Here is a 70,862-nt window from a genome sequence, read left to right as displayed (position 1 = left end):
CACAAGGAGAACAGGGCCTGCAGGGCCACAATTACTGCCCTATGTCACAGGCGTGTGAGGATCACAGATCACAGGCATTCGGGAGCAGGGGTGTGACTGACAGGGCCCATAATCTCGGCACTTGGGAGGTAGAGGCAGGAGGACTGGGAACTCAAGGTCATTCTCAACTACAAGAAAATGGGACTCCAAGTCGGGCTTGATGTCACACGTTCATCCCGTCACTCGGGAGGCAGAGGCAGGTGGATCTCTGAGTGTGAGGCCAGCTGCGTCTATAAAGCGTCGGGGAAGCCCGGAGCTGCAGAGAGAAACACTGTTTCGAAAAGCCCAAAGTGGGGAAAAAGATCTCCAAACTACCTCAACGTCAAAGGTACATGAGCCCCTCCATCCCATCACTGGAACGTCCAGCAAGAAGACAGTCGAGTGCACACCAGGGAGAGGTCCCTCACCAGAGGCAGCTCCAATCCTTGCAAAAGTCCGAGGATATTCATAAATATAAATATTTATAAAATATAAAATGTTTGTTTATCGGGCACATGTGGAAGGTGGATGACAACTCTGGGGGATTCTCTCCTTCCTCCCGTGGATTAAACTCGGCCATTTGGCTTGTCATTAGGTGTATTTACCCCAAGAAGCCATCTCGCTGTCCCAAGTGTGAGAAATCTGCCCCTGTCACTTGAGTCATCCAGTCTGTGGTATTTTTGCTACCACAATCTGAGTGAGGACAATGTCACTAGTCACTAGGAACTATAAGCCTCCGTGAAATTCCATTTCACACCCACTAAAATGGCTGCGACCAAAGCAACAGGCAACAGCAAGTGTCACCGAGGCTGCGGGGGGGGGGGGGGACTGGAACCCTCTCTATCCTGACAGGATGGAAGAGGGGCCGCCATTTTGGAAACTGATGTGTGGTCTCACGGGACCAAGCAGCTCCTCTCTCTGCAGTACCTCAGAGAATGGAAACGTGTTCATGGAAAGCTTAGACACCTGCAGGTCCCACACCTGTGATCCAGCCACTGGGAAGCTGAGGCAGGAGGACAGAAAGTTCCAGGCCGCTCTGGGTGATGGAGTGAAACCCTGTCTCAATAACAAAATTCGGGCCTGCGGATGGTGGCCCAGGCGAGTAAGGGGCTTGCTGCACAGGCCTGAAGAACTGAGCTGGATCCCCAAAACCTGCTTGGTAGAGCCACGGAGCCAACTTGTGAGGACTGTCCTTTGCCTTTCACATACATGCACCATGTATATGATACAACACACACACACACACACACACACACGCTCGAGAGCACACACATGAACACATTCTCTCTTTCACACACACATACATACACTCATACTCTCACACACTCACACACATACCATAGCACATACACAGACACCACACACATATATTGCACACACAGGCATACACACACATCATAACCCACACATAGATACTACATATATCACTCATTCAGACACACACACAGACACATGCAGACGCATCCAGACACACATAGACACACAAACTCATACACATATACCCAAACTTACATACACACGGACACAGGCACTCCTGACACACTCAGAGAATGGAAACACACACACAGACCCAAATTCACACACACACATACACTAAACCAGTGAGCGAGAACAGCCGGGCTTAGTAACACACGTCTGTGAGCAGGAGTCTGGAGCTTTTAACATTTCAAACTCTGCCAGGACTATAGAGTTCAAGACCAGCCTCAGCAACTTGCTGAGACACGCCCCCCCCCCCCCCCAGCCTAAAACAAAAAGTGAAAAGAATGTAGCTGTGGCCTAGCCTGAGCTAACCCTCAGGCCCAGTCCCCAGGATGCAAAGCAAACAACACTAAAAGCAACAGGTTCTAAGACACCACAGGTGGCCACAGAAAGCTTGGGACAAGTGAATTTCCCGTGTTGTAAGGCCGCATTTCCACCCATCCTTCTTGCATTTGCTGGAGTTGAAAGTTCCATTCACTGAGCCTCTGACCCACCAGAGTGGCAGGAGGTGGCTTCTCATCTTCGCCACCTGACACTGCGCAGGCCAAGTACCCCGTCGTCATGGAGTCCCCTCTGGTCAAGGAACCTGCCTGGCTCACAGAAGCCACAGCTCCAACCAGGTGCGTTGGCTTTAGGCTTCCTGGATGGCCGCATGGAACCTCTGCGGGAGGAAGAAGCGCCTGCCGTAGACCTTCATGGGAGGGAGGAACGGGCTAGTCTAGAAAAATCCTAGAGGAAGAAAAAAGAGGATCTCACTGGACTGGACAAGTGTTCTATACCTTCCCCTCAGATACAGCACTGGTCTGGCATCTTTAAAAGGAGGCTGAGAGATGGCTGTGTGTGTGTGTGTGTGTGTGTGTGTGTGTGTGTGTGTGTGGTGTCTATGTATGTGTGTATAAGTTATGTTTGGTTTTTCAAGACAAGGTTTCTCTGTATAGTCCTGGCTGTCTTATAACATGCTGTGTTATCCAGGCTGGCCTGGAACTCAGAGTGTCTGCCTCTGCCTCTGCCTCTGCCTCTGCCTCTACCTCTGCCTCCCTCTCTGCCTCTGCCTCTGCCTCTGCCTCTCTGCCTCTGCCTCTGCCTCTGCCTCTGCCTCCCTCTCTGCCTCTGCCTCTGCCTCTCTGCCTCTGCCTCTGCCTCTGCCTCTCTGCCTCTGCCTCTGCCTCTGCCTCTGCCTCTCTCTCTGCCTCTGTCTCTGCCTCTGCCTCCCTCTCTGCCTCTGCCTCTGCCTCTGCCTCTGCCTCTGCCTCCCTCTCTGCCTCTGCCTCCCTCTCTGCCTCTGCCTCTGCCTCTGCCTCTGCCTCTGCCTCCCTCTCTGCCTCTCTTCCTCTCTCTCTTCCTCTCTCTCTGCCTCTGCCTGGATTAAAGGCCTGCATCACCATTGCCTGGCTTACTGAGTCACTCCTCACTGGTTGAGTTTCAGCAGCATCAGATCTCTAAGTTTAGTAAGAACACAGAGGAGCCCCACCCTACCCCCAGTTATGAGGAAAAGCCTCTAGACTGAGCCAAACACCCCCTCTGAGGAAGCAAGGTTGCCTGTAGTTGAAACTCGGTACTCGGGGAGAAAAGAAAGGTCAAAAGTGTGCAGACTGAAGTGCAGAGGCACCAGGAAGCCAAGCACAGGAGCTGACTGCGGGGCTGGGGGTGGTTAGTTGTAATCTCAGCATTTGGAAGGTGGAGGCAGGAGGATCAGAAGTTTAAAGTCATCTGGGACTATACAGAGAGTTCAAAGGCAAACCTGGGATTCTTCTGGGATTCTTATCCCCTTGTCTGAAAGAGAGAGAGAGAGAGAGAGAGAGAGATAGAGAGAGAGAAAGAGAGAGGGGGGGGGGGGAGGGAGGGAGGGAGGGAGGGAGGGAGGGAGGGAGGGAGGAGGAAACGAGGAACAGTGGCTAGGATGTGGCCCATAAGTAGACAGCCCATCCCTGGCCCAGTTCTACCTGTGGAAGAACAGCCAAGCCTGGCTCCAGGGACAGTGTGTGTTTGTTTGTTGTTTCCATGCTGTGTTTTGTTTTCACATTTAAAAAAGATTTATTTATTTATTTCATGTATGAGTACACTGTCACCATCTTTAGACACACCAGAAAAGGACATCAGATCCCATTACAGATGGTTGTGAGCCACCATGTGATTGCTAGGAATTGAACTCAGGACCTCTAAAGAGCAGTCAGTGCTCTAACCACTGAGCAATCTCTCCAGTCCTACATAAAAAAAAAAAATTATCTCATTTTTTATTTGTGCATGTCTGTCCAGTAGCACCCGGAATTCCTCCTTATGCAAATGAGGCGTCCTCAAGACCCTGGCCCTGGCCAATGACACTCACCTCCATAGCTCCTACTTGCCTCCCAACAGTTTAACTAGCCTCTGTCTACCCCTTTCCCCAGATTAAACCAGTGGTCTCAGTTAAACCTGTCAACTTGCTGCTTGGGGGCTCCATCCCCTGCAGATGGCCTTGGGAGAGGAAGTGGGAGAGGGAGTGGGGGTTGGGGGGCAGAAATGTTGGATGAGGGTGGGAATGACAGCTGAAGGGACCAGGCCCTTTCTTAGGCCTACTGCTTGAGGTGGGGGTGGGGGTGGGAAAGAGGGGAGGGCTGGGAGGTTTCGTGGATGGCGATGGGGGGGGAACCTCTGTGGGGGATGGGAGCTTGGGAGGATGGGGAAGGTGGGACAAGTTGAAGGGACTAGACCCCTTTCCTTAGTTCCTTAGTTTGCTGTTTGAGGTCTCCACCCCCTGTGACTCGTCCTGCCTTTCTTTGCCTTGGAGCCCACCTGACAGACCAGGTACAGACAGGATTACAGCTGAAGGGTCCAGACACCTCCCTTAAGACCAGAAGGGGTTGTTTGTGCCTTTGCAGAGGATCAGTCCAGACTTATTTGGGTCCCACCAGAAATGTCTGAAGCCACCCCACCGACCAAGAAAATGGCCGGTATCTCACTGGTTTCTCAAGGACTGAGGAGGCAAAGGAGACCCCAGGTGGGACAACAAAATGCTCTAAAAGGGCGTCCATGACCTGGTGGGCACTGCTCAGCCATGTGCCCTCCACAGGCTTCCCTTTCCTCTCTCCTTACAACCATTTTTGTTAGTCTTCATTTTAACTGAGCATCTTCTTAACCCTCTCAATACCCACCAGTGGAGATTTGTTGTGTCCCACAACAGACACTACAAAGCACACCCTAGAAACCCAGGACAACCCCCTCGAAGGATGGCAGACCATGACCGAGATGCCCTTACACCCCGACTCCATCTCCACTGCTTCCCTTAACGCAACATGGTTGGCCGCCTCCGCGAGGCCTCAGTATATGGAGGTTGCAGATATTGGAGATTCCGGAAGTGAACCCACCAGCCTCAACCTTAGTGCTCTCCTTGCTTTTCATGGCCATCCCTGGGATGACTGACAGGAAAAGGGACTTGTGGGTGAGCTGTACCCAAACAGGTACACCCACTGGCTAATGTACATACACATTTCCCGCCAGCTCATCCCTGCCTCCTTTGACCGACTTGTTAACATCCTTTAACAGAAGACTCAAAAGGAGGTTCAAGCCACTGTCTCCTGGCTATAACACACCCAGTCTCCGGCCCACCATACCTCCCCCAATGCTTTTCCTGTGCTTCCCTCTCCCAACCTCCATTGGCAGCTGCTCTTATTAGCGAGTTACAAATCATTCCTCTTTTTAATCTATCCTTTCCCACTTCAAGGTCCCATTCTACATGTTTCCGTAACATCATATCACTGTCCCCAAGCCAGCGAGTTAACCCTCCTGCTCTTGTCTGGCGTACTAACATCATCAGTGGCCACACTAATCCTTCCTTTCGGAAGTTTCTGCACCCCCATATTAATTGCTCCCCAAGTTTATCTCTATGAGCCTGAGGAACTCACTTTACAGCTGGAGGGGGCTGAGAGAAAAGGAAGGTCCCTCTGCTCCCAGGACTGCGTCTCAGTCTCTCTGAGAGCCACTGGGGCAGCCTTTATCCAAACACAGTTTGGCCAGCGACTTCCGGGATAAGTTTGAGCGGGCCATGGCTTCCGCCTCAGTCTCTTCAGCAGGATCACCTCCCAAGTCGGGGATTGGTCTACACGACGCCGGGACTTCGTGGCTGCTGGACAGGGAACCTTTTCTTGGGGGAGGAATGCTGCTTCTATGTGGGTGAATCTGGACTGGCGGAACAAAATATACAAAAGCTCAAAGGTCTGAGTGGAGAACGCCAGTGTCTTCATCCCGGTGTCTGCATTGGTTATTAGAACCTCCCTCCTGACCCCCTACCACATCAACATTTGAAGGCAACAGATAAATAGCTCTGTAAAAATCAGTGCCAGTCAGATTCTGGTTCAACACCAAACCATTCCCAACCTAGGGGTTGATGACTATGCCGGTTTCCTCTTTATACAACTTAGAAAATGGGGTGTGAGTCCAGGGAGCCAAAGGACCAGGAAGAGCAAGAGTGGGTTTGAGGTGCAACCGAATCCCAGAAATCTCATCCTGAGATGGGCAGGGTCAGGATCAGGACCACTGCCTTCCCGTATCCCAGGCCTGCACGTCCTGGTGCTGCTGGCCCTGAGCACCCCAACCTTTGCCCACTGGAGGAGGTCACATAGTAGGCGGACAACTTCCTTCCCCTTCCTTCATAAGGTCTTGTCCAGCAGCACCTGGAATTCCTTCTGGTGCAAATGAGCCATTTTCATTATCCTGGCCGGTGATGAGCACTCACCCCGACAGTCCCCGCTCACCCCCAAAGGTTATATAGCCTTTGTTCACGGTTCACTGTCTCCTCCCCCAGTTAAACGGGCTGTCCCACTGCAGCCTGTCTCCCAAGAATCTGTTCTCTCAGAATCCAAGGTCATGATGGATGTTGTTCACCCTGTGTGGGAGGGAAAGTGGGGGGCTGGGGGAGCAGTGTCTCTCTTCCGTCTTTTCTCTAGAGCCTTCACTCCTGGGCTGCTGGGTCATCTCTTGGCATTTGGTGATTTCATAGCCACCAACGAGAGGGAAATGAAACTACCATGTCTTCTCTGGATCCTTACTTCTGTTCAGCCCCTCCTCTACAGATACCCACTCCAGTGTGCTATGGGGTCTCTGGTCACTCTGTCCCCAGCCCATCCTCTCTGGGACCTCCCCTGAGACATCCCTCATCCTCCCCAGCCCCCTACCCCCTTCTCCAGCCTCCCTCACCCCGGCCCTCCTCCCCTGAAGTCTGTCTTTCCTCTGGTGGCTCCAGTGGTTTGGATACCCTTAGCTCCAGCTGCCCGCATGACCTCACTTTTCCCAACACACACACACACACACACACACACACACACACTGTTATACACAAATTCACAGTGAGTTCATACAAGCACACAAGAACACACACAATGCATACAAAAACAAATGCACACACACACACACACACACACACACACACCCCTCTTCTGGGTGTCTTGCTACATCTGAGGCCGCCTTGGCTCCTCCCATTGTCCTCAGTCAGGAGCTTGCCTACCCCATCAGGTTGGGGGAAGAGGAGGGAACAGAAACTAAATTCACAAGAAGTCAGACAAGCTGGGCTTCAGGGTTCAGCCTGCCCATACTCTGCAAACCCTCATTCCGGTAGCCTGCCTTCCGCTAGGGTGCTGAAGAACCTGAGTATGTAGGGCAAGATCTTCCCACCCCTGAGGAACTGACAGGACAGTCAGCCTCCACATTCAACCCTCTGCTTTTTGCAAAGGACACAGTTCTTTACTGGTGACTGGAGACTCCGGTTCAACCAATTCAGCCATCATTGCCTAGGGAGACTCTGGCATGTGCCTCAGTTTCTTCCTCTGGAAACCAGAGTCCTGGTGCCAGGCTGGTGGTGTTGCTGGAAAGCTACAGGTACCCGGCAGTGATGCACAGATGCCTCCTCCAAGCCCCCAGTTCTGGGTCCTGGGCACCTCTCTAGTTAGCCTTCCATTTGTGGCCTGTGTCCAGGAGAGCTTCCCAGCAGACTCGGGGGTCGGAGGGAAGGGGTAACCGGCCTTCTGCCTTTTAATTTAGATTCCTGGGTTTATGGCAGGAAGCACGGACTGACTGACGCTGTAATTAAGGCGATTCCTGAAGCCAGAGGAGGCAGAGAGAGAGAGAGAGAGAGAGAGAGAGAGAGAGAGAGAGGAGCTCAATAGAAGACTGGTTTCCACATCCCTCTCTCTCTCTCTCTCTCTCTCTCTCTCTCTCTCTCTCTCTCCTCTCCTCTCCCCTCCCTCCTCCTTTTCCTCCCCCTTTCTCCCTCTCTCCCTCTCCCCTTCCTCCCCACCCCCTCTTTCCAGCCCAAGTCCCAAACTCAGACCTTCAGCGGCACCTCTGCCTCAACTCTATGGCACAGACTCCATTCTGCACTAGAGGAGCAGCGCCGAGAAACCGCACACCAAAGGTCACACAACACATGCGTGTGTCTCCCTCCGACACCTGCAGCCGTCTATCCCAGGGGTGTGGGGAGGATTCAGACCCTAAAACTAAAGGGTCTGTCTTCACTGAGTGTACCCAACCCCCCAGTCCGCATTCCTGAGGAGTCTGGGCAGAGTCTGGTCAGAGATACTGTGGGAGGGGCAGATCCCACCCAGGGTCAAGAGCAGGGCAGGAGCTGTAGAAGCCTGCCAGCCAAAGCCTCGGGCAGTGCTGTTGGGAGACCTGGGGCTCAGCATCTCCTATAGCTTCTCCCATCCACAGGCCCAAGAGCTGGAGCTGAGATGGTCGCGGGTCCCTCTGGTCCTCACAGACTCCAGCTTCCGCTGCAGGAGATCCACCGGAAGAGAGCAACTGTCTTCAGGAAGGGTGTTCTTTCCCACTGGGCACACACACTGGGCTCTTACCTCCTGACTCCTCATGCCTCTTCCTTCCTTGTCCTCCCAGGCTCTGTGCCCTCAGCAACCCGTGCCTCTGTGGGCCTCTGACATAAGAATTAGTGGTCTGGGCTTGACCAGTGTGACGCAGGTCTAGAATCCCAGCTACCTGCCCGGGCTAGAGTAAAGGAGAGATGCTGCCCCCATAAAAGGTTTTAGGACCGAGTAGCTGCTGAGATGGCCCAGTAGATAAAGAATCTTCCTGCCAAGTCTGAGTTCGAATCCCAGAACCCTCATGGTGGAAGGTGAGAGCTGACTTCCCCAGATTGTCTTCTGATCTTCACATATGTACTGTGACACATGTATGGGGACATGCATGTACACGTGTGTGCTGTGACATGCATGTGCACACATGTACTGTGATATGCATGTACACACATATTACGGTGACATACTGTGTACACACATGTACTGTGCCATGCAAACACATGTGTACTGTGACACTCATGCACATACATGTACTGTGATATGCATGTACACACATGTATGCACATACATGTACTGTGATATGCATTACACACATGTATGCACATACATGTACTATGATATGCATTACACACATGTATGGTGACGTGCATATACATACATGTACTGTGTCATGCAAACATACATGTACTGTGACATGTATGTATACACACACAAAAACAAGTAAATGTAATTTTTTAAAAAGAAGGCTATGAAGACAGTTTAGTATACATGAGTATCCAGGTTCAATCCCCAGTTCTGCAAAGAGAGGCACAGAAAAACTTAAGAGTTTCTAGTTTCACAATCTGATGGCAGTCCCCAAATACACTATCCGAGCACAAAGACACAGCACATCTGATGTGAGGGAAGGCACGGAGCACATGGTACTTGCTCAGTTCCCAACAGGCTGGGGCCATTTTTGACCTCAGTTGATTAGTATTCTCCATGGAGTTTGGGGTCTGACCTGAGGGTTTTGGGAGGTAAGTGTCCATGTGTGTCACAGTGGGCTGGGTCTGCTATTTCGGAGGGTTAGCATCCTATAGGAGCTGCCTGGTGGGCAGCTCAGCCTAAACCCCATGGATTGAACCCTGAGGTCTGGGTCCTGAAATGCAGGCTCGAGGCAGGGAGTGCTAGGCATTCCACAGGCTGGGGAGAAAGGGGGCTTTGTTCCCCGAAATTGAGCCACCCCCAGCCTCTTTGTATGCCCAGGCACTCTGCCAGTGATAGAGAAGCCCATACCATGGCGGTGGGCGGGGGAGCCAAGGTCCCTGCTGGAGCCACAGTCATGGGTGTCTCCCATCAACCTCGCCTCCTTACATCTAAGGCCTGGACCAGCACAGGTGGACACAGGTGCGAGCCAGGAGCCCGAGAGAGATGGAGTTGGGCCTCTTGTGAATCCTGGCATCAGCAAGGGGGTGGGGTAAGGAGTGTTGGCCTGCCTTGGCCAGTTCCACACTATTTTTGGTGCACAAATGGTAAACTGAGGCTCAGAGAAGGACCAAACACTGAGAGAGAAAAAGAAGCCTCAAGGCTAAGTCCCACAGGCTCCCCCTCCCAGCCACGGGGGAACATAAAGGCTTCTGGAGAAGACGGGACATGATCTTTGTCCTTCTCTGAGCTGTCGGAGTGGCCATGTTTGGAAAGGGTGCAGGCCAGTACCCCCTATGCTTATGAAGTTAACTCTCAGGCTGTGTTTAAGTGTTTATTGATGTCTGGGGAGCAGGTCCTGATATTCTCCCTTGCTCTGCTCTCCTCCTCTGGGTCTTAGGCCTGTCAGAAACTTCTGCTCTCTGGTTCTTGATTGTTTGTGGGGTTCCCTGGGGGCTCCCCTCTTCATTCCACAAGCAGGGTATTGGGGAGCTGCTGGTGCTGGGCTCTGGCTGCAGCCTTCTCCTCAGCAATCAGCTATTAACCCTGGCTTTGTGTGTGTGTGTGTGTGTGTTGGAAAGCTTAAGACAGCCCTCAATGGTGGCGGCTAGGCCTTGTTCTGACCCGGAGGCCAAGCTGGGGGTGGAGAGAGCCCACTTTGGAATGTATAACTCTTGTGTCCACCCCTTCTTCAGACATGGTTATAACACAAAGTGCCTTCCTTTGTCCAGACCTCTGTTTAATAGGATTGGGCAGGGTGGAGAGTGGGCCTCTGGAGGGGCAGGACTCTGCCTGCATGGCCACAATGGGACCGTGTGACATCACACTGCTCCCTGCTGTGATTAGGGACTGTTATAATGGCCCTTCCCAGACTAGGGGTGGGGCAGAGGCTGGGGACTGGGCAATGGGGGTGGGATGGGACACCTGCACCCTGGAGTTAGGCCTAGGCCGGATAGCACAGAGAACAGCACACACACACACACACACACACACACACACACACAGAGTTTGGAAGTCAGTTGTTCAGAAGAAGTGACCAACAGTACTGCAGGCTGTTAAGCTGTCGTCATATAAACATGACAGGCAACAGAAGGCGTCACAAAGGGTCCTTAGAGAAGCGGGGTAGAGGGATCAGGCCATGGGGACAGTTTCCAGGCCTACAGGGGACTTTGCAGGGAGAAGGTGGGCTTGGGGAATTGGTGTGAGTCGGGACAGCGGAGGAAGGTGGGCCTGGGGAATTGGTGTGAGTCCGGACAGCGGAGAGCAGTGAGTCTGGGATCAGTAACTAGATGCAGACATTGTGATTGGCCAGGAGCCCCTGGCCCTCTTCCCTCATGGAGAAAGGAGAAGGGCCTAGCCATCCAGCAGGAGACTGGGTCCTGAGCTGCCAGGCTCTGCCAGACCAATGTGGAAACGGTACCGCTTGGCCTGAGCTGTAGCCTGGGAATGTGATGAGGCTGCAGAAACGCCGCCCAGGGGGAGGCAGGGGCCCCCGTCCTCAGTGGGGTGCCTGTGGTTTCCCAGAACCAGGGCCTGCTTCACCCATGGCCAACTGTTTCAGAATGAGGTCGGAGTGGGGCCTGCTGCCTGCTTGGATGCTGAGGCTAAGGGTGGCAAGTCTAGGTGGGGGTGACCCTGCACTTCCTCATGCTCCGTCACAGACACCAAAGACCCAAGGTGCCCCTTGGTGAGGAGGCTGAAGAGGAAATGCTTACAGAGAACCCCCATCCTCTTCCAAGACTGTGGCCATTTTCACTGGATTCCAAGAGAAACCACCCAGGTTGAGCTGGTCCTTGTCATATCCCAAGTACCGGTCACCTTGTGGCTGAGTCATTTTGCTCTGACTTCTGCAACCTCATCAAACCTTGGTGTTTCCATCTGTAATATGGAGTAAATGGGTGTCTTGGGGGGGGGGCTGTAACCCTTCAGTAAGGCAGTGGGTGGAGGTGGGGCTAAAGGTGGACAGAGGCTAAGGGTGGTGGGGGAGAGCTGAGGGAGAGAGACTGAGGGTGGAGGAGGGCTGAGGTGTAAGGTGGTAGGTAGAGTGTTTGTCTAGCATACAGGAAGCCTGGGTTCAATCCCCGTTACTGTCTAAACCAGGACATGGTGGGAGGGGTTGCTCATCTGTCACCCAGCACTCAGATCACGGTGAGGACAGGAGATCATACGGTCAACACCATTCCAAATTGGAGGAGAGAGTGTCTCGGTCTCTGTCTATTGACAGGCAGGGAAAGACTCGATAGTTGGGTAGGTGGGACTCTCCACACAGCACTCACACCCACTCCCTAAATCCACATCTTCAAAGACCGTCCTCTGTATGATGCCACTGAACTCTCAGGTCCCCAAGCCTCCAACTGTCTCCCTTCTCCTACTGATACTCACTGAGCAAACGGGGATGGGGGAGTCTGGTGGGTGGCAGGCATTGTTCTGGGTGCTGGTACCCTAGACATTACACACAGTATGTGTGTGCATGAGGCTGGGGACAGGGTGCTGCAAACCCCAGAATTTTGTGCACCCCACTCTCTTGGCTTGGTTGGTTCCAGCCACATTGCTGTTCCCCAGGCCTGCCTGTCCCAGGCAGAAGTCGCAGCTGTAGCTAAAGGGTGGGAAGTAGGAAGGCGGGCAGAGAGCCTGCTGGGTCTGGATTTACTAATTAACTGGGAAAATCTAAGGCGGGTGGTGCCTGGTGAGACTGTTTTAACTTGCTTCCAGACCTGGAGCCTTGGGGGAAGGGGCTCCCCACCCAGCATCCTCTAATTGCAACCTTGGCCTCTATCTGGACTTCGCTGGGCCCATCAAAGGGCTGCCGCAGTCCCTGCAGCCTGGAGCCCAGGAAGGGCAGCTGGGAAGACTGAGGCCGGAGATACTGGCTCTTTGGGTGGGAATGAGCAGGCTGGTGTCACAGGGCTGTTGGCAGCAGGGTCACTGAAGAGTCAGTATTGTAATGGAGGCGGAGGAGGCTTGTCCCAGCCAAATGAAGCCCAGGTGTGGGAAAGGGCTTAGCCACACCCACAGATGGTGGATGTCAAGGCAGGACCAGGCTACACTCTTGTTCCCCCTCATCTTCCTGGCTCTTCTCTACCTTATTCAGTCCAAGATAATAGGTCTGCCTCTGGACATTCCAGGCTGGGCCAGCTGGCCCTCTCTGGTTTCTTTTCCTAAGCCACCACTACTGCTGAAGTCCCGGTAGGTCTAGCCTGGTCTCTGTGCTGATCTCACAGAGCAGGAACTTTAAGAAAGAAGCAAATAGCAAGGCATTTGGGTGCCTGAGGTGTAGACCGTGCTCAGGAATGTTCTAGAGTTCCCCAGATCTTTGTCTCTGTTTCCCCGCCCCCTTTCTCCTTTGATTTGATGGTCTCATGTAGCCCAGGCTAGCCTCTGGCTCCCAATATAGCAGAGATGTTTGGACACCTGATCTCTTCTCGATGAGTCAGCAGCCACTTAGACCTCGTTTATGGAGCCCATGGTTGACAGAGCAGGCAGCTTCACGATATGCTGGTTGAAGATGGCACCCAGGGAAAGCTGGTCTTGACTTTTTTCTCCCCGAGAGAGCTGAGTGGCTCTGGCAGGTTCCACACTGCCCTGGCCTCAGTATTCAAACTTTTAAAATGGGCCACCAGCAGTGCTCACCTGGAAGGGTTGCTGGGTGTGGCACAGACCAGGTGTTCAGAGCAGTGGGCGGTGGGTGGCAGCCAGGGCTTCCCTGCTGTACAGTTTCCCTTTCACCCACTGTGCGCTCTGGCAACATCTGTTTGCTTTTAACTGGTGATGTTGACTTTGATCCTTGGTTGCAGGGGTATGTGCCAGCTTCCCCCACCGGAGCCGACTTTTTCTTCGCTTTTTTTTTTTTTTCTTGTAAGCCTTACTATACTTCCAGGCTTCCTTAAGCTTTTGTTTCTGTGCTGCGTGGCGGGGGTGCACACCTTCTGTCCCAGCACTGGGGAGACAGAGACAGGCTGATCTCTGAGAGAGGCCAGCCTGGTCTGAAGTGTGAGTTTTGGGACTGTCAGGGCTGCCCAGAGAAACCCTACTTGGGGAAGAGAAAAGATTTTTGTTCTTAATTACATGTTGAGTGTGCCTGGGCACATAGGGTGGAAGAGGGCGTTGCGACCCTCTGGAGCTGAGGTTACAGGTGAGCTGCCATGTGGGTGCCAGGAATGGAACTCAGATTCCCTGAAAAAGCAGCACCACTGAGCCATCTCTCCGGAGCCAGCACTTCCTTTCTTTTGGAAGAGCCAACAGTCCACTTGCTATATGAACCATTTGGAAATCTGTAAGATCAATCTGCCTATCAAATCAATCATCTGTCTGTCTATTTTTGAACCAAGGTGTCTCTGTTTCAACCTCCCCGGTGCTGCGATCCCAAGGTGTGTCACTGTGCTTGGTTCTCCCCCCACTTATTTGTTGACTCTGCTGTTTATTTGTGATAGCATGAACTCATGTGTGTTTCTTTCGTACTTTGGGCTCTGCAGTGATGTCACCGTATTTGCTCACCTTGCCCTAGGTCTGCCCACCGGAGGCTTTGTCACCTTGTCCCTATGTGTCAACACAGTTGTCTTCTCTGGAATCTTTCCCCAGTCTCTGCAGATGTTCCCAGCTCACCTTGGACTTTCCTAAGGCTGGCTTACTATTGGCTCTAGGGGCGCCACTACACCCAGGCTGCCTGGGGAACACCCTTGGGGCTGCTTTAATTTTAAAAAGTTTTGGGAGGACGAAATGACTCAGTTTGCGGAATCCCAAAGTTGAAGGAGAGAACGGACTCCCCAGAGTTATTGGCTTTGCACACATGCACTTTGGTGTGCACACACCTGTGTCCACACACACACACACTGTGCATAGATGAATGATACAGTCCAACAGTAGTTCTGCTTCTGCTGAATAAAGCGTTTCATTGAGACGGGCAGATATTCGCCGCCCCTACCATCCCCTTGGCCTCTCGAGCACTGGGCCATCTTGTGTGCCCCCAGTTGATGCCACCATCTTATAGGTCCTTAGGAAAGCCTTATGCCTGTTGGGTTGAAGGGAAAAAAACTCACAAAGCTTAATGCCGAACCACCTCCTGTTCCCACTGGGACATCAGTAATTACTTGGGGACAGGACCTCTGGTGATTCTTCGAACTCAAGAACCTAGAGGGGTGATCCTGGCCCCTCTTCCAAAGTGACACCAGTCACCCTGGCTAGATCAGACAAGAGTCGGGCACCACTGTGCCTAGGACACTCAGGTGGCCTAGCCTGGCCCTAACGGCCAGTACCCACCCAGCTGCCCTGCGTGCCCGCTTGTGACCCAAGCCCAGCCACACCTGACACTAGGATATCTCACCAGTGTTGAGTGGGTTGGGACCCAGAGAGGTGCCCGATGGGACAAGGAGTCAGGACGACACCCCAGAGCAAGCGGGGTGCTTCCTTGTCCTTGCCTGTCTCCCCACAACTCCAGGCCGAGAGTCAGGAAGCCTGAGCTCTGAGCTTCACCTGACTCTAATGGTGCCACACCCTGCTTAAGACCTTCAGTGGCTCCCTCTGGAAGTCAACTTAAAGGCCTCACTGTGGGACCTGCCTTACGAGGCCCGGGAGATCTCAGACATTCCACGTCATGCCTTAATAACATCAAATTGCTTGTGGCTCCCTTGCACAACTGTGGTTTCACACCCCCACGCCCGGCTCTGCCTGCCCTGCTCTCTCCAACTGCTTTACTTGGTTCCACCTAGGCAGCCCAAGGGGTGTCCCCTCCTCCAGCTTCCTTTTGGAAGCTCTGCTCACTTAATCATCTCCCCTGTGTGCAACGTCTTCTGAAGTCCCCGCTATGAACAACCTGACTCGTAAAGCCAGTAGAGGTAAATGCCTGGGATTTGAAATGGGGCTTCTGACTTCGTTCAAGGCTTTTGCTGTGTGACTTTGGGCAAATCACTGCCAGTCTCTGAGCTGCTTCAGGTTTTCTTTTTTTTTTGTCATGAGAAAATGGGGCATTCCTGACCCATCTTTCAGTTCTGCTGTCTTTATTCTGATATGTGGCCCCAGGCAAGTTTGGTCATTGGACTTGGCCTCAGTTTTCTTCTTCCATAAAATGGGGATGCCCACAAAAATTCATGAATGCTAAAACCCCAACATGACAAAACCTGTGGAAGGCTTTGTAGCTCTCGCTCCTCCCCTCCCCCACAATGGTCTCACACTCCGGAGTGGGAGGGAGTCTGACAACCGTTCTTGTTGTCTTCCAGCCCTGCAGAAGCCAAGAGGTCAAAGGTGATCTTGCCTGCTGATGTGGAGGCTGGGGACATGCTCCCTGGCCCCCTGCCCACTCTTCAAGGGTGATACAACATTCTCCCTTGTTGTGGAAGCAGCTCTATTTAAACACTTTGAGTCCGGGTGTCCCCTTTACCCACAAAGGCAGCGACGGACCCCGCTGAGCACCCAGGATCGAAAACCACACTCAGTTTGAACCATCTGCAATTTATTCCAGAGCAGAAATAAGTCATTTTCTAACAATAAATATAAAAAAAAAATAATAAGTTAAGATTCAAAAAACAACAACAACAACAACAACAAAAACAACCCGATACATCTGTAACACTGACAGCGACAGTTGTCCAAAGGGGCGAGAGACGGGGATGGCTGGGCGGTAAGTCTCCTGTAAGTCTGGCCAGGCCCAGCCCGGGAATGTCTGTTGCAGGGTATCCTCTGTCCCCAGGCCTGGCAAGGTCCCTGCCACACACTCATTCTTTCCACAAGTATAAAATATATCTTTTAAAAAAACCTCAACACAGCCAAGCATCCTGAGAGGGCCCTAGGAAAGCAAGAAACTGGCCCTCGAGGGCGGAGGGCAGAGCCCTGCTGCATCTGTAGAAGGCACTGAGAGGTTGCTATGACCACACCCAGCCAAGTCCAAAACCTACCCTCTAACTAGGGGTGGGGCTTACAGTGCCCGAGTCATATGGTCCTGGGCTTAGTACTCAGCTTTAGCTCCTGAGGTGGCTTCGTGGGGAGAAAAGATGGGGAGGTCCGGAAACACTCCTCACGGATATCTTATCTAGCCTCAGGGGATGCTGGGAAGGCAACCGCAAACTGCTAAGTGCTTCGATGGGTCCTTTGCAGGGGGAAGAGAACCCAGTCCAGCATCCAAGCGTTTTCCTGGCTCACGCCAGGGTGTCTGTCATTCAAGAGCCTCCTCGCAGAGTCCTCAGGGAGGCAGAGAGGAGGGAAACAAATAAATAAAGTTCCAGTGGCCCAGCACCAGGTCGGCGGGGAGACCACTGTGGCTCTTCAAGTATTGCTGGTCAAGGTGGGCACGGGACTCAGATAGGAATCCCCACTGTGTTGACTTGGTCCTTGAGTCCCAGCAGGCTGTAGGCAATGCGCTTCTGGTGGCCAGGAAGACGCACTCCAATCCTTTTGATGTCACTGTGGGTGAAGAGAAGGAGAGGGAGGATCAGAGACAGGGCTGGGAGGATGCGTAGTCTAACAAACTGAGGACATGAAACACTCCTGCCTCTTCAGTCGAACATTCCCAGGGGGTCTGGGATAGGTGCTCTTTGTGTGTGCGCGTGGATTCATACTGTATGCCTGAACACATGTGTGTACGTACGTGGGGAAGCCATAGCATAATCTGGAGCTGCCCACTTTATTGAGACAAGGTCTCTTGGCAGCAAGCTTCAAGGTCTCCACTGTGGCCAGCTTTTTTGGAGGGTTTGGGGGGCTCTGATCCCCTTCTCTAAGCAACACAAGGCATTTTTAATTAGTGGCTTTTTGGAGACCCTCTAGGAACGTTGTGTTAAGATCTTCCATCCAAGGACTGTCCCACCCCTCCTGTGCCTCCCATTCTCTCTCACAATCCCCCCCCCATCCCTAGTGGAAATCGGAAGCCCTCAAGTCAAAGGCCCTGCTAGCCTCCAGTGGGTAAGGTTTGCAGGTCACCAGAGGAAGGTTGCCTTCCCTTGTAGGAGTCTGTGGGATAACAGTGTCCTACCAAGGGGTTAGGATTCAGTGCCAGGTTGATGATAGATAGGTCCCAGAGGCCCCAAAGGGATAGACTGCCCTGGCTTCACCCCCCCAAACCCCACCCCCATTCTAGGTAGAACCACGTTGGCTTCCAGGAGCTGTCAGCAGAATGTCTGTTGCTAACTTCAGGAGTTTTTCCTCTTCCCCTGCCCTTAGCCACCAGCCCTAGCTCATGAAAACACCCAGGTTTTTACGGGCCAGCTCTTGGCTGTAATTGGAGCTAATTATACGGTACAAGCTCCAGGAGTTCGAAATGCTGGAGACACGACTTTCCCACAGGCTTGGAAAGAGCCGAGCCCTTGAGCAGGGATGGGCAGACCCAGGTGGGGAGGGAAGAGAGGGAGAGGCTGCTCCTGCTACAGCAAGAGGGTTGGAAGATATGGGGGAGAACCACCAAGAGGTTCCTTTCTCAGTCTGGTTATGCCTCCCTGTCTGTTTCATTTTTACAAAGAGGCTTGGGTGATGTATTCCTAAGCAGTGAACTCCTTCTTTTAACCAACCAACCAACTAACCAACCAACCAGCCTTCCCTGAGGCAGGATCTTGCTGTCTAGTCCTAGCTGGCTTGAACTCACACTTTTCCAACTCGGGAGACCCCATTGTCTCCACCTACCTCCCCAGTGCTGGGATTAAAGCCCACCCTTTCTTGACTACAGACAGAATCATGCACTGGAGTGAGTGTCACAGATAAGCCAGGGTCCACGCTGGTTCCTGTCCCAACCTCGGTTTCCCCTTCAGGGATGCAGAACACCCATCCCATTAACTAACTCTTGTGCAGGAAGGGAAGAGACAAACCACTTCTGTACCCTGTCTGTCTGTCCTCTGAGGCAGAAACCCCATGAACGTTAAGTGCCCATGAACACCTACTGTGTTCTTTTGGGGGGGGGATATAAGTAGTGCCCATGAACACCTACTGTGTGTGGGGGCGGGGCATAATAATCTCCAGTGACTCAAGAGTTGTATCCTTCACATCCAGCAGCTAAATTCTGCTTTTTATAGGGACACAATGTGGAGCTGTGAGCCCTACAGCTACATTCTGTAGCTTTGACACTGGACATAACATGTCGGGCACTTGAGCGGAGGAGCCGGAGGCTGCAGGGGAAGAGGCCAGGCCCTTTGAGACGGGAGGCTCGAGCAGGGGAGGACAGGGTACTGAAGGCTACATCCTGACCCTAGCAGGAAGCGAGCGGATTTCTCCTGTCGCCAGCTCCTGTTGGGCTCCGTGGCGTGGTCAGCGCAAGTCTGTGGGTTTAAAAAGTGCTCAGCTCCAACCCTACATCCCCCCTAGGGCAGCAGAGGCAGCTTATGAGCCAGTGGGTCTGACCACAGGGGGAAGGAGTGCCGAACGACTTCCGGGCTTTATCTAGATATTTTCCAAATAACCCGTGAGCATGCACACCGCCTGCCTGTCTGCCCAGGAGCCCGTCCCAGCGCGTGGGAAAGGACTTTGTGAGGGGTGCCCCGGGCTATTTTGGGATACATCTATGGCCATGTGTTTCCTGTAAACCTGCTCCATGCCCTCAAGTTGGTCACAGAAGAAAAGCTGTGCTGTCCCAGGGGAGGGGAGGGGACTATGGGACCTGATGGAACCCAGGGGCCTGACCCCAGTTGTCAGAGAAATGGAGAGGGACTCAGGAACCAGGGCATAAAACCATGATTTACAGGATCCTGGGAATGGCAAAACAGAGGGGAAATGGATGAAGACATCCCAGGCACATCAGTGACTCACACCGATGGGTCCCCACAGAGAGAAATGGGCACCAAGGACCAAATCGCTCACATAGCAGAAACAAGACATAAATTCCGGTGTTATCTCCCAAGCCGAAGTGTGAGCCCAGCTGCTGGCTGGCAAACAGAGATGTCTTAGGACCTGATGCACCCCCCCATATTCTTGCACCTCCCTCTGGTCAATTTTCTCTGTCTGATTCCCATGACCCGCCACTTTCTTGGGCTGGCCACAGTCATGGTCAGCAGGCCAGAAGCCAAAGGCCCCGGAGAATGTTTTTGTCTAAGCCCAAGTCCCAGAACATCTAGAGCCCAGAAACATGGGAGGCCCAGGTCACCTCTTCTAAACAGTTCCCAAAACCTTCCAGCCCCAGGGCCTGTTTCTACCATGGCCTTGGACACTTGGATCCTGGGCTGTTGGGATCCATAACTATTTTTAGAAGTACAAAGGCTAAAAGGACAATGTTGTATCTCTCCAGGGACAGAAAGAGCTGTCCCTGCCAAGGCTGTTCTGAGAAGGGTCAGTAATGGAGATGGGGTGGGATGGATAGGCAGAAGAACTGAGGAGAAACAGACCAACGCCCAGAGCCAGCAGGGAGCCAATGGCAGACCAAGAGTCAGCCATGCTCGGAGAGTGGCCTGGGAGGGGTTGGCAAGGATCTTTATTCGAGGCGCCCAGAAAGGGATGTGAGGCCCTGGATACTGCTTGGTCACGGCTAGGATCGCTGCCCCGGGTGGCTGTAGGAACAGGTGACTGACTATCTGAATCTATACAAGCCCAGGGTGAGCAAATAGCCCTCCACACACTACAGCCTTGGGCTGGCTATATCTCAGTGTCTTCCTGTTATGGAGGAAGAGGAGGGCACCCGAGAAAGACAGAGGTATGCACACACACCAAAAACATAGCATATACACGTACCACAAACACACATATACCCCACATACACACCACACACACACATGCACTATATACATACCACAAACACACATACACCCCCCACACACCCCCCACACACACACCATATATACATACCACAAACATACACCCCACATACACACCACACACACACATGCACTATATACATACCACAAACACACATACACCCCCCCACACACACACACAAAGGGGGGGGAGAGGTTGCGGGACGGAGGGGAGTGACACGCAGATCCTCAGTAGTGAACTAGTAGGGAAAGTCACCAAGGCGTCTACTCACTCATTGGACATCTGCACCACTTTCTCGATGGCCGTGTAGCCAGCCACCATGAAGTGTTCCGTGTACTGTTGCATCTTGATGCTTTCCAGCCACTCGGACACCGTGCGGAAGGGGACTCCCTCGGAGCCGCTGGTGCTGGGCAGCCGGATGGACACTCTGGGATGGAAATTCACAGATGAGGGACTGGGCCTGACCACCCCAAGCACCTACCCTTCAAACAGCTGGCTGTGCCTCAGCCTCCTCCTCTGAACCAATGAGGAAGCCCAGACAGGGAAGGAGCCTCGAGATTCCTGGAACTCCTATTGGCTCCATGCCCACCATCACTAGACGGACCCCTCTCATCCCCCCACATTACTGCTGGAACTCTGGGTCCTGGAGTCACGATTCTACCCTGTGTCTCAGTTTCCTTATCTGCATAGAGACCACTGCAGGATGCTTCAACAAGGTGCTCAGCCCAGTGCGTGCCAATGCACCACTTAAGCTGGTTTATTTCTGTTCTTACTGGACCATGCCTGGCTAGCCCTTTTCCTTTTTGAGTTTGTGGGGACTGAACCCAGGATTTTCGCGCATTCCTGGGTTCAGGCAAACAATTTGCTACTTGGCTACTTGTGAGCCCCGTAATAGCCCTGACTCCCCCTAGCCACCCAGTCAGCCTGAGAAGCCACGGTGTCCACATGAGTGGACATGGATTTGCTACCACGGGCACAGGACACAGGACTCACCGGGGATCAAAGTCAGCCAGGGTCTTGAGGGAATCGGGGGCTCGGATGAGCTTGTCCAGGATGCTAACGATGTCCGCAAACTTGGGCCGGCGGGAGCGTTCTTGCTGCCAGCATTGCATCATGAGCTGGTAGATGGCTGAAGGGCAGTCCATGGGCGTGGGGAGCCGGAAGCCGTCGTTGATGGCTTTCATGACCTAGGGGACACAAGCGTTGGGGTGGCCTTAGCGGGAAAACCACAATGAGCTACAGAGACCTCCCTTTTAGGCCTCAACACAGGAAAAGAGAGGAGAGCCCAAGAAACAGATAAGCACCCGTTCCTGAGCCCAGATTCAAAACCATCTGTGAGGTGAGTGCTGAGAGGCTGTCTTCAGGGCTGCAGAGGTCAGCCACACGTGCCCCTCAATTAACCTCCTCCTATCTCCGTCTACCCCCACAGATGGAGCTCCCCAATGGCTTACTTAGCCTGTCTGCCTTACTGTCTCCTATGTGTCTGCAGGGATGTGACCCCTACAAGCAAACTCCCAGGCCTCCAGCCTAGGCAAGGCACCAGGTACACGCATATGCATATATATACACACACATATACACAGACACATTTATACATACATACACATTCATATACATACATTCAGATATGCCCACATGTGCATAACACACATACTTATATATACATGCACACCACACATGATCGTGCACATACACGCCCCTCCAGGCGGATGATTTTATGATGGCTGAACTGGCCCATGATGCTGGCCTCGCTTAGGAAGTCCACCAGCTACTTCTCCGTGTAGCCAGCTCTCAGCGTCTTGATGGCCACCGGCATCTCCTTCTTCCCCGAGGATGCCTTCAGCGTCCCTTTATAGACCTGATCCCAGAGCCTGCCTGTCAGGGCCCCAGGGTTTGAGGGAAATCCTGACAGTGGATCAGTTTGGGAGAGAGAAGGGCTCACCTCATGGTTTGACAGCTCCCAGTAGGGCCGTTCGCCATAGGTCATCACCTCCCACATGACAATTCCATAGCTCCACACGTCACTGGCTGAGGTGAACTTGCGGTAGGAAATGGCCTCTGGGGCTGTCCACCGAATTGGAATCTTGCCGCCCTGCAGGAGACGCAGCCCAATGACTCCTGTCCCAGCCGGAACTCAGGACCTTTTTTCTCTTTGGGCTTAGGCCCTGGACCCAGTGCTTCACCCTTGGAGCCCTCCACACCCTAGGTGTGACCTCCCCGTCTCCAACTCACACTAGTGGTGTAGGTGGCCTCGGGGTCATCCTCCAGCACACGGGACAGGCCAAAATCGGACACCTTGCACACCAGGTTGCTGTTGACGAGGATGTTGCGGGCGGCCAGGTCCCGGTGCACGTAGTTCATGTTCGCCAGGTACTTCATGCCAGACGCGATACCACGCAGCATGCCCACCAGCTGCAGTACGCTGAACTCGCCATCCTTCTCCTGCAGAGCATAGGCTCTCAGTGCTGACTGGCTCCAGGCACCTAGACTCCACCCTCCCCACCACAGACCATGCATGACCTTACCCTGAGGAACTTGTCTAGCGCTCCGTTCTCCATGTACTCGGTGATAATCATCATGGGCTTGTCTGTGGGACACAGATACAGTGTAAGGCCAGTAGGCACATGGTGGTGGTTGGTGGGGGACAGACAGGGTCAGGTGGTCCTAGGAAGCAGCCCCTTTCCCTGATCACCCGGGGCCACCCTGAACCCCAGCACCTCCCAGGCCTCACATTTAGAGACAACGCCCTCCAGGCGGATGATATTGTGATGGCTGAATTGGCCCATGATGCTGGCCTCGCTTAGGAAGTCCACCCGCTGCTTCTCCGTGTAGCCGGCTTTTAGCGTCTTGATGGCCACCGGTATCTCCTTCTTCCCAGAGGATGCCTTCAGCGTCCCTTTATAGACCTCTCCAAACTCTCCTGCAGGTGGGCACAGTGTGAGAAGCGTTATTAGTTATGTCTGGGCATTGGGCAGACCCCGTCTGGACCAGCCTCTCTCTCTCAGGTAGCCTCACCTGCTCCAATGACCTTCTGCCTTGCGACACAGGATGGGTGGATCTCAGTGGTAAACTTGAGGACAGCCTGGTTGGGGTCTTCATAAGTGTGAGGGTCCACATAGGTCTTCAGGGGCTTTAATTGTTCTGGAAGGGGGAGAGAGAAGCTGAGGCACAGGCTCGGGGAGGTGTTCCTGGGAGGCAAAGCCCGGGAGAAGGGGAAGCCACAAGACTAGGGACCTCAGGAAGCCTGGATCAAGGGGGGTCAGCCAGAAAGATGCTGAATGAGGCCTCAGGGACCACCACAGAGCTGGGAACGCTCCTGAGTAGGGTGCATCTTACCTGACTTGGAAAAATAGACATCCTCAGAGGACTGGCGGGCCCGCAGGCTCCTCCTCCTGGAAGAAAGCACCGGGGACGAGACACACGTGGTCAGCATAGCCTGTACTGGCCAAAAGGACCTCCCAACCGTGCTCAGGCCTCACTGTCCAGCAATCTGCTCAGCCCCCATATGGGGCAGAGGATGGGAGGGAAGGCAGGAGGCCCCCAAGTCCCCTCTCCCCAGTAGCCACATAAGTAGCAAGAATGAGCCACAAAGACTAGGTCTCATCTACCCTGTCCTGTGTCCAGAGGAAGTGTGGTCACACTGTTAACAAGGAGCACTCACAATGGCAGTGACCACTGTGGTCCCTAAAACTCAGTTTATCCTCCCACAGGGACCCCCTGGGCTTGGATTAGATTGAGTAACTAACCGCAGCCAACATGAGCCTCTCTGCCTTTCTGTACCCACCCAGATCCTTACGGAGCCCGGGAGGAGGTGTGACAAACCTTCGATGGATGAAGAAGCCAACGCCCGCCAGCATCAGGAGCAAGACAACGCCAACAGCCACGCCGCCGATCACTGCCATGTTGGCAGATCCTTCTGTGGCTGTTAGGGGACACCAGCTGGTAAGAGTCCACCCCAAATGTTACACACACACCCCGCAGCACCCAAAGCTCTCTTAAAGGGACCTGAGAGGCCTAGGCACCAGTGGCACGCTGGGTGCTTTACCTTCAAGTTTTCTAAGATGTTTTTACTTGTTTGTTTCGGACAGGGCTTCTCCGTGTAGCCCCGGATGTCCTCGAACTCACAGAGACCTGCTTTGTGTGCCCATAGCTCAGCATGGATTTTTTTTTTTTTTAAATCCAGAACTATATTTTTACTTAATATATTCTAGTCACACTTTTTCTTCCTAGATCCATCTCTCCCCTTATCCCCGAATTCCACACCCCCCTTTTCCTTCTCTTTTAGAAACAAAAGGACAAAGAAACAAAACCAAGAAAAACGCACACACACAAAAGCCCTACAAAAACAAACGAAAAAAGGAGCCAAAAGATGTAAGTAAAAGACCAATATGATAAATAATTTTTTATTCTATAAGTGTATAAAATAATTCTATATATAACTATATTGTATAAATATATAGAGGCAGGCCCCTGGCAACAGGCATACAGGTGCTTGAGAGCTGCCTCACATGAATGCTGGGAACCAGGTCTTGTCAAGAATACTCCCGTATTAACTGAGCCATCCCTCCACACTCTCTCTAGACAGAAAGGGGCCTTCCTGGCGGTCCAAGGAGGAAGAATTAAGAACTCTAATCTTTAGCTGCTTTGCTTGCTATGTTCTATGAATTTCTTTATTTGAATATTTGATTATTGTTTTTTTTTCCTTTCTTTCTTTTGAGACAAGTTTTTCCTCTGTGTAGTCCTGCCTACCCTCGAACTCAGAGATCCGCCCTCCTCTGCCCCCCAAGTGCTGGAATTAAAGGTGTGCAACACCGCCAATTTTTGAGGCTGAATCTCATGTAACCGGCCTCATCACGTAACCAAGGAAAACCTTAAACCTCTAATCCTTCTCAGAAGCACGCCATGTCAGGGATTAAACCCAAAGCCTGGGAGATGCTGGGTAAAGTATTCGACCAACCGAGCTACACCCCAGTCCTGCACTCAGGCACACCAATGTCAGAACCGCAGCTTCCCACACCCCTCAACACTACCCAGAACACACATCCCCATCCCCCGTGTCAGTCTCAGTGCTGACCCCTCCCCACACATGTCTGCCCCGTGCCCCGGCTGAAAGGAAGGGCATTTCTAGCCTTTTGGATCTGCTTCTTCCCCAGCAATGTCCGACTTAATTCAGGGTCCCCTGACTCACACAGTGTCTGGAATTCGTGCACTTTGCTGCCCGCACCCTGGCCCTCCTGAGTCAGCGCCTGCACCTGCACCAGGTACGTAGTATCCGGAGCAAGGTCATCCAGGGTCACGGAGAAGCCTTCTGTGCGGCGTACGTTATAGCTGTTGGCATCCCCCTGTGGGGGGTGGTGGGGAGAGGAGCAGGCAGTGAAGCTAAGAGCCAAGATCCCACCCAGAAAAGTAGTTTTCAGGCAGATACTCTTAGGGACAGGAGTAGACTCACCAAGTCAGAGAGGGAATACCCATCCCCAGGACTACCTTAATCCCAAGAAGCCCATTCTAACTGGCTCTGAGAATCCAAAGCATTCTCCCCTATAAGCTTCTACTGTACTGCCTGGGGGAGACCCCAGGCCTCAGTTTCCCCAGATGCAGAAGGGAACCCCTCCAGATTGCTGTGCACTGAACGTCTCCGTGGTCGAGTTACCTTCTTGCGGTAGGTGACCTCGTACTTCCACACGCGACTCTGCTGCGGCACCGGGATGCTCCAGGAGACGCTCAGGGAGGTGGTGCTCCGGCTCTCCAGCCTCACCTTGGGGGGCTCTGGGCAGAAGGAGCGGGGGAGGGGTGTGAGAAGCCATGCGGGGATACAGGATAGAATAGCATGCTCTTCAGTGTCCGCCTGGGGTCCTTGGATTTCCTGTTGTGGATGCTGCCCTGACCGCAGAGGCTAGCCCATCGGAGGTGCTCTGGGGACACTCATGAACAATATAAACAATAACTAAGACTCTAGCCGATTGCCACTGAGTTTTTCTGGAGATCTGACAAAGCTTGGAAAGCCTTATATGGTATATTCTATTTCTGTGTGGTACACGCGTGGACACATTTGTCCATGTGCGCGGCGGTATGCGGGCATGCGTGTTAAAGATAGCGGTGGACATCGGGTGACTTCCCAGTCACTCTCTGCCTTATTTTCTTGAGATAGAGACTCACTGAGCCTAGAGTTTTCTCATTCAGTCAGGCTCCTTAACCAGTGAGCTTCATTCACGACCCTGGCGCTGTAATCACAACCGCACGCAGGTGTTTGCCTGGTACCTCAGTGCTGAGGAATCAAACCCAGGTCCCTGCTTGTGCCGCAGGCACTGTACTGAGTATGACATCTTTCCATTCCCTGGTAAAAATATATTTTCAAGAGTGTCTCTACTTCTGAAAAATAAAAGCTTTCAAAAAAGATCTCCAGAAGTAACCTGAAGTCCCAGGGCTGAGTGAGTCTTCCATGTAGGTGCACATGTGTGTGCGCGCACGTGCAGGTCAGAGATTGGCTTCTTCCTACGCAGAAAGCTCTGGAACACCCGAGCCACATCCGCTGTTTTTCCTTTGCCTCACACCAGCCTTGAACTCATTATAGCTGAGGATGACCTTGAACTCCTGATCTCCCTGCCTCCTCCTTTGGAACAGGAGTTTTGGGACGTGCTGTCACACCTGGCCCAAGTCAACTATATATCTCTGGCTAGCCTGCTGCTCACTACATAGACCAGGAAAAATGGAACTTTAACCATTTCCTGTTGCCTCTCTGCACACAGCTGAGTCCCAGTTGTCTGTCCTCAAGTCTCAGCCAGGCAGGTCCCCCTAGACAGTCACTACCATCCCTGGGCTCACCTGTTTGGTTAATGCTGACGCTGGCAGTCCGGAAGCTTCGGCTGGTCACCAGGCCCGAGACGCCATTGCGGGCTTCAACAGCGAAGGTATAGTTCATGTGAGGCTCCAGGTCACTGACTGTCACACTGGTGCGGGTCAGGGCGTGAGGAGGTTCTGAATATCGCACACTGGCCTCACAGGGCCCACACTCGCCAGACTCTGGCCAACACTGTTCACAAGTGATGCTGTAGACAATGTCCTTGCGGCCGCCTGTGTCCTGGGGGGCTGTCCAACGCAGTTCCACTTTGGCACCCATGCCGATGGCCGTGAGGTAGTGGGGGGCAGAGGGTGGACCTGTCCAAAAAAAATAGAGGTCAATGGAGCTGCCCCTCCCCCACCTCCCCACACCCCTCCCTAGATCTCCGCAAGACTCACGTGTGCAAGGCACAGACAGTGGGTCCTCGGGTGCCCTGAAATAGCCTTCTTGACACTGGCAGGAGGTGGCACCCTCGGTGGATGGGAGGGTATGCTCCGGACACTCCAGACAAGGGCTCTCAGATGCCTCAGACTTGAAGAACCCTGGGGAACAGGCTGAGAGGCACAAGGAGAGATAGGAGGTCAATTCTGGATGCCGTTCCCCAGCCGTGTCCTTGCTGATAGAACATCACACCCAAGGCCGGTGTGTCTCCCGGACACCAAAATAACCTGTCTCAAGTGCTCCCAACTTCCCCAAAGCCCAGCACGTCGGGTGCCAGCTGCCTCTTGCAGAAAATGTCACACCTTGAAGCGCAGTGCTGGAACCCAATGGCTCACCCTCCAACACACAACATCTTCCTGCAACCTGCTTTGTGCAGACGGGCCCAGCGGGATCTCAACTTGTACAGATTCGAACTGACCAGGGTGGAGATTTTATCTGTGTACCCACCCTGACTAACCAGCTGGCCTCCCCCAGTCAGGATGCCCCCCCATTCCCACCCCCCCGCCAAGGCTCCTCTACCCTAGGACTCCATCTCTTTCCTGTTCCGGGGCTGGCCTCCAAGAAGCAGGAAAGGCCGAGCCCAACTTTTTCCCTGGACTCATTTCCAAAGGCAGGTCATTTCTCCTCTCGGAGGCCACCAGGAAGTTGCTCTTCCGCCTCTAGTGGGTCATCCTGGCCAGCTGGATGGGGGTTCAGGCACCTGACTCTGGGGGCTTCTTCCTTCTACCACTTTACTCTGCTCCCTGTCCCAAGCTCCTTCCTGGCCCACAGGCAGGAAACAGCTCAGACAGAAGGCTCACCTCACTGAGTGGCTTTGGAAGAAGTTGTCCACAAGGCCCTGCAGTGCCCCCTCTGCCATTTCAGCAGGGAGGGTCCTGAGGCACCATTAATTAACTTTCTGCACCAAATCCTCGGCCTAGCCCCCTGTGGCTCATGAACGCTAACACTCTTGAGTGTAGATAGAAAACAGGAGTGTAGGACGTGGCCGGCAGAGGTCAAAGAAAGTGGCCAGGCCTCTGAGGATCCAGAGAGGATACTTCAGCTAGGGTTTAAAGGCTGTGTAGAAGTTCAACAGGGCAAAGATTTTAGAGTAGGGAATTAGGGGTAAGCAAGAATTTATCACATAAAAAGTATGAGCAGCCTTCTCATACCAATAGAAGGAACCGTAGCGTTAATATGGCAGAGAGACCTTAAATGCCAGGCAAAGAAGTCTGAGAACCACAGGGTGCCCAACAGGTGCCACTCCATGTCTGATACAGAAAATGACAGCTGCATGGGCAGTGTAAGGAAAAAGCCCTGGACAAAGGTTTCCGGACACGGGGTGGACCTGGCCCTAATGGCCTGAGGACAACTGCTCAAGTCCCCTGCCCTCATCGAGCCTTTGACCAAGCCAGGCTGTAGAGCAGAGCCAATGTCTCCTCAGAAAATAGAACAGAGGTGAAGGAAGAAGTGACTGAGGTCAGTCAGACAACATCCCAGCTCCTTGTGGTCCCTGGAGTTGGCCAAGGCTGGCCCAGTGGACACACACAGAGTGAATCAGTTAACCAGCACCAAGCTGGAGGACCTAAGGATGAAGCGCCCACTGTGTGCAGGGCCTAGACTCCACATCTGTTTAACCCTTGAGGTGATCCTTTACACGTGGGTTTTTTTTTTCCCCCATTTTGCATGCAAGAAGGCTGAGGACAGGCCAATCCGTTCAAGGTCTCAAAGCCAAAAGGTAAACCAAGGATGCCTGGGGCTGAACACTCCTGTCGCCCTCCCTTCCTGTTCCCCAGGAACACCTCAGTTTAGAACAACCTGAGTTGGTGCACCATGAATCCTGCCGACCTGTTTCACCAACCAGGAAGTCCAGACTCTAGCCAAAGCAGCCCGGGAGGGAGGGGCGCGCCTAGATAGCCAGGACCACCCAGAGGGCTGTGGGGTTAGCTACATAACCCCTTCAAGATCTAGCCTCCTAGTGGGTTTGGGTCTCTGGCCTCATTCCCATTACAGAGCTGTTACAATACGAAAATATCTCTCCCTCGCCTAACTTTCTCACAAAAATGAGACACCAGAAAGCCAGCCCTGCCGGTCCCGGCTTCCCAACTCCCCTAAAGTTCTCACCTAAACCCAGTGACACTTACAAGAGACTAAGTGTTGGTTCGCGAGGTGGGGGAGGGGAGGGATGTGTTGTGGTGACCAAGGTCAGGGGACTGGGAGATAGAGGGTCTAGCCCACCAAATCACAATCGCTTCTTCCCAGTCCCAGTGCTCAGCGTAGGGAACAGGAGGTCACAAAGGCCTGCTCCACCTGCCAATCTTTCCTCGTTCCCCACCGCCCCATGCCAGGAGAGGAAGTGGGGGAAGAGATGGGTTCTATTCTTTGGCCCCAGAGCCTGGGGGTGGCCTGCCCAACGGCAGGAAAAAGGGAATTTGGAGAGATTTCCGCTGCGGATATGCCAGATAATGCAGGGGAGGCGGTGTCCACAGGGCATGCTCTTGCCTGCTGGATATGCACTGCCCCCTCCTCCTCCAACCACAGAGCTCTGGGGCACCGCAGGCCCTGCCTGCCAGAGTTTGCAAGTGTCTGAGGAGTCCCAGAACACATCAGGAAGACCACCAAGGACCCTAAGAATCGCCTAGTCTGCCAGCATCTAGGGCAAGCAAGCCACCGTGGACACCCTCACACAATACAGCCACCACAGCGAGTACCCACCCTGCTCAACTGCTCTAAACCTTCACCAACTGCTGTCTCAGGGCTCCTGGTGAGCCAATGGGGCATCTATTACTCAGGTTCAAGTTTACCAAACAGAAACAAGCCCAACCTACGTGTCTGGCACAAGGCTAAGAACTGGGATGTGGTGGTGTGACCGGGCGATTAGCATCTTTTCAGCTCCAGGGGAATTCACAGCCTAGCTTTTATGCCTCATTTGAAATTATCTGTGCACATAGGAGGATTCTCTCTGCTCCCCCTCCCCCTCTCTCTGGGACTGGCAGCTTAAGAGGAGGCAGGAGGAGTCTGGTTTATCTGCCCTGCGTGTGGCTCAGCACGGGACCCGATGTGAAAGAGGTCTCAGCGAATCAGTCTTGAATACATATGGAAATGTGAATGAATGAATGAATGAATGAATGAAGAAATGAAGGAGTGACTGAATGGGTTAGGGTTAGTGCACAATATTGAGCACAACTCTCAGTGCACAATACACATGCCAAAGTGCTGCAGAAGATTCTCCCCAGGGACATCATCCACTTGGACACCCACCTGGCTGGCAGGAGAGCCTGGCCCGGGCACAGCTGGGGCACCCGTAGAGTGCCATCTCTGGCCCCAGTTGCCTGGCAGGCCTGGGCCACTCCAAGCAGAACTGGGGCACAGGCTCACAGCTAGGGCCGTACCCTGGTTTTTCCAGTTCCTGATGCCCGCCCCTCAGGTGGCAGTGCAGGGTGACTCAGGGACAGACGCCCTCTGTGTGGCGCTAATCCAGCTCCTTGTGGAGCCCCTCCCCAGGCCCAGGCACCTCCCAAGGCTTTGGGTGGTAAGGTCGTGAGGTCAATGGGTCAGTTCTGGAGGCACTGGGCCTCCCCAGCCAAGCCAGGAGCAGCCGGCAACCGGAGCACCACCTCACTTGCTCCGCCACACACGTGGAGCCTGAACTTTGTATCCTGACAGGGAACATCAACTGTGAGTTACTGACCCAGGGTGTAGAAGGTGCCCCCAGGAGGCTCTGTGCCCATAGGAAAAGGGACCCTCATTCCTGGTTCTCAGGCCTCCTCTCCTCTCCCATATGCCCCAGGCGCTATCTGTGGGCACATCCGCCACCTAGCTGATAAGCTAAGCGTTCCCCTCCGCCCACCCGACTCCCCCACCTCCAGCCTTTATCTTGTTTGCTTTCTCTTCGGGCCTCCTTCCTTCCGCTCAGGGGACCCACTTACCTCCGGTAACTAGGGAGGGGCTGAGCCTGCTTGGCAGGCCTATTAGGGCACAGAGATCAGAGCACAGGGGTGAGGCTGGGGGATTGCCACCATGACCATTACCCCTGAAACCCACTGAAATAATACCTGCTATGACTATATCAGGGGAGGCATAAGCCCGAGAGCCACTATCAACAGCTCTGAGAGCCCCCCCAGTCCCACCATAGTGCAAGATCACTGCCATGGGCCCTGGGCAGGGAGTCCCTTCTCACCACCTGTCACATGTAATGTCACATGTAAATCACACGCAATAGTTTAGATGGAGTTGATCAGAAAAAGTGACAGCTCTTAGGATCTGATCATAAGGTGGCCAGGTCCCTCGGAGCCATGTACAGATAGCAAGGATGAAGCCCTAAGCGCCGTTACCATAGTTACCCAGCTCCATACAGGCGGGGATGGTGTACAGCTATCTCTCCGGGTCTCCATCTCCCCATTTGTAAAACGGGAGAGTCCGCACCCTCTGAGTGCTTTTGCAGACTATAGATGTGGCCTGTGAAGTGTTTACTCTGGTACCTGGAATGAAGTGTCCCTGCATATGAAAGGCGGCTATGAAACCAGAGCCGGACAGAGATCCTCCGGAGGCTGGCCTTCCAGCTGCTGGGCTGAGCCTCTGGCCTAGGCTGCAGGCCACCTGCTCACCTGTCTCCCTGGGTGCCAGTCAGAGGTGGGGGCGGGACCCTGCAGAGGCCATCACAGGCAGAAAGCAGAGACAAAGCAGCCCCCAGGGAGAGGGGGCAGTCAGCCTGAGTGGCTCCACAGCTCCCTGGACAGAGCTGGGCTCGAGGGAGGCTGGCTCATTCCTGACATAGCTCTGGGTAGCGTGGCAGGGCAGCGTGCCCACCTGTCCACCTGGAAGTCACCTCCTTTCCGCTGGCCACTTAACTCTTTCCTGACCAGCCCCAGCCTTCTTCCTGGGGAGAGAAAACCCCAGAAAAAAAAAAAAAAAAGACCTGCAACCTGATGACTCTGGAAATGACCTTGACGTGGTGCAGAATGACCTGGGGTGCCACACCCGTCACCTCTGTCATCAGTAAAAGCTGTAACAGAAGCACCTGAGGCTACAGGCTAGAGAGAGCCAAGCTAGTCGCCCTTGTGCCCCCCCACTCCCATCTCCAACATACCGGCAACGGCCCTGCAGTCACCCCGCTCCTCCCTCTGATGAAGCCCCAGTTCCGATGCCAAGACCTGCCATCCCAGAACTGCCCAGAGAGCCCATCTCAGTGCCAAGAGCTGAGTCAGGGATTCCACAGGATCTGGTCATTTCCTGTCCCACTTCCTGACCCACGGCTGCCTGGGCACTGTTGTGTGGCGTGAGTTAAACCCTGACATAGCTGTGTGATTATCCAGGCAAACTGAGCCTCAGTTTCTTCATCTATTCAATGGGACTAGCAAGAGTCCCGGACTCACAGAGAGGACCAGACAAACTCCCAGAGCACACCACTGCTGTGAACCCCTCAGTACCATGGTCGCCGGCTGCTGAACAGCACAGAGAGAAAAAAAAATTTTTTAATTAAATCTCAATTAATTATTTTTAATTTTAAAAAAATTAATTGTATTTATCACGGTCGCGTGCCCACACACTGGGCACTCACACGACGCACCCGTGCATGACTTGCACGTGTGTGCAAGTCAACCCTGTGAAGCTGGTTATCTCCTTTTACCCATGTTCGGAGAAGCGAACTTGGGTTGCCAGCCTTGCACGGCGGCAAGACCCTTTACCTGCTCGGAGACAGAGCCAGGGTGGGAGGTGTCTAGAACTAAGAGTGATGTGCCAGCTAAGTCAAGTGTCCCTCCTGGGGATTGGTCCTCAGGCTCAGCTGAACTAATTCCTCCTAAGGGGAGGGGGGGCTGGCGTTTTTATAAGCTCTTTATAAACAAAGCTTGCCAAGAACCCTGATCCCCACAAGAAAAAGGAGCTAGCCCACTGCATGAAGACCCCCCCTTAACCTCCACTTATCTCTGCAGGGTCTGAATCACCAGGGTGGAAAGTTTTCAACCACCCCTCCTCCACCCCCCCTGCATTCTTGTGTTAGGATGTCATGGGGGAGGAGCTCCTGGGCCCACTTGTTGTCCTGTTATGCACCCCCCCATCCATGGTCATTGTCTGGAGCTGAGAGTGTGCATCTGAGGTCACCTAAGCAGGGGGCCACCTAGGGAAGGGGGCTCACTCAGTAGAAGGCAGCTGGGAGGAGTGGGGTGATGGGAAGTCACGTGGCCCAAAATGCTTATCCCTCTTCCAGGGGGTTATGCTCTGTGTTAAGCAAGGTTCTGAGAACTGGGAAGCACACAGACCGCCTATTAGAAAGGCTTCAGGGTCTGCCAGCGTCCTCCATAGAAGACTAGATGTGCGGGTGCGGGTGATTTTTACCCCGCTTTGCTCAAAGGAAAGCTGAAGCCAGAGATGAGGAGGGAACCGGGAGGCCCTAGCCCCCCCCCCAGTCTCTCAATACCCAGCTTATCACTGCAAAAGCAGCTCCCAGGGCCTTTCAAAGGTCAGCAGCATTCCTCACGCGCTCTGTCCCAGTCGCTTCCAGAGCCATCCACTGCAAACCCATTGTACATTTCCGCTGTCACAGGCCTTGGCTGTCCCCGCAGCTAATGCCCAGACCTGTTCCCAGAGAGTCACCCAAACGGTCTCCGTATGTCATCAGTAAACCCCGACCGAGGATCTCTGGGTCCGTGGCTCTACTGAGAGCTCTCTGTACCCCACGTCACAGCCCCTCCAATCCACTCCAGGTGATTCGAGCACACCCCAGGTCTCGATCAACAGACGACTAAACTGCTTAATGATGATCTGAAGCCCAGAGAAGTTGGGTAACTTGTTGGAGGCCACACAGCAAGAGAACAGCTCCTGGGAATAGACTTCGGAGCCCCGGCAGAGCAGCAACTATTCACGGGATGAATCAAAAAATAACAGCCGCACTCACCGGTTTCTAATGTGTCAGGCGCTGACGTAAGCACTTTATGAGCATGAGGTCATGTGATTATCACAACTACCCCCCAAGACAGATACTATGACCCTCTCTCTCTACTTTACAGATGATGAAACTCAGGCTGGGGAGTTAAGGAAATAAATGGGCAAACCTAGAAGCGCTGGGACCTGGAAGCCAAGCTTGGTCAGTCCTAGAACTCTAACCCTGGCTCACAGTCCCCATATCATCCTGTTCCCAGGCAGCTTCCAGTCCCATGAGAGCAGAGACATCCAACAGCGCAGCCGCATCCCCAATGGACTAAGATGTTCCAATCCCAGAGCCCTGACCTCCCACTCCAATTGGGCTACCCTGCCACCCCAGGACCCCTACTCACCTTGGCAGGTGTCTTCAACTTTCTCGTAGCCTTCTTGACACAGGCACTGCCCGATGGGCACTAGCCACTCGCCATCCACCGTGCAGTGCATGAGAGGCCCCTCGCCCCCATAAGGCACCACGGCGTGGTCCACACAGGTACCAGCCACCTTGGCCAGGGGTTGTGCATCCGAGACGGAAACAGCAATGGTCTCGGGGAAGTGAGCCAAGCTCTGCTGTATCTCGGGACACTTCTTGTAGTAGACACGGACGGAGAGCAATGCCACACAAGCACCAATGTCCTGGAAGGCCAGGTAGAAGCCCTTCCGGGTAAGGGGTCCCACCACGCGCTCCTCCACATTCAGCTTGACATTGCGAGCCTCGAAGTCACTGCTGACCGTGATCTCGTCGGGGGCGATGGTGTCGATCTTGGTGAACTGGCGCTTCTGGAAGTTGGTGCCATAGTCCACGTCTGACTCTGCATAGTAGAGGTTGAAGGTCTCTTTGCAGGAGCTGGCGCCACCCGGGAAGCTGTTGCAGTCTCGCACGGTGAACTTGAGCTCAATAAAGATGCGCTCGGCCTCCTCCCGGTACACCCAGTTGGTGCGGAGCCAGTTGTCCTGGTCACCGGACACCACGTTGCAGACGGAGTACATGTAGATGGGCATATCGTTCATGATGTTCTGCATCAGGTCCCACTGTGTGTGCAACAGGTGAGGGTTAGTGGGGGAGGGCAGGGGCTGAATCCCACGGGACATAGCTTCAGTGACAGTATCTCATGTAGGTCCAAGCTGGCCTCAAACTCATGGTGTCATGAGGGGATGACTCTGAACATCTAACCATCCAGCCTCCACATCTGAAGTGTTAAGTGACCGGGTATGGTCACCTAACTCTCGTTTCTTTATTCTACAGGGAGGAAAACCAGAGCCTAGAGCAACCAGAGAACAGCCAGGCCGAGACATGGCTGTGGGTCTTTCTGGACCTAATGTCTGGGTACTGAGCTTCCCCATCAGTGCATCTGGGCTAGGGTCTGGGAAACCCACGTGTCATTTTAGCACAGTGTCTGCTGTGAGGAGACATGACAAAACCCTGAGTCCAGAACGTGGCACTCAAGGCTACACAAAGCAGCTAGCTAGCATCATGTCACTGTGTAGGGACATCGCTGTGTGCCATGGGTGTTGACAGATAGCGAGTGAAGACAATGGAGGATTCTCCCAGCCCCAGGAGGTGATCAGCTCCTGATGATGATATAGTTCAGCCTCCTCCAGGGTGCCTGGATGGGGCTGTGTGCCCCTATGAGCTCCACACCCCCTTTATCATCGGAGAACTTGGCATATGGTAGGTAACACAGGCCTGTCTCCCAGGGCTCTATTCCGAACTCTTCAGCAATGGGAATGGGAACTGGCTCAGCTCTGAATCCCAAGGGCCTCTCTGGCAAAGAATATGCACTTAGGGTGGTCTCAGATGAGCGAAATGTGTGAATAAAGGAAAGAAAAAAAGTCAAAACAAGTCAGGGCTGGAGAGATGGCTCAGAGGTTAAGAGCACTGACTGAGTCCTGAGTTCAAATCCCCAGCAACCACATGGTGGCTCACAACCATCTGTGACGGGATCGGATGCCCTCTGCTGGTGTGCGTGACACTTAAGTGTATTCACATACATAAAATAAGTAAACAAATCTTAAAAACAAACACACAAGTAAATAAATGAACAAAGACCTGTCCTATGTGACACTGGCCAAGACTCACATGCCCGGGGCTCAGTTTCCCACTGTATATGACTGACTGGCTTGGATAAGGCTGTCTCCAGCCTCCAGGAATCAAAACTATACTTCGGGCCATGACTCACGATAGATCTGGCCAGCTGTAGGAACTGTCCCAAGAGTTCCCCAAGAGACATACCACTCTCCCTGTCCCAGAGTCCTAGGACCAACTTATCAGAGTGCATTGTACCCAAGGGAAAATGAGGCCCAAAGCAAAGTAGTATTCTTCCCCAAAGTCCACAGCCCTCCAGACCTCAGACTAGGAACCTGAGGTCAGGGTAGGACCATAAGAAAGCACATCAGAAAAAGAGATGTCCCCAGTGGGGGGTAAGGCAGAGTAGAAAGAAGGGAAGGGGACCCAGGCAAGAAGTCCCTGTCCTTTATTCTTTCTCTCTTCACTCTGTGCGGCCTTTAACGCTTCCCAGAGCTGCCGGAGCACCCCAGCGAGGCCACCTACAAACAGTCGTTCCTTCTGCCCAGCTCCGGTCACTCAGCCTTGGCCTGGGTCACTGCTGATCCAGGCTCCCATCCTCCCTCTCTCCTGGGACGTAGAGCCCCCCTTCCCACCCACCCTCAGCCCTGGAGGTTACTTACCCCTTTGCCACCGTAGGGGTGTGTGAGCCAGCCGAGTTCCCCCTTCATTGCTGCAAAGTCCAACAAAACAACTGCGGGAAAGATGGGGAGAGGACCTGTGAGCCTGAGGGGGCTTTCCCAGGGGCTACACAGCAGAACCCCAACCCCAGGATCTACACACGACTAGACCTGGGAAGAAGTGGGACTCAGTGTGCTAACCAGGCTTTCAGCTATGCAGTCCCCAGCTGGGATGGGGCGGCAGGGACTCAGCCCAGCGGGAGGTCGGCAGCTGGGTAGTGTGCAGGGATGAATCATAACGATAGCCCACTGTCCCATCTGCTTTCTCAAACAAGGGAGCACAAAGGTCACAGAGGACAGCACCGTCTGCTTCTGCCACATCCCCCTGGCAGACACCCTGACCCAAACCAGGCCACCCAGCACACACAGCAGCCAAGGGTACACAGACACTGATGTGAATGGGTTGTTGGCCAAGACTGGTGGCAGCACACGGCTTTAACCCCATCACTAGAAAGGCAGAGGCAAGTGGATCTTTAGGGAGTTCAAGCCCATTCTAGTCTATATAGTCAGTTCCAGGTCAGCAAGGCTACATGGTCAGACTCTATACCCCAACCCCGTCCCCAGAAAAAGAAAAGAGAAAGAAAGGGCTGTTAACAAGAGGGGACAGATCTGGGGGAATCTTCCCAACACAAATTCACTGATTAGACTAAAGCTTTGAAGGCAAGGAGGTTTCTAGGAAGAGCTACACATCACTGGCCAGGTCTCCTCCCTGGGAAAGTCATCCTGAACCCTGGCAGAAGTACCTGTGGGAAAATGATGGAAGGAAACCCTCATGGGGGACATTCCTGGATCGAGGCATCTGGAGGGAGCTACAGAGATTGGCTCAGTGGTTAAGAGCCCTGGTGGCTGTTCTTCCAGAGGACCAGGGTTCAATTCCCAGCATCCACATGGTGGCTCCTTACCACCTGTAACTCCAGTTCCAGGGAATGACACCCTCACACTGACACGTACAATGCAGGCAAAACACCAATGCACATTAATATCAATCAATCAATCAATCAATCAATCAATCAATCAGTCTGGAACTGCCTGGCTCGGCCTTCTGGCTCCTTCCACCAGCCATTCCTACTTCATTGTCAGGTGGGGCAGCCAAGACCCAAGATTCTGTTTCAAGTAAAAGCTAAGTCAAATCACCCTTCCCAGAGAGTGAGGTATATTGGGGAAACTGAGGCTTTGGACCCACATAAGGTCCCCAGATTCATAAACCAAGAAGAAACTGCAATGTGATTTCGTGGGCAGAGCAGGTTGAAGATCTGACCCTAGAAGCAACACTCCTTCATACCAAGAGCTAGAAGAGTGGCTCTCTGGGGGAAACTGAGGCAGGCTAGGGTTCCAGATATAAGAGACTAGTGGGGTCATGGCACCCAAAAGACAGTTTAGCTCAGCCGAGGAGTACCTGCCTAGGACGGAACTCTCTGAACCACGATCAACAACACAAAAAATAAACAGTTAACCAGTGCTTGCCCAACATGGTCAGAGCTCTAGTTTAATCTCCAACACCAAATAAACCAGATGTGTGACACACGCCCTTGATCCCAGCACTCCAAAGGTAGAGGCTGGCAGATCTGTAAATTGAGGATAGCCTGATCTACAAAGCAAATTCCAAGCTAGCCAGGGCAAACAAACAAGAAATAAATATCTTAAAATGAAGCTAAAAAGAACAGCTGTGTATAGAGCCAAGAGGGTTTCTGAGTCAAGTCCAGCCTGGGCTACAGATGATGTTCTGTCTCAAACAACGAAAACCCTTTCTGAGGTTAGACTGTCCCTGTTCTAGGAAGCCCTGAAACCTGGTGAGAAGTGCACTGTCACCCCGGTCCTGGCCTCAGTCACATCTCTAGCAAGGGTCTGGTGGCCCAGACAAGGAAGAGGAAGTCTAAAGTGGCTCAGACACTGGGACACAGCGGTGGCACAGGTTGTTAGGATAGACAGAGACAGCGGAAGGTGCGGTGGGTAACCACAGGGATTTGTTCAGACATGCCCAGGGCCTAAGCTTGAGAAACTCACTATCCTTACAGGAATGGTTCTGGTGGCTCCTGAGTCCATCTGGATAGGATGAGGGGAGAGCTGTTCAGTAAATCTAACACACAGTGCACACACACACACAAATACACAATACACACACACACACACCATATACATAAGCAGTATCCAAAGGTCAAGCTAAGCCCCTCGGGGAAAGGGCTTTGAAGGGTTAACCTGACAGGAGGGGCAGCCCAAGCCTGGATCTAGAACTATCAGCGAAGAAAAGAAGACTTCATGCACCCCAAGGCTTGCCAGCCACGGCCCCCTCCCATGGAAATTCCCTAGAACCAACCATCAGGAACGGGGAGAGCCCAGCCAGCCCTCTGCTGTGCCAGAGGCCCTGGGCTCTGGGAATCAAAGGTTTCTGGCTTGCTGGAAGCAAGGAGCTTGGGAGCCTCCTCTTCATGACTCTCTCAGGCATTCACCATAAGGCTGGCCTAGATGGGGGCACCCCATAAGTCCTTTGTCCCCTAAGAGACACACTGGGGGCAGGGAATCTGCCACCATGTCACCCTTGTGGGCTACATTACTTTATAAGCTTTCCCATAATGCAATGTTCCCCTTGCCACCTCCCTGTTAACCTCCATCCCTCTTTACCCAAGATCAGTTTACAGCTAAAAGAGGGGGAAGACCAGAGACTCTGGATACAAACAGGCAAAGGAACTTGGGAGGCAGACAAGGCCCTTGCTGAACCAAGAAACCCAGCCTTCTTCTGCGGCTCTAACCCCCACTCATCCCAGTGGCTCGAGTCAGTGGCAAGCAGTTCTGGCTGGATGAAACAGCTCGATGTGTGTGCAGACCCCTGGCTGACCAGTATCGGCTCTCCCTCACTCTGTAAGGAAGGACCAGGCAGTGATGTAGGTGGGGTCAGCAGGTAAAAGGCACGTTGGTCTATCACCAACCTGAGTTCCATCCCAGAACTCACATGGTGAGGGGAGAGAACCAATTCCTCCTGCAAGCTCTTGCGTTTCCACACTTGTGCATTGGCACACACACATACACACACACACACACACACACAAGTGTAAGAAAAAAAGTAAAGATCACTGTAGGAGGTAGATTCGGCAGCTGTCGAGGACCTAACCGATTCCCCTGGTTTCCCAAGCCCAGCAGAAAGCAGAAGAGGAGGCGGCACAGCTGTCTGTCTCAAGGCTAGAGAGGAGACAGACCATACCTGCCCTCAACTCCCCCCCAACAAGGGAAGTGCAACCAGCTGGGTCACGACCCCACTCCCAACCCCCCTCACACAGACGTGGTGTTCCTGGGGAGTCCGGAGCTTAGACAAGAATTTTCCACAACCACGGGCAATATGCACCCTTTTTCTGCTCCATCCCATGCAGAACGGGATTAATCACAAAGGCTGGGGCCAGGAGGACAGATGCACCCAGAGGCACAAGTCCAAGATTGTTTGAGGCTTCCCTGCTGGGGGCCGGGGGCCGGGGGCCAGGGGCTTGCACTGAACTGCAAAGCAGTCTCTAATCCTCAACTCCGTGGCGGCCCAGGGAAGGCCTCTAGCAACCCCAGCTGTCTTTCCCTTCTCCCCAACCACAGTTCCCAAGAAGAGAGCCACAAATTGAATCAGGGAGCGGGGAGTGAGGGTCTCAGAATCCCTGCCCCGTTCACACCTTTACAAAAGCAACTTCAGGCTGGAGGGGGGGAGGCTTTATCTGCCCTCTGGATAGGGCCAGGATATAACACCCCATCTACCCCTAAACTCTCTACCCTCCAAGAACTCCAGTCTGGCCTTCTACCCTCCCAACGTGAAAGGCAAAAAAGAATAAGGAAACTAATCACCCACCAGGGGTTCCTTTAGGCTCTCCCCCACACCCCGAACAACCCCGTACCCTCAGCTGGAGCCGTCCGGAGACTTGCTATGCCCAAAAGCAGGGAAAAGTTTTCGCTGTGGGAAACGGAAACCAGCTCCGGCAGGGTGGACAGGAAGATCCTCAGCCAAGGGCAGGGCAGGAATCCTCCCCCCTCGGAGACCCTAGGTGAGGGACAACGCCCCCAAAGACACCCCCGGCTGCACCTTGGGCAAAGGCAACCTCTGCGGCCCCTTCACCTTGCGTGGCTCTAAGACGCTGGGGCGGGGGTAGGTGATTCACTACCCCACCTCCAGGTGCCAGAGCTCCCCGTGGCCCTGAGATGACGGCTACACACCGCGGGAAGCCGCAACCCCACCTGCCGCATTTCCTCCTTCTGAGTCACCCCTTGTTCAGAACACTTGACTTTGGGACTTCCTGTCCTCGCTCCCAGCCCTTAACCTGTCTCCCGAACCTGGGAGGGTGGCTTAGGAAGAAGGGAAGGTGTGAGTGGCTGAGGCTGACTCCAGGCGCTTCCAATGTTGGCCCAGAGGACCCCAGTGAAAAAGCAGATGGGGCGCAGAGACTCTTTTGCTTGGAACAGGGTACCGAAAAGACCCCTCCCCAAAACACAGGGCCTGCATCCAAATGCCTTCTGCGCGAAATCCGGGCAGATGAGCTAAGTGAACTCGGATTACAAATAGGCTGATCGCTCGGACAACCCTACTTAGTTGCCTCCTTTCCTCTGAGGGACCCTGCGTGCCCTGCGGGGGTCGCGTTCCAGAAGCCGCCACAGGGCTGCAACCGCGTGGCGAGCGCCGCGTCCCCCTTTCCGCGGCCTCCGAGCCCTGCGCGCCCCAGCCGAGATCCCTTCGTTCCAGAGAACCTGGGATCTCAGAGAATGGGTTCGCAAGATCGTCCCCGGCCGCAGCCCGCGCACTCTGCCTAACCCTGCGCGCTGAGACCCAGCAGCCAAAAGTCAGTTTCCAAAGGTGCGCCCCAGAGAGGAGGCTGGTGTGCCCGGGGTCCCATGTCCCGGAATCCCAGCTAGCTGCGGCCACCGCGTAGACACTCACCTTCTTTTCCCTGTGCCGCCACGGCCGGCAGCGCGCAACCCCACAGCAGCGCCAGGCAGTAAACGGCTGTCCGGAGCTCCATGCTGCACCCCTCGCTCCCCGCGATCCCTGCTGACCACACGCCGGCCTCGATGTCCCGCTCCTGCCCGCCCGCCGCCGCAGTCAACTTCTACCCTCCTGCCCCAAGTCCTTAATGGAAGTTGGGTGAGAACCCGCTCCTGTTCATTCATGCCCTGCGCTGACGTCACCGAAACCACGCCCTCAGGAATGTCTTTAAAGGGGCCGGACTGACACCCTGACTAGAGGGCGGGGAAGTCAGAGGGAAGTTGGTAGTGGGGGTAGGGCAGGAATTTGGGGAGGATTGTGGGGGCCTGTGCATGGGCCGGCGTGTGCATGTGCGTGTCCTGTGCAAACCTTGAGGAGTTTGCTCACTTCAAAGCGCCAAGGGTTAGTCCCCAAATGTGTGGAATGAATCTGCGCCTACTCTGCCCTTTTGCCCTTGAGCTTCAAGGCTTAAGATGTAAATTTGAAAAGTAGAAGCCTCCTTAGCAAAGGGCCTGGAGAAGGGCTGACAACACACATGCACTCGCGCGCGCTCCGGAGAGCTCCAAAAGATATGCCACACCCGGAAAGGTCCTCTAAGCTTCGTTCCCAGAGTAGTGGGGATATGTCAGCCATGCAGATAGATGTCTTCACTTTAGAGTGGGGGGTTTAAGATAAGGTTCCAAGGTATGCTAGTATGTCCAAAGTCATAGTGATCTTGACTGGTTGGGAGGGTAAGAGGCCATAGCGACAGGACTTGAAGCTGGGTCCCGGATCTGTTTTAACCACTATTCCATTTGGGGACCTGGCACACACCCTCATGGGTAACCGTTGACCTCTGCCTCTGAATTCCGACAGAACACCCTTGTCCCCAGATCCCTGAATGAGAGAATGAGATTACGTGTTTGCCTCCCTCCTACCTACCCTTTCTCTGCCAAGGTTCCTCAAATCTGAGTTCATCTTTTCGCTTGGCCTCTAGAGTCAGTGAAACAAACGGACGCAAAGTGAAGTAAGCAGCCAGTCCACCCACAACCACAGCCGCCTGTTGTCCTGTTACCATTCAGCCAGTGGAAAAGGAACGGCTTGCAAGCTTGGTTCTCCGTGGACCTTTCTACCCACCTCCTAGTCCCTGTCCCTGGTCATCCTGGCCCACACTATACTCCTCTGGTACCAGATCTGCCTGGGGTCCTGCCCACCAGCTTGGCCTTGGCGCCTGTTTCTGAGAAACGGGTCGAGACATTTCCCCTGGAGGGGGAGAGAAAGGGTTAATTACAGGTGTTGGGGTTAATTAAAGCCTTTGATCAGGGATGATGGGAGAGGAGGCCAAGTCCTCAGTGACTGGCTGGACATGTATGTGTAAGCGTGTTTGAATAAAGTGCTGGAACGTATGAGCCAGGTCATAAGGGTTATTTACGGGAATCCATGAGTGCCTTGAGTGTAACGTCGAGTGTGGACGTGTGTGTTCATGCGAGTGTTGATGTGTAAGTGTGTGCTCGAGTGTGAGAAGACCTGGATGTGCCACACACTTCCCAGAAGCAGAGAGCACAGAGGAGGGGGCAGCAGTCAAAGTCTGGACACACAGATTTGCTCCCCTGAGCCTCCCCGGGCTCCCTGGGGACACTAGGAACCTACTTGGAAAAAATCACCGTGAAGATCAAATGAGGTGGAGCAAGGAAACCGCACAGACCCTTGAGTCAAATCTCAGCTGTTATCGTGGTTACAAGTGGTTCAGCAAGAGGAAATCACTTCTGGGGAGGCAGGGACTGTGGTGTGCTAAGGTCCTGTGGACAGGCACATGCACACGTGTGGAGCTGAGTAGAACATGTGTGTAGTACATATACACATGGTGTAAGTGTTGGACACGCTAGGCCGGGAACACTGTGGTTTGTGTTAAGACTTCCTGTCAGTTCCTTTTGTTTTGTTTTGATTTTCTTGGTATGTGTGTGTTTTGGGGATATGCCTCTGAGGTCAGAAGACAGCATGCACGGGACCCCCTGGAGTTGGAGTTACAGGCAGTCATGAGCCACCGGAAGTAAGTGCTTGGAACTGAACTCAAAGTCTCCAAAGAACAGGAAATGTTCTTTGCCACAGAGCCCTCTCTCCGGCTCCTGGATGTGAGACAAGGTCTCACGCAGCCCAAGCTAATGTGGAATTTACTGTGTAGCTGAGGCTAACCCTTAATCCCTGATCCTCCTCCCTCTGCCTCCCAGGTACTAGGCCTACAGGTATGCACCATTGTATTCATCTCTATCCATTGACTATAAGACCTTCTGTATGAGTGACATATTTACAGTCTCTGTATCTTGAGTACTAGAAAACAGACTGTGGGCCAGGCATCATGGTGCATGCCTTTGATCCCAGCACTGTGGAGGCAGAGGCCGACAGATTGCTGGGAGTTTAAGGCCACCATAACCCTAATGCTAGAGAGAGAGTTCTGGGCTAGCCAAGGCTATATCATGAGACCCTGGGTGAAAGAGACCCTGTGTGTGTGTGTGTGTGTGTGTGTGTGAGAGAGAGAGAGAGAGAGAGAGAGAGAGAGAGAGAGAAAGAGAGAGAGAGAGAGAGAGAGAGAGAGAGAAGAGGGAGGGTTATAGAAGACAGACAGTACCCATCCAGCCTCCAGATATGCATCAGTAAACTTCTATTGAATGAATGAAGGTGTAAGGGAATAAGGTGTTGGGCAGTTCTCCAAGCACTAGTTTCTGTGTAGTATTGACTGTTTCTCTTGGTGGCATGCATGTGCTTTAAGCATACCCCAAAATGTTGGCCCTCCCTGACATGCCAGGGTGCTGTCAGGCCTCAGTGTTAAGGCCATATGCCAAGAGGCCATGTGCTGGAGTCTGAGCTGGGCACAGGCCTTGTTGTCACCCATCTACAGCATGGACCACGAGCAGAAGCTGGTGTGCCGTGGCAGGAGACTGTTGCTTTAGTCACCTGCTCACTGGCACACCCTTCCCCTCTCCTGACTGGCTCAGGGTGACTGATGCTAAGGGGGAAAGTTCCCTAGTGAGTCTCATAAATTGGCCCTGGAATGTGGTATTTATTGAGGTGTAATCGGCCGGTAATGAAGATGGAATTACCCAGTAAAGGCCCCAAGGAGCCCTGGGGGCCTAAGTACTACTGCAGCAGGCAAGGCTTCCAGAACAGGCAGGTGAAACCAGAGAGAGAGACAGACAGACAGAGACAGACAGAGACAGAGGGGAGAGAGAGGAAGAAGAGGAGGAGGAGGAGGACGAAAGGAGAGGGGAGGGGAGGAGAGGAGAGAAGAGAGAAAGAGAGAGAGTGAGAGAGAGAGAGCCTGCCAGCTCACGTGCCGGCTCAGGTGCCCACCTCTGCTAGCCTCTACTTCAGGCTGGGCACAAACAGACCACCCACAAGAATGCTGCCACCTCTGTTTCTCTACCTAGCTTTGATCTGCATCTGCCTTTGGTCAAGAGCCAGGCATAATCAAAAAGGATGAAAATTGAAATGATCTGAGACTGAAGGGCTTACCACGGGCCAGGCTCACTTCTAAGCATTTTGTCACACCGATGTCCACCTTATGAGTGCGGGGGTGGAGGGGAATGAGCGCTTGGAAATTGGAGACTGGATCTCAGCCAGTTTGGACCCAGTACATATACCCTTCTCCCGTCTTGTAATCATACAACCTTCTACCAGGAATTACAGATCTGCTGTCTGTAAACAGAACTTCCAGATCGCTGTAATGACTTTCCCCTTAGTGGCTTCAGGGGACAGGTCCTTTCCTAAGCCTCTAAGTCCTCCTGAAACAATAAAGATCTTCAACTGAGCCAAAGGAACTCTTTCTCAGATCCCTGAACCTCTAACAATCTCCCCAGCCAGCCTGACTTATCTCCCTGAGGTAGGAGTTAAATTGGATACATCTGCAATCCCTAAATCCAAGAGAAAACACAGCCTGCATGCTGGAGTCATTTCATAAATGCTTACGGTTTTGTTTTGAGGCAGGGTTTACCTGTGTAGCCCAGGATGTCCTGGAGTTCACTGTAGATCAGGCTGGCCTCCAACTCCAAGATCCGCCTGCCTCTGCCTTCTGAGTTCTGAGATTAAAGATGTCCGCCACGGCCGCTACCCACAAGCAAGCCTTAAGCTCCCGATTCTTGTGCTTCAGACTCTCTAGCGACGGCTACAGGAGTTGGTCAACACACCCAAGGACTTCCCTGACTGCATGCTGACCAAGCTGGGCCCTCTCCACAGTTCCCACCCGGGGAATCAGCGGAACCTATTTTAATGAAACACCAAAGAATGGGGACCTGAAGTGCAGAGGGAACCCAAGACAGATTTGGTTTGTGGAATGGATGGATGGATAAAAAGGGAGGGAGGGTTGTAAGATGAGCGGATGGATGGATTCCAGGAGGGGTGAGGGGGGAGTAAATGGATGATAAGATAAAGAGATGGTGGTCCAGCAGATCGGACGCCTGCAGCACAGGATATAAGTGGCTTAGCTGTGCTGTTTGTAAAATGGGGAAATAATAAGTCTGCACCCTCCAGGCGGCGGCTAGCGTTCCATGAGATCTCAGAGCGCCTTCGGCAGCTCGAATGGGTCTACAATCAATGTGCCTTAAATCTCAGCTGTCCCTCCCTCTGCCACTGGGTCTCTTCTGAAGGCTCAGTGGCCAACTAACTGTCCTTGGAGGGTAAATCCAAGGCCAGGAGTACTGTACCATTCTTCCCCTTAGGCAGGGAGATCCTTGAGGGGCAGGGACCTAATCCCCTCCCTCTTTCTGGCCCCAATAGTGCCTGGAATACAGTAGGTGTTCAGCAAATATTTGTGGACCTCACACAGGCTTTGACTAGAGCCTCCTTTTCAAAAGGACTCACTTTCCAAGCGCACGGAGAAAATGAAATTGGTTGATCAGCTTTTCGGGTGAGGCTTTGGGATGATCTACGGAATAGCTTTGCTGAGCACCGCTTCGCCGCCCCCCAACCCCCCCCCCCCCCCCGCCACACACTAGGAACAAGGCTGTTTGAGGTGAGGGTCGGAGACTCACGTGTGGGCTCCCAGATTTTAACGGGGTGGCACAAGACGAAACCTTTGTGTAATTGCGGGGCTTCCCCTACCCCCCCCACCCGAGTTGGATTAGAGGCTGCACCGCTTCCTCTGGGGCTTGCAAGCGCTTCCTGGGACCCTTTGAAGTGGGTTCTTCGCAAATCCTGCCCGCGGGGGCCTGGGGCGGGGCCTCCGGGAGGGGCGGGGCCTCCGCTCAGTCCCCAGGGTCACCGGGGTGCCTTCCGCCCACCTCCAGTCTGGTTTCTCAGCCCCCTCCTCCAGCCCCCGCCCCTCATTCGGCAGGGCCTTCCCTCCCACATCTGTCCACATCCTCCTGGCCCTCCAGCTGGGCTTGGATCCCAGATCCCTTGCTCAAGGCTCAGAGTGTCGGGCCTACAACGAAGTATTTTTAACTGTCAAGCATGGCCAAGCATGGCTGCTCCCGACTGCAAGTCCACCAGTTCAAGGCCAGGCTCAGCTTCATAATGAGAAGTCAAAGCAAAAGACGAGATCACGTGAGATGTAGATTAGGCTGATCTCTAACCCTTACATTTTTTCCTGCCTCTGTCCCCTGAGTGCTAGGATTAAAGGCATAGGCCACCACTCACCACAACCTGCTCCTTCTCGTATTCTTGACAGTTATTTGTTTTGTGGCGCCTGCTTACCATCTGCCCATGTGGCGGTCAGAGGACCTCTCGTGGAAGTTGCTTCTCATTCCACTGTGTGGGTCTCGGATGGAACTCAGGCTTGGAAGAAACTCCCTCTACCTGCTGAGCCACCTCTCCAGCCCCAGGTCCTACCTATCCTTTCTACAGAGGAGCGGGATCCGTAGAGGGGGCGGGGCTTACAGAAAATTCCAGAACCCCAGTGACAACTCCAAGTCTGGCCAGACTTGCGCTCTCTCTCATCTTCTCAGGTCTCCCCTGAAGGCTATCAGCTCCAGGGAAAAGGCTCATCACCAACCCTGTGCCAAGACATTTGTAATGTCGGCAGAAATCAGGGGACCCTGCTTCTCCCTTTGGCACTTCCTGTCCTCTTTGCCCGGATCACTCCTGAATCACTCACCCCCCTCCTCCATTTTCAGGGCCCCCGCTGTCTGGTTCAGCTCCCCTGTGACACCTTCACCTAACTTCCCTGCACCCCCGCACCCTCTGCTTTGTTCTTTCCCCACACATTCCCCGTGGGCACACACAGGGCTAACAGTCGCTCACCCACTATGAGAGTGGGTTTGGCACAGCAAAGGGGTCTCCAGGAAATGCCCCACCTGAGTCCCAGAGTCCTCTGCTCTGACCCTGGGGCCCTCCGATTTAGGTACTTTCCCAAATTGTTTAATTTCATTATTTGGTGTAGCTCCATTTTACAGGCCAGCCAGCAAAGGTACACACAGACGAAGGAACGTGCGCAGAGCTGCACCCTACCTCTGGCAGAGATCAAGTCCCTCTGACACTATGAACCTGGTTCAACCCTACTATGCAGGGTGGCCTCCCGTGTGCCCTCTCTCCCTAATCTGGTTCCCCACCCCCCAAAACACAGTGTCCTCTGGGCAGATGGAGCCATGATTGGCCCTCATTCACTGTAAGGAGAGAAGAGGTGGGTGTGAGCGCTAACCTTGCTTTCTCCCATGTGAAGCAGGGGTAAAAATAATGCAATATCCACCTTGCGGGGGCAGACGTGGAAGTGTGAAAAACGGGCAGATGCCTGGCCCATGGCAGGTCCTCAGAACATCAACTCTGGCTTATTTTTATCACTGACACCCTACTTGGGGGGCCCAGGCTGGCATGGGACCTGACTAGTGTCACCTGCTTCCTGAATCCTGACAGCTAGGCCAATGGTCTGGGTGAAAGTCTAGAGGGAGGAGGAATGGAAGCATGAGGAAGAAGTCTTGCCTTGGGTTTGAAGCCTCTGAGAATCCCCCAAACCTGCCCCATAACCCCTCCCCAGTACTGCTCCGTACAGTTAAAGGGTTCAGCACAGCCGATACTGGGACTGGAATTACTAAAGTACCTAAGGGCACACACCACACACACACACACACACACACACACAGGTTCCTCAGGCTTGCTGAGAGAGCCTTCACCAAGGAGCATGCAAATGGTGGCCAGAACTAAAGCAGCTTGCTTGATGGATGGGCTGGTGGATAGATGGATGGATGGGCTTGGAGACAGATGGATGGATGGGCTGGTGGACAGACAAACAGATGAGCAGCCAGGAGGAGACTACCTGGCAACACAGGGCTGTCTGTAAGTTGATGGATGGGACACAGGAATTGTTGAGAGAGATGGGGCCCAGCGGGGAAGGAAGGAAGGAAGGGTGGATGGATGGCTGTCCAGACAGACTGACTGACAGATTAGGGAAACAGATAGGAGGAAGAGGGAGGGGTGAGTGGTGGTTTGGGTGAGTGATGAGAGAGGCCCTGCTGAGGAAGGGAGAGGGGTCCTCTGGGGTGGGTGTGGCTGGGATGAAGGACAGGACCCAGTGAGAGGGGGATGCTTCCCTGCCAGGGGAGTTTTGGATAGATGGATTCACACCTCGAACCGGATGGATAGCTCAAAGGGGCTGGGCAGGGGTGAGCTGGACCCCTCTAAGACTGGCTATTGGAGAAAGACAGATTCAGGGGAAGGGGGAACAGGGATAGGAGAGGGGTCCAGGACCCTGACCCAAGCTGGTTCATAGGAAGCTATAGAAACTTAGCCTTTAGGAAAATACGTATACGCATTTCAGGGTAGTTTCTCTTGGGCACACACAAGGGAGTTCATGGACATGTGTGTGTCCAGGTGAAGGTGCTCAGCTCTGGCGGGAACTGGGCACTTCTCAGCATGTGTGTGAAGCTGTGAGGATGGGAGCCAGGAGGGTGGGAACCTGGGAATCGCTTGAAGACCAGGTGTAAGTATTTGGGAACTCACGGAACCTCCTGGGGTGGGTGTGAGTGGCTAGTTTACTGTGTGTGCGCTTCCTGTGTGTTCCTTGGGTTTCTCACCAGATCCATCAAAGGCCTCTTCAGAATCACACACAGGAATGGAGTGTGGTGGCTCCCACCTGGAACCCCAGATGTTGAGACAGGAGGATTGCTGAGAGTTTGAGGCCGCTTTGGTGTAGTGATTTAGGACTATAATCCCAGCGCTAGAGGAAGCAAACGGATAAGGAATTTCAAGGCCAGCCCTGGCTACTTAGCAGAGTTGGCAGCCAGCCTGGGCTACATGAGGATCCATCTAACCAAAATAAAACAAACCACAACCGTAATTGAAGATGTTTAGCAAGGTTCCACCGGTACACATGCAAGAGCAGGCACAGGCAACCCTGCTCTTGAAGACCAAGCCTAGTAGCCCCCAGCCCTCCCCAGGCTACCACCCTTGGCTCATCCGCCCTCTTTTCTGTAGAGATGAGCCGGGCTACAAGGCCGGGGCCCACGGGGAGTGGCGGTGGCGGAGGAACAACCTGGAGCCCAGTAGCCAAGACACGTGGAGCGCAGAGCCCGACCGGTCCCAAACGATGGGGGGAGGGAAGGGATGTCACAGGTCTTTAGCAGCCGCCCCTCCCCGTCTCGCTCTGGCCGCCCCGCTTCCGACCCCGCAGGTGTCGCCTTTGAGGGTCGCCACGTGAGGTTTATGGCGCAGCCCCGTCTGCGCAGTGCGGGGAGAAACCGGCACTGCGCCTCGTAAAGGGGGATCCAGCCGGCAGAGCCGCTGCCCCGGTCGCCTTGGAAACAAGGCGCATCCCCCGAGGAGGGCGAGGCGGGTGGGACCCACCTGGGGTCACCGGACGCTCCCGCTGAGCGCTCTGCATAACTCCGCCAGCTCCCCCGGGTGGTCCCCGCTCCGCTCTCCTCCCCTAACCCCAAGAGCCTTTCAGAGTCACCTCCTCCCGGAAGCCTTCAGCCACTGCCAGCTGTAGGGGGCCGGGGTAGAGGACTGGCGTTTTTTAGCAATTCCCACCAATGACCTTAGTCCCACTGTGAACCTTGACCTTAAGCCAAGCACCAAGAATGTCATCTTTTGTCTTCGTACCTACTCGTAGAAGGAGCGGAGGACCCGAGAGGAAAACAAAACAGCAATAACAATACCCTCAGTTTCCCCTTCTGTAAGGAGGGGCCGACAAGATGGGTCCTCTAACAGACGCTTACTGGTTTGCCTGCTTTCCTGAGTTCCATGCCTGGAGCCCACAGGCGAAAGGAGAGGACTGATTCCCACTAATTATCCTCTGACCTCTCTGTGCCTGCCTCCATGGCTCGGGCTGCGGGCTGGCTCTGGACACAAAACAAATAAGGGTTAGGCATCTGCCTTTAACCCCAGTGCTAGGGAGGCAGAAACAAAGAGGATCTCTGTGAGTTTGAGTCTAGCCTGGTCTACACAGTGAATTCTAGTCAAAGCTCAAGTCTCAAGAATGAGACCGTCTCCAAAATAAAATACAAGTAATTTAAAAACATGTATTTTAAAGGGAAGGTACCAGGACCAGGCTCTTGCAGCCTAACACCCAAAGTGGGAAGGAGGCCTCAGGAAGGCTTCATGGATTCCTTCCCCTGGGCTACTACACCCCACAACCTACTCTGGCTCTGAAGACCCTCAGTTAGGGTAGGTAGACTCCAGATGACCCTGGTCCCCAGTGCCTGCTGTGCCGCAGTGAGCCCCACCCTTCAGGCCCAGAGTGGGACTCTCCAAGCTGCTGGTGAGTCTAACCATCTCTGAGGGACCTCCAACTCCTACATTCTGGAGAGTTTTAGGTCACTAGGCATGATTTGTGACATACTCCCACACCCCCCCCCCCCACATCCCCAGTTTACGTCTTCTGGAGACACAGTGCTATAAATCCCTGCCTTTTGTTCAGGTCTGCGGTGACTAGACATGCTCAAAGCCAGGATAATCAGGGTCGGCTTGTCTTGCCTCCTCCCTGGCCTTGAGACCTAGTGACTGAAATCGGAGCTGAGCAGAGGACTGTGGGAATAGATAGCCTTGGTCGTACTAGGAGACCCTTCCCGAAGCAGGCTTAGAAGGAAAGATGGGGGCTCAGAGATGACACCCCTCCAGGATGGCAACCACCCGTGGTCATTGTCCCTCCTACTCACCCACCTGGCTATCAGCCCGTACCTCTCGAAGATGGACAGCAACCCAGCCAGGTGGTCACTTCATGCCCATTTTATAGATGGGAAAAACTGAATCAAGGAGGGAAATAAAAATCACTCGACGAACACTACCCCGTGGCATGTAGCAGCCCCATTCCTTCCTCGGGCACTCTGAATTTTCCAGCGCACCTTGCACTGACTCACAACTGGCTATGAATGTATTCCTGGTGCAGGGTGAGCACCATTAGAACTGAGACTGGTTTTATGTTGCCGTCAATCTGAGGCTCCAATGCCCAACTCAGGGCCCAGACTAAAACAGGGTTTTGTTGTGTTTTTTTTTTTTTTGTTTGTTTGTTTGTTTGTTTGATTGTTTAATTTTTTGGCTTTATTTTTAAGAAGACAAATAAGTTTCAAGTTTATTTCCTTTTTTGTTTGCTATTTAAATACAAAGCTAAGCCACAAACGGGTACAACCAAGACATTTTATCTCACCCTCCTGTCGGATCCTCCTCCAAGTCTGACCACTGACTGGGCTAGCAAAGGGTGCGGGGAAGACTTTCTTAGGTAGCACCATCATAGACTGAGAGATGGGGGTGTTGGGGACAAGGGTAGGCTCATATACCTGGCTCCTGAACCCTAGCCCCCCCCCCCACTGAAGGTGAATAGCTAGTCCTCCCCAGGGAGGGAGAAGGAAGCCACCTACTCTTGCTATCACGGGTCAGAACTGAAGTATCAGCCTGGTCCCCTGGCTGCTAAGCCTTGTCAGCTGCCAGGTACCCTAGTGCCAAACACATCAGGTGCCTGATGCTCACAGGGGTCCTGGACTGACAGAATCTTCATGGGGCACCATGGGTTCTGCCTTGACAGCAGGTAGAGAACTTCCCACGCAGCAGAATGGGAGTTGGGGAGGGGGTGTGGGCTTAGTAATTTCTGGTCCCACTACAAAACCTCACTTTTGATTAGAATAGAGTACCACCTCAAATCTCCTCTACACAAACCAACCAGCCAAGCCAAGAAGAAAAATAAACCCCAGAAGAAAAGAAAAATTTATTCATTTCACTCCCTTCAAAACCTATATACATTAAAACAGTTTTTTGAGATCACCTGGTGACTATGTCTTCTCGAAACTCCACAGAGGCCCTGTCTTCTGGTGGCCATACTATCTGCTGAACACGTGGCTCTGACCCCAGAACACTGAATAAGGATGGACCCTCTCACTGAGTTCAACCAAATAACTTTACCCCCGGTAACAGGGGGCAGGGACTGAACGAAGGGTTAGGTCTGGATTTGAAGCCAGCTCTGTGTAGCTCACTCACAAATCAACTTTAAATCCTGTTGGGGTCCAGCTGGCTTGGGGTCTGCCCGGGAGGTAGCATGCTGCTGGTAGAGGGGTAAAGGCTTCCCTTGGAGCACAGGTCATCGTTCCTCCTTGCTGTAGACACTTGAGTGGGTCCTGGGGGAAGGCACGTGACATATGAGCCCTGAGGGCAGGGTTGGGGCAGGTAAAAATATGGGGCCAGCACAGGCATCTACATCTGAGTCTCTGAGGCAATGGGACCGAGACTGTAAGACAGGCAGCTGCCTGCAGCCTCCACAGAGGGACAGGAGCTGACTGGTGAGAGGTTTGCTCAGTCAGACAACTAAGGCTGGGGACATAGCTGAGGTGGTCTGGTGCTTGCAGGAAGCCCTGGGCCCAATCCGCCCAAACCGGCTATGCGTGTGATATGTTCCCGTAATCCTAGCACTCAGAAGGTGAGACCCTATCTTGATAAACAGAAAGAAGAAAGGCCGGACGGGATAGACACACTCTTGTAACCCTGCTTACTTGAGGTAGAGAGAGGAGGACCAGGAACTAGAAGCCATCCTTGGCTACATGAGAAGCTGTCTTTTCTTTAGATTTATTTATTTTATTTTTATGTGTATGGGTATTTAGCCTGTGTGTATTTATGTGTACCATGTGTGTGTGCAGTGCCCTCGCAGGCTAAAAAAAGGGGGGCAGTGGGATTGGTTCCCTCTGGAACTGTAGTTACAGATGCTGGGAACAGAACCTGGATCCTCTGGAAGAGCAAGCAGTCAGTGCTCTTAACTCCAATGGCATCTCTTTGGCCCTGAGATCCTGTCTTAAAAAGTAATAATGGGGGGCATGGAGGCTGGAGAAATAGTTCAGCTGGAGAAACATTTGCCTTGCAAACAGGAGGACCAGAATTCAAGACTTAGAACCCACATAAAAAGCCAGGTGTGGCGGAATACAGTTTCCATCCAGCCCTGGGGAGAAGGCAGGCGGCAAGGGCTTTTCTCCACTACTTGCCAAGTTCCTGGCCAGGGAGAGACCCTACTTCAAACAAAAGGGTGCAACCTGAGGGTCATTCCAGGCTGTCCTCTGGCCTCTGCACATCCATGAACACGTACGTGCACCTGTGCACACATGCGCACACACGCATACATACAATGACACAAGTAGTGTGTCTTCCTGTGGGTGCATGTGCAGTATGTCTGCAGGAGTGTGTGTGGTGTGGAGCGGGGCCAGGGCCTGCCCGCTGTTGCCCAGTACTAAAGTCTCTGTCTTGGTCCTCTCTCCCCAGGAAACAATGCTAATAACTGTTCTGCACACAGCATCAGCCTGAGTTACAACCTGCCTCAGGCTCACCTCGGGGCGACACCTCTCCTGTGAAACTGTCGTCCTGCAGGCCTGACCTCAGGGTCCGGAGGCCTCACCCTGACTTCCTCACATTCAGACTGGCCTGCCTCCACCCTTTGGTCGTAAACTCCCCAAGGGGAGGGCAATGCCCCCTTCAGCGGAGGACAAGAGCGTCCAGTGCTGGGAGAGGCTAGCATCTGCGGCCTTGACTCAGGTCACTGTCATCTGATTTGAGCGAGCAGGTGGGAACTGGGCTGGACAATGGAGTAAAAAGTGCTTGGCCATCTTAGAGTTGGCCCCACCTACCCCATGTCCCAATGATTCTGCTGTTCCTTCTCTTATCGAAAGACACCAAAACCAGCCATCGAAACTCCTGGCCTCTTGACCCCCTGACCTCACCTTGTTTGCCCCACCCTGGCAGCCAGTGCCCACACCCAGCCGGGTCCACTGTCAGCAGCCACAGAGGGAAATGATCCGGCCTAAAAAGCCAACATCCCAGACTTCCGATGTCTCTTGCCCCACATGGCTCTGACTTCTGCTCCACTCTGGTTTCTTGGGAGGGAGCTGTGTCTTACCCTCAGGATGCCAGGCTAGGGTGGGGAGCCCGCAGGCCAAGGGTGCTACCTATAAAGATAAGAAGAATCTGAGGCCGCGGGCTTCTGGATCAAAGGCGGCCCCAGGGAGAGGCCAGGGTTGTCATCTGTCCTCCGGACACTCTTTCCTTCCTCCCAGGACATAGAAACGCTTGAGAACCTCAGCCACCATAGGAAACCGACGACCAGAGGGAGAAGGGCTAGTCCAGGCTCTCGTTGCCAGTCCTGGGATACATCTCAGTTTCCCCACATGCAAAATGGAGGGAAACGGAGGCTGAGTCAGTTTTATTACACGAGATAAGAGACTGGAGCGCAGCAGCCAGTTCGGCGCCGGTCACGGTCATCTGCATGCGCGCCACGGAGCAGTCCCCCTTCGCAGGGTCCAAAATCCTCAGCATCGCTCCTGAAACTCACGGAGCGCCCCTCTCACCCCAAAGTTCTCCACTAGGCCCAGCTTCCACTACCTCTCCCTGCTGCTGATGTCACCACATCTGAGCCTCAAAGCACCTCTCCCCAGTTCCAGGGAAGAGGCGGAGAGTCTTCCCTGCCTCCTGCCACTACCGAGCTGGTGACTGGGGTTTCCGGAGAATGATGGGCACCGAGCGTGCTGACTCAGCACCCGGGGCTAAGGCTTACTTAGCAACCAGGCCAGGCCTTGGGCAAACAGAGCTGTGGGCAGCCACACCCCACCACAGGAATGCTATTGCATTCCTGGGGGCTGCCACAGCAGCGGGGCTGGGACCTGGGGGGCAGGTAAGCTGCCCCCCCTCTTTCTCTTCCACTGGGCAGGAGGGGGCCTCACACTAGGGCCCAGGGCTCTACAGCAGCTTTGGCTCTGGGTCCTAGATGCAGCAACAGACCACTCGCAGGCCTCAGGGGAGGGGACCAAAGTGGAGGTCCAGAGACTCTGAAATCTGTAGTCTACATGACCTTGGACTAAACTTGTCTGACCCTACGATTTTGTCTGAAAGGAGACCTAGCGTGGAAACCTGCTTTTCCTGAGAACCTTCGCAGCAAGAGGACCTTCAGTTACGGATTCCACACCCCCTATGATAGGATGAGGGGAGTCTTGAGGGTTTGAGACCCTGGACTCCTGTACAGAGATCTGCTTTGGACCAGAGAGGGATGTATACCTCCCCCAGGCAGCACAGCACGGCTAGATGCCAGGATAGTTACTTAGAGTTTTCCTTCACCTTTTTCTATCCACCAGAGCCCAACACACCAACACTCTGTTTTAGGCAAATCTAAGTCCCAGGTCACAGTGACCCCAGATCCTCCAAACAGGGGCTGGAGATTAAGAAATCCTGGGTTTCTTCTCCCCTCTTCTAGGAACAAAGTCCTTGTGGGAACCCATCTACTTCTCCAAGGGAAGCCTCCTGTATTTCCTCTGGGCAAGACCACTTCCTCTTCCTCGTCCTCTGGCTGCCTTTGTCTTTTTCTGCGTTTCTTTGGAGCAGAGGAGGCAGCTTTTTCAGGAGCAGAACTCTTGACCCCAGACCGGACCTGCTCAGTGATCTGGTGTGCTGTGTGCTATGGGGCAGATCACCCGTATTCTCTGGACCAGAACTATTTCAGATTTTAGAGTATTTGTCTAGACCTTCCCAAGGCTGAGTACCCTTCTGAAAATCCAAAATTTGAACTCGGCTGGTCATCCCACATCACTCACAGACACTGACAGTTTGAGTGTCTGAATTAGAGATACTTCAGCTGTGTCACCAAAACTTCACTGTAGATGGAAGGAATATACCCAGCCACTTGCCCCGGAAAGTCCCAGTCCGTCCAGTGTAAACCCCAGACCTCTGCTGCCAACTTTAGTGCTCTAGATCAGCTTGCTTTTGCTTCCCCTTAGTGTTATGGAGCCAGATTCTCTGAAGCAAGTGAGCTCTCCAGGCCCTTGAGAAGCTGCGAGCCCAGGGCGGCCAGCCCACTGAGGGAGGGCTGAGGGAGAGGACCACACCTCCATTCACTGCTAAACCTGGATCCGGGGGCCTTTGTGCCAGAAACAAAACCTGAGGATCAGCTGTTATCTGAGAAACCCCTCCCGGAAGCCTGCGAGGTGTCCTGTGCCCCTTCCGGGCCCTGCGGTAGAGAGCAGTACCCTGGATGCTCTCCCCTGGTGTGAGGCTGTGAAGGGCAGGTAAGTAAACTAGAATGCTGACTCCAGTTTCACCCTTAGAAGACTGGGGTATGGCTTGATCTTATCATCAAATTTGAGGCTCGAAAGCTGTACCCCAAGTCAGGTCCTGCCATCATCCGGAGTAAGAGGATTTAGACTGGAAAGTGGGCTGGGCCTGGTGGCACACCCCTTTAATCCCGGCACTTGAGAGGCAGAGGCGAACGGAACTCTGAGTTCGAGGCCTGCCTGGTCTATAAAGTGAGTCCAGGACACAGAGAAAACCTGTCTCGAAAAGCAAAAACCAACAACACATGGAAAGCAGAGAAAGATATTTTAAGTGTGGTCGCATTGGGAATAGGGACAGAAGGCTCACAAACTCCCCACTCCCATCTTGAGGCTCTGAAGTGAGACGAAAGGTTAAATGGGGAGCCAAGGATATGTACATCTAAGCTGTCTGGGTCAAGGTGAGGTCCCTCCCACCCCACCAACCCATTGTTGTCTGGGCTTCAGCCTCATCAGTAGGGTGGTCTGACCAGCCTTGTGGATTCTCCCTCCAGGAGACAAATTCCCCTCCCCACAGGGGTGGAGCCTTTCCCTTCTCCCATTTTGAGATTCCTGGGGAAATTCCAATTTATGAAGTTGCTATTTATTTAGGTTGCACTGTTTCCATAGCCTGATAATCACGTTGAAAGATGAGGGTATCTCTTCAGAATATCATCATTTCTGCCAGGACTGTTTTTAATGACAAATCTGTCTCATTGTTCACTAAAAGAGGACATGGCAGGCACATGTAAACACACACACACATACACATACACAGGCACGTGTGTGCACGAACACACACAAACTCAATGCAAGGAGACAAGGTGACGGATACAGGCTGAGGACTATCTGAGGTTTCGATGGGTGGAACTTAGATCATAGCAAAGGTTGGGTCTGAATTCGGGATGTGCATGTGTGCAAGCCCCTAGTGTGCAGGTGTGCAAGTGTGCTGGGGGCTGAGTGAGTGCTTGGAGCTTACCTGCTCCTCTCCCCTCCCTCATCCTCCCTGAACACCTTCACAGCCTCACTTCCAGCCCAGAGCCCTACATCGCAGGGTTTGGGACTGTGTCCCTATCTAGAAACACACCTTGCCTGTTCGGACTGTCTAGACCCTACTGATCAGACTGCAAAGGAAAGCCAAGAGTGAGAACCTATACTTCTCAAAGGCTTCCCAGTACAGTTTTGCCTGGGTTGAGCCCTGGGGGGCTGGGTTCTTCCAGCTCAGCTGTAGACCACCCCTGGGGGCATCTAAGAACATCAGGGTTTCAGTCTCTCTGTGTGTATGTGTGTGTGTGTTTGTGTGTGTGTGTAGGGGTCGGTGGCCGTCTCTCTTTTCACGAGCCCTCAAACCTGAGCCAGGGTCAGGGGATAAGGTCCCCAAGTGGAGAAGGTTAAGACAGACAGCCATGACTTCATTTCCAGGCAAGGGGACTGGAGCCCCAAGGTCACACTCCTGGGTTGTTGCCAGCCACCAAGGACAAGCTTTAGGATTAGCTTATTTAACAAAAGAATAAGCTTTATTAAAAGCATATTGAGGTCTTTCCTCCCCATCCCTGGCTTTCTCTCTATCACAATCCTCCTCTACTGGCCTTCAGGGTCTCCCTTTCTTCGTCTCTCTCTCTCTCTCTCTCTTTCTTCCTCGCTTCTAGGAGGCAACAAGTCCCCCAGTTTGGGCGACTCTGGTGTGGCTCAGGCCTCAGCCCCAGGAGAGTGTCCTGCCCCTCACTGGAAGGACTGTCTGAGGAGCTGAGAGCCCTGCCCCCCCCTTCCAGTCGAATCTACTCCTCCAAGTTTCTTGTCCACACTGAGCATCTGGAATGTTCTGAAGCTGGACATCATTTTAAAACAAAATGGAGTGCTTGCCTAATCACAGGGGAAGGAGGCCTGGAGTATCATCCCAGCACTAAGTAAACACAGTGACAGGGGTGCGGGGGTGGTATGTGGTTCTCATTCCGCAACCAGAGAAGGATACCAGGGAGTCATGGCTGCCTAAGACTGCATGGAGTGAGGAACAAAATCAGGCAGAAGATGAGGGCATCCTCAACCTGTTGTGGATGGCCCTGGTGCTGTTTGGATTTTGATGCAAATTCTCCTTCCTCCAGAGGGGCTGATCACCTAACTCAAGTGATTTCAAATGAACCTTCTCCCTATTTAACTGGTCAAATAAAGGCTAGAGTCTGTGATTGGGCAGTCGAAGGGAAAGGTGGGGCTGGAGGTTTTAGAGAGGGAGAAGAGAGGAAGGAGGAGAAGCAAATGAGGAACCAGAGGCAGGAAGAGGAGGTGGAAGGAAGATGGAGCAGAACTGTTGCTCAGAGAAGCAGCAAGTAGCCAGGGATCTCATAGCTGGGGAATAGAGCTATGCAGTGCTAAATCTGCCCAACCAAGGAATGCAGCTTATAACTACTGTAACTGACTTGTGTGTTCTTTGCACAGGCTTAATGGGGTTGGAGATTTACTTCAATACATTAGTTTCTGTGCTTCTTGGATCCCTGGGTCTTCCAACAGGGAGCTGTGCTTTCTAAGAGGGCAACCACCCTCTCCCAGGTGTCCCTAGGTGTCCCACCTAGCACAGGGACTCCAGAGAAGTACCGAGCCCTTGATTGATCACCCCTTCTCTCAGGACACCCACACTGCACCCTTCCCTCTCCTTTCCTAACAGGCAGGGGAAAGAACGCTGGAAAATTCAGGGACCGAGTCACAGGTCCTCCCTTGACTTGAAACACAACCTTTGCCCTCCCTGACCTCAGCTTCCCATCTAAGACAAGCTTGCCTCTGGGTGGAATACCACCTTCTCGTTCCCATCTCCTTCTGTGGAAGGAAACTCTGAAACATCTAGGCAGGAATGTAGCCTGTCTTCCAAAGCAAAGAGGCACCTCGTTAGTCTGACCTCAGCTCCCCCAGACCTGAGGCACTCGGGCACCTGGGGGCGTGCAAGGACCTTGGATGCCATCTTTAGGAGGAGAGGGGCAAAGTGTGTGTGTGTGTGTGTGTGTGTGTGTGTGTGTGTGTGTGTGTGTGTGAATACTCCTCCCTGGAAGGCCTGGAGAGTCATGCCGGGGAGGAATGGGAGGGGTGCCTGGTTGTAGAATGTCTCCCCTCCCAAACCAAGGTAAGGGCCGTTAGTATGAGAAGTATAGTTGGAACACCCTGGCTGCCCACTCAGCAACACAACCTGTTCCTGCTCTCTTGTTTGGCTTCTGAACACGGCAGGGAGGGAAGTTGAGGCAGCTGTATGGACACCTCTGCTGGCTAGCATAAATCTGGATTCTCTCTCCCCCTCCCTCCTCCCTCCCTTCCTTCTCTTTCATGTCCCTCTTCTATTCTTCTACCTCCTTCCCTCCCCCGCTTCTCTTCCTGAGAGCCCGGTGTTAAACATTTACCAGCCCCTGGCTGGAGGCCACCACCAGTGTCCCCAAGGGATCCCTGCCTTAGAAAGTCTGAGCTCAGCTGCCCTGAACCCTGGTCTCAGGCCAGGTGACAGACTTGAGCCTGTGGCCCGAAAAACCGAGGGAAAATAGCCATTCGTTCCTCGTCACTAACAAGTAGCTTCTCTTCTCATGCCATCATGACAATTTCCTGTGCATGACAAGGACCAGCCCTGACTGTCCCTTTGGGCTCACAGGTTCAGAGCCTCTGGACAGGACAGCAAGCCTTGCCCTGTGACACTCATCAATTGAGTAAATATTGAAGTGCCTCACTTAACCCCTGAGGTTTGTTTCTTTGGTTGTATTCATTTGTGACTCTTTCATTCATTCACTCACTCATTCATTCATTCACCCTACATTCATTCTCGGAGTAGCTCCTAACGATCAGGTGGTACGTAGGAAGGTAGCAATATCTGAATATTTATGCCTTGAGTTCTGGCTAAGTCCTGGCTCTGCCCTGCTTCCTTATGTTCCCCGGGCCTCAGCCTTTCTACCTGTATAATGGCATCATGCATAGGAGCTTTCCAAGTTCCCTCTGAATCTACCTGGTGTAACAAGGTCCCAGCATCGGCCATTAGTCATCAGGTGACTAGTCCAGCCAGAATTCAAAAGGTCAGCAACTCATACCCTGGGAACAAAGCTCCTGATGGAAGCTCATGCCAGTAACTTTAGCTCTCAGGGGGCCGAGGCCGAAGGATGGTAAGTTCAAGACCATCCTGGGCTACATAGCAAGACCCTGTCTCAAAGGGTTGAAAACTAAAACAAAGGATTTACAACAATATGGTCGTTGTAGAGTGTTTGCCAAACCGGAACGGTGTGTGGCTCAGTGAATGATGTAGCTTGCCGCCAAGCCTGCCTGAGTGGGATCTGTAGGACCTACATGGTGGGAGGAGAAAACAGACATCTGAACTTTGTCCTCTGACCTTGACACATGCCATGACACTCACACACACACAGACATACAGAGACACAAACATATGCATACAGACACACACACAAACAGACACACACAGAGACACAAAGACACACACACACTGTAATACAAAGTTTGGGTTTTGTTTTGTTTTAAATTAAGAAATGTAGAGCAGGCATGGTGGTGCACGCCTTCAATTCCAGAACTTGGGAGAGAGAGGCAGGCAGATCTGTGAGTTCAAGGTCAGCCTGGGCTACAAAACAAGCTCCAAGCCAGCCAGGGTTACACAGCAAGACCACTGACCCCCAGAGAAAGAGAGAGAGAGAGAGGCAGACAGTGACAGGAGCAGAGACAAAGAGACAGACAGACGGAGGGGGGCTGTTTGCTGATTTCTAATTTTATGTTGAGAGCTTCATTGGATGCAGCACCAGAGCATAGATCGAACCAGACAAACATCCCTGGCTTTGCAGGGCGCATTCTGGAACGGTGCCCTCCGGAAAACGCTGCGGCTGGAATGCCAGGTGGATGGGTGTGTTCTGCACCGGCTCCGCTCAGCCCGTGGGCCACTCTCTGCCACTCACTTCCAGCGGCCGTTAAGCGTTCCAACCGCAAACAAAGAGAAACTGCCTACAGTTTCGCTCACTTTAGTGGACTTAAAGAAAAGCTGGATGTGCTGGGACAGGCCTGGAATCCCAAAGCTCGGGGAGGCAGAATCAGGAGGATTATCACAGGGGGGCTGGCCAGAGCTACACAGCAAGACCTTGTCGTAAAAATTAAAAAAATAAGAGTGAAGGGCTCTGAGGTGAGGCTCGGTCGGTAGAGCGCATGTCTGGGAGACACAAGCTACGGAGTGCATGTCCAGTGGTGCATAAACTGGATGTCATACCGCACACCTGCTATCCCAGCACTCAGGAGTTTGAGGCAGGGGGATCAGGTCACCCTCAACTGCATAGTGTTTGTGCCCCACCCCACCCCCAAGTTCCCAGTTATTGCTCTTAGGCTTCTTGGTCATTCTATATCAGAGTCTCCCCTGGTAAAATGCAGCCCCCCCAGGCATGGCTGAGACCCCTAGAGTCTGCATCTGGGACACAGGGTCCCAGACACTGCGCTTACCCAACTTCCCCAGTGATTTTGAGAGGAAAGGTAGGATCTGAGACCCAGGAACCAGCTGTTTCCTGATTCCCTGCTGGAAAGAAATTGTGTGAGGTCTTTTTTCTGTACATTGGGGCTCTCAGTCCTGACCAGATCATGCTTACAGGTGTCGGGACAGTTTCCCTTCCCCCCAAACAGGGCTTCCCCAGCAGAGAACACACAGGCTTCAAGATAGTGGATTCTGTCCAGCAGCCCTTGAACTCCTGCACTGTTCCCACGGAACAAACAGGTTGGCGCCGCCATGCTGTCTCCAGAGGATCCCTGGGGTCCCTCTCCCACGTCTCAGGGCTTCACATCTCCCCAGTTTCTCCAGCTCAAGGCTCTCTGGCCGTAACTGGTGGGTAGTGAGAGGGAGAGGCTTGGCCAGGTGGCCCCACCCTACAGACTAGCCTGGTCAAGCAAGTAAAGGAAGGAAGTGGAGGGGCCAGCAGACTCCACTCCTGGTCGGGCTGACACAGGCCTCAGGAATTTGAAAACAAACATTAGGACAGGGAAGGAAGAGGCTGCCTCTGGCTGCTGAGCCCATGCTGGCCCGGCCAGCCCTTCTCAGGCCAACAGTGAGTTTCAGCCCTGCCGCTGACTGTGGCCCAAGGCTGGAGTTTGTGTCTGGAGAGTTTCCACTCCACAGATCATGGCGTTGGGAGGTTGGGGGCAAGGGGTGATAGAGGATGACTCCCCTTTCTCCTCCAAAACCCAGGGCATCCTGGCTTGAGTGAGGGAGGAGAAAGGGCTGGAGGAGCAGAGAGGGCCAAGAGAGCTGGAAGGAGGTCCAGTACCAACGGGGATGCCCATTCAGCACTTGTTGGTCACCTACTGTGTCCCAAAGGCTCATGGTGGAAGTATTGCACTATACAGAACTGGGGAACCCTGAGGGAATATCAGGAGCCGAGCTCAGAAGCTCTCTGCAGAGTCTGGACAAGGTTCCCAGTATCTGAGGTGAGCCCTGAAGGGCCAACTCTAACCAGGCAGGATGGAATTTTATTAACGTCACGTCACCCTCTACAGTCCCACAGCCCAGTGAGTGGATGACTTGGCAGATGTCCATCGTCGCATCCCGTGTGTGTGTGAGTGTGTGTGTGTGTGTGTGTGTGAGAGAGAGAGAGTGTGTGTGTGTATGTGTATATGTGTGTGTGGGTATGTGTGTGATAGTGTGTGTATATGTGTGTGTGTGTGGGTATGTGTGTGAGAGAGAGAGTGTGTGTGTATGTGTGTGAAAGAGTTTGTGTGTATGTGTCTGTGTATGTGTGTGAGTGTGTGTGTGTGTGTGTGGGTATGTGTGTGAGAGAGAGTGTGTGTGTATGTGTGTGAAAGAGTTTGTGTGTATGTGTCTGTGTATGTGTGTGAGTGTGTGTGTGTGTGTGTGTGTGTGGGTATGTGTGTGAGAGTGTCTGTGTATGTATGTGTGTGTGAGAGTGAGTGAGAGTGTGTGTGTGAATGTGTGTATGTGTGTGAGTGTGTGTGTGTATGTGTGAGAGTGTGTGTGTGTATGTGTGTGAGAGTATATGCGTGTGAGTGTGTGTGTGCATGTGTGTGAGTGTGTGTATGAATATGTGTGTGAGTATGTATGTGTGTAAGAGTATCTGTGTGTGTGAGAGTGTATGTGTGAGTGAGAGTGTGTGTGTATGTGTGAGTGTCTGTGTGTGTATGTGTGTGAGAGTGTATATGTGTGTGTGAGTGTGTGTGTGAGTGTGTGTGAGTGTGTGTGTGTGTGTGTCCACTGGTACCACTTGGAGACTTTGGAGCCAGCCTGCCGGAGTCCAGTCGTCACTCAGACACTTCCAAACTGTGTGGCTGCAGGCCAATCACTTAAGCTCTCTGTGCTCCCATCCCTTCAATGGAGACAGTAAAGCTCGGCCTTCACAGGGCGTCTGTGTCAGCTCAGTAAAATCACACAGGTAAGAGAGCTCGGGACAATCGAGTGTTCGTAAGAACCATGAACACCTTCGCTGTCATTATTTAAGTGCTAGCTCATACATTCACCTTCATTCATTCATTCACCCTTCACTGATTCACTTCCTCCCTCAGCCCACCACGCCCACTCTTGCCTCCCCAGCAGTCAGTCATATGTTGGGCAATGGCTCTAGGCCATCCTCCCATTCCCAACTGTGCCACCAAGCTAATGATCTTTACCTTTCTCTAATTCCCGAAAGCCTCAGACTGTATAGGAGCCGTCTGCGTCTGGACAAGCTGAGACCAGAACCCCGTGTGGGCCCTAAGCCCCCAGCTCCTTCCCCAGAGCCAGCACAGTAGCTGTGAGAGGGCTGAACCCCGGGGCTCCTGCATGCTGCTTGGCCACCCCACTGATCTCCACACCTCCCCCTCTCTTTTCACTTTAGTTTGGGGCAGGGCCTTACTAAGTGGTCTAGGCTAGCCCTGAATGTTTGCCTTGCCCAGTAGCTAATACTACAGATCCATCCCCCACCCCTCCCCCTCATCCATCCCCCACCCCTCCCCCCTCATCCATCCCCCACCCCTCCCCCCTCATCCTTTCTCATTTTTCTTCAACAGGTCTCACATAAGCCCAGGCTGGCCTTCAACTCAGTATGTAGACCAGTCTGGCCTCGAATTCTGTAGCTGAGATGACATTGATTTTTTTTTTTTTTTTTGGTCACTGTTGGTTTTGGTTTTTCAAGACAGAGTTTCTCTGTGTAGCCCAGGCTGTCCTGTAAGCTCGCTCCGTAGACCAGGCTAGATCTAGACTCTACCAGTCTCTGTCCCCTGAATGCTGGGATCGAAGCGGTGCACCACCTCCACCTGGCTGACATCGAACTCTTGATGGATCCTTTTGACTTCAGATTCAAGCTAGTTATGCTGCAGCCGGAGGCCCAGAACCTGCAGCGGGAGAACCCAACGCCCAGCTGATTGACAGCTCACAGCACTGAGCAGAAAGCCCCACTTTCCTTCTTCCTTCCACAGGGCCTCGGAGAACAGGTTGGCCCGGGGAGGAACCTGCCGCGATTCTGAAAGGGCCATTTCCTGAGTGCGGTCCCCAGTTCCAGCACCACGCGGGACGCTTTAGATACTTCCCATAGCATCACTCGGTGACTAACATCTCATCCACTCGGAGAAGTCCGGGGACTTACCCAAGACCGCGCAGCAAGGAAGCATGGGTCCTGCATTCAAATCCAAGTTTGACACCTCAGCCTACCCAGAGACAGAGGGTGGGTGTCTGGAATTGGAGAGAGGCTGGGTGGGGCATGAGGTGATGTTGGGGCCACAGGGTGGGACCAGAGACAAGGAGATGGAGGAGCCACAGTACAGGGCGGGTAACGGGAAGCTGGCCAGGCCCTGAACGCAGCAGGCTCGTCCTGTGGGGCTGCCTGGGCGATACCAACCGTGCTGACTCAGTGGCTTTTTCCTGGAAAACAGTAGCCATGAGGAGGTGCGGCGTGCCGGGGAGGAGGCACCTGTTCCGGGAGAAGGAGGTGAAGACACCTCTCCTGCTTTGTATGCAGTCCTGAGTTCAATTCTGAACACTTTCCCACACACTCCTGGTGCCTTGGCACCGCCTCTGCAGACCACCTCGGACCTATGACTGTGCCATGGGGCACAAGTACCCACCTTAGTCACATAGCGCAGCTTTGGGGGCCCATCCCCGCTTGCCCTTCTGCAGGGACTCTGCCAGCCCTAAGGGGCAGAAGAGAGGGCATCTGGAAGATGGTCTCCTGTGCCATCATTTCCTTAGGGACTTCGGAGCTACATTCTGCGGTGGGGATCAACTTTAGGGACTCAAAGGCCTCTCGGTGGGTTGTTACCCCCTCCCCACCCCGACCTCGTACTGTTCAGCAGGGCCCAAGAAGAGAGATGGGAGTTCAAGAGCACCCCAGTCCTCAGGCACCTGGCAGGGCCGGTCACAGTCATTTGTCACACCCCAGAGGGGATAACAGGATCAGGGACTGTGTGGCCTGCTGCGAATTACATCGGTCCTCACACCCACTGGGGGCATGGGCAGAGTCTGACCGAAGCATTCAAGGGGCTAGCAGAGGGATTGAAGCCGGGAGTGGGGTCCGGGCTTCCCCCGATTCAGCACCTGTGGCTCTCAGCCTCCGTGGGCTGCTGTTCACAGGGTACTGTGCTGGTAAAAGTGGAACCAGCTCTGGTGCAGGGCTCGGAGAACACGGGGACGCTGACTGATAGGCGTGGCGTAGCTGATGATTGACAGGCATGGAGAAGTTGACAGACAGGCATGAGAAGCTGATTTCCCTGGTATAATATTCCCACCGAGGCCAAGCTGGAGCCTCACAGAACTCCCCAGCAAGGCGAGCTACTGTGGAAAGCCCATCTGAGGGGCCTCAGCTCAGCACTAAGCAGGCCCTCCTCAGCTCAGCCTTACGAAGCTGTGGTGAGAGCCGGGGAAGAAGGGAGGCAGGGGTGAGCTCACTGTAGGGGAAGGCTTTGGCTGGGAGATGGCTCAGTGGGTAAGAATGCTCGCTATGCGAACATGAGGCCCTGAGTTTGGGTGCCCGGGACCCATGTGAAAGGCTGGGTGTGGCTGAGCGTGTACCTGTAACCGCACAACTACGAGGGGCAGAGACAGGAGACTCGGGACTCTGGTGAGGTAGTCCGGCTGGGATGGGAGTCCAGGCTCAGTAAGAGGCCCTGTGTCAAGGGGATAAAGGTGGATGATGAGCAGAACTCATCGGTACACCACACACAGGTGCACACAGATGCACAAACACACACTCACCCCATACATATACACACACCACACATATACACTACACATATACATACACCACACACATACCACAAGCATACACACCACACACACACCACTCACATACAGCACACACACACACACACACCACTCACATACAGCACACACACACACACACACACCACATGCACCCTAAATGCAGAACACAGATTATACCACACACTCACTCACACAAAGGGCTTCACGGGGAGACAGTATGTCAGGTAGGCCTGGGTTCCTGGGAGTCACTGGCTTGTGAGCACAGACTAGTCCCAGCCCCTCTCTGAGATTTGTTTTCCTGCGTGGTCGAGATCTGGACGATACAGATAGAAAGGGCTGCCGGGGCTTCTGCTGAAGGAGGCGCTTTGGTAAAGAGCCCGATGCTCTGGTAAACCACTGTCCACGTTGGCAACTGTTCTGCCAAGAACGTGGGCAAGCTGCTGGCGCAGCCCAGGCCACGGGTCACGAGCCTCTGGGGACAGCGTATCCCAGGCTCCTGATACCAGAGGTTGTTGTCCAGCCTGCTGCAGCAGCCTCTACCGCACCCCATGACAATTCAGTAACCCCAACCAGCACAGGGAGACCACAGGGTGTGGCTCGCAGTCCTCCAGCTCAGCCCCGGCCTCTGCTGCCCCCTGGTGGCTGTCTAGCAGAGCTGCTGCTCCTACAGAGGCGTGAACTGTCGGGTCTGAGGAGGTCATGGCCTTTCAGTTTGGGGGAATACATCCCCCCCACACTCCATCTTAGGATGCGCTGAAAGCAGAGGGCAGGGTTTCCATGAGACCAGACGGGACCGCTTTCATATCTTTTCGTGTCTCGTGGCACACTGTGGAGGTGGATGACAATTCTGGGGATTTTGCCGTGTGGGTCCTGTGGATTGAATTTGGCTGGTCAGGCTTGGCAGCAGGGGGTGAGGGGGCCCTAATGGCTGAGCCATCTCCTCAGCCATCCGATGGGATTTAATCAGAGGGGAATGGGACCTTGGCAAGTCACCTTTCAGGGCCTCTGCGTAGAACGGGATGATGAAATCAGGGTGTGGGGAGGGTCAAGAGCCCTGAGTCTGGTGCAGAGATTGAGCTGCTGACAACAGGAAGGCTGGCCGTGGTTCCTAAGAGTCATGCCTCCAGACTCCTCTGCTTTGTACACAACACTTCCTCAAAGTCTTATTCGCTTGTGTGTAAGGTGTGTGTGTGTATGGTGTGTTTGTGTGTGTGTGTGTGGTGTGTTTGTGTGTATGTGTGTTCGTGTGTGTGTATGTGTGTATATGTGTGTGTGTGTGTAGTATGCATGTGCGTTTGTATGGTGTGTGTGTGCATGTGTATGTAAGTGCAGGCACAGGGGTGCCACAGAACAACCGTGAAGATGAGAGAGTAACTTTCAGGAGTCTGGTCTCTTTTAACACCATGTGTGTTCCGAGGATTGAACTCAGGTTAAAATGCTGGAGCTGAGCCCTCTGACGACCACAATTTATTTATTCGTTTATTGTTCTGTTTTTTAAATTGTATGTGTATATGTGTAAAGCGTGTGCTCAGGTACCCACAGAGGACAGGGGAGCAGCAAGTGCTCTCAACTGTTACTGAGCCATCTCTCCAGCCTCCTTTTTTTTATCGAGACAGCCAAGGGCGACCGTGGACTCCAGATCTTCTGCAGACATGCGCCGTCACACCTGGCTTTCTTAACTGTTTTAGACACCAGGGTCTTGGTGTATAGCCCAGGCTAGCCCCAACCTCTCTATCCTCCTGCTCCGGCTCTTAGATGCTGGGATTACGGGTGTGCACCATCACAATGTTTGCTGGTATTGTCACCTTTGATCCATGTTGTCACCACGTAAGGAAACTGAGGCTCAACAGGGATGTGATGGCAGCTGTTTCATAACCCAGCCTGGAGCCCCCTGCCCCTCAAGAGCCCTGACCTTGCCTCCTGTACCAGCACTGGGCCACCAGGCCCTGCCAGGGACCAACACCAGCTGACGTCATGCAATGGCTTTTCATGCCCCTGCACCCCGCCCAAGCAGGTGCCTGTACATCCCGTTCTCGGTGTTCAGTGGTGAGGAGATTTTCACTTCCTCCACACACCTAGCTGTTTGTGACAGTCCCCACAGAAGGAAACCCTGCCGGGGTCAGACTACAAGCTCTTCCTGCTAGCTTGTCACCCATTCCTTTTGTTCCTTCTTCCAGGAGCCATGAAACATGAGCTGGGGGAGGGAACCTGAGAAGGGCACCTTGGAACAGGCAAGAGTCCCCTAGGAACAGGAAGTGAGAGCTCAGCCCAAGTTCAAACCCAGGCCAAAGTGGCAAGAGTAGCCCAGCTGGTTACTTGACTGCTCAGCCCGGGTAGGACAGCCTCCTCACAGCCTGAGGACACTCTTGCCACAGGGACATCATGATGGTCCTTGGGAAGCAGAGGCTGCTGCTTCCGGGAGGTGGGGAGGCGGGGAGCGGAGGGATCTTATACATAATGGACCCCTTGAGAATAAATATTCTTGTCTCAAATGAGGGAGAATAGTCTCTAAAAATTTCAGTGAAACAAGCCAGAAATTTGAGACCAGAACTAGTGGCACTCAAATACTAATGTCTGCACATCAAACATTACGGAGCGTCAATAACTTAAACTGTGAGAGTGGCCAACATGACGTACGTGAGAAACAACTGCCTGTCAGTGACCCAAAGAATAGACGTGTATCATTAACACATTGGTAAAATATGCACCTTTGTTTGGTACAGTCACTGAAAGTGAGAAACAGAAGGAAATGGGTTAAAAGTGTTATAACGGAACCCATGGTGCTGAGGGGGAGGAGGGGTGTGTGTGTGCAGCAGCTATCGGGAGGTGAGCAGGTGGCACTTGAAGCCTGAGTTGTGAGGAGAAATCTATGACAGGCTGAAGGGAGGTCTAGGCAAACATTTTTTTGTAGCCTACTTTTTATATGGGTTCAACCTCTCTTCTAGCCCACCACCCAGACAAGGCAATGGAAGTTATTAGGATGGGGGGGGGTGGACCTGTTCAGCAATAGTTTTTTAAGGGTGAA

The 70,862-nt window shown here is 53.3% G+C and overlaps 1 protein-coding gene across 1 annotated transcript; it reads right to left on the bottom strand.

Moving 5' to 3' along the window:
- Positions 1–16,120: 16,120 nt before the first annotated feature.
- On the bottom strand, positions 16,121–42,266 carry EPHA2 (EPH receptor A2). Its single transcript, XM_080921988.1, has 17 exons — positions 42,161–42,266; positions 37,204–37,274; positions 34,872–35,547; positions 27,576–27,731; positions 27,162–27,494; positions 25,990–26,105; positions 25,528–25,681; positions 24,162–24,261; positions 23,676–23,731; positions 23,355–23,480; positions 23,071–23,259; positions 22,865–22,926; positions 22,572–22,781; positions 22,282–22,431; positions 21,333–21,526; positions 20,611–20,766; positions 16,121–17,075 (listed from the first exon to the last, which is right to left on the bottom strand). The coding sequence occupies exons 1-17, from the start codon at positions 42,240–42,242 to the stop codon at positions 16,970–16,972; spliced, it is 2,937 nt and encodes a 978-aa protein (XP_080778114.1). The 5' UTR covers positions 42,243–42,266; the 3' UTR covers positions 16,121–16,969.
- Positions 42,267–70,862: the final 28,596 nt, after the last annotated feature.

Source organism: Micromys minutus, assembly GCF_963924665.1.
Source record: "Micromys minutus genome assembly, chromosome: 9".
Taxonomy (NCBI): Eukaryota; Metazoa; Chordata; class Mammalia; order Rodentia; family Muridae; genus Micromys; species Micromys minutus.
Note: the sequence above shows the minus strand (reverse complement) of the source record. Positions and strands in the feature narration are given on the sequence as shown.

Coding starts and splice junctions, on each gene's coding strand:
- EPHA2 (XM_080921988.1), bottom strand. CDS start 42,242: ATGGAGCTCCGGACAGCCGTTTACTGCCTGGCGCTGCTGTGGGGTTGC. Junction 23,481..23,675: donor TGTCTATTTTTCCAAGTCAG/GTAAGATGCACC, acceptor TCCCCCTTCCAG/AACAATTAAAGCCCCTGAAG. Junction 23,260..23,354: donor GCAGAAGGTCATTGGAGCAG/GTGAGGCTACCT, acceptor GCCCACCTGCAG/GAGAGTTTGGAGAGGTCTAT.